The sequence below is a fragment of the Amblyraja radiata genome, chromosome 14, assembly GCF_010909765.2.
Source record: "Amblyraja radiata isolate CabotCenter1 chromosome 14, sAmbRad1.1.pri, whole genome shotgun sequence".
In the NCBI taxonomy this organism is placed as follows: Eukaryota; Metazoa; Chordata; class Chondrichthyes; order Rajiformes; family Rajidae; genus Amblyraja; species Amblyraja radiata.
In genome coordinates this window covers 47,335,050-47,407,138 of record NC_045969.1, presented here as the reverse complement: position 1 = coordinate 47,407,138, position 72,089 = coordinate 47,335,050, and the positions used below count along the sequence as shown (strand labels likewise).

Genomic DNA, 72,089 nt, shown 5'->3' with positions numbered 1-72,089 from the left:
ATAAATGCAGCCAGAAGGCAAGGAGCAGCCCCTTTAGGCAAGAGCCTAACTGAGGAACTCACTATCAAAACATGGAGGGGACGGGGGACACAATGTTTTGGTGGCCACGCTCGCAAGCTCTCACTCACACACACACATGCATGAGGCTTCGGAGGCCCAATCCAGCGCTAAATGCAGCTCAACTTTGCCTGTCTCGCCGGGTTAACTACAGCCCTGGACTGGACTGACGGGACACCAGCGCTGCTTCTCCGCGCTGGCCATATTTCCCGTAAGTCCAGGAGGGCTGTAAGCTTACCAGGCGGGACAGGCAGAGTCGAGCTGGGTTTAGCGCTGCTTCTCCGCGCTGGCCATATTTCCCGTTAGTCCAGGAGGGCTGTAGGCTTACCAGGCGGGACAGGCAGAGTCGAGCTGGGTTTAGTGCTGCTTCTCTGCGCTGGCCATATTTCCCGTTAGTTCAGGAGGGCTGTAGGCTTACCAGGCGGGACAGGCAGAGTCGAGCTGGGTTTAATGCTGCTTCTCTGCGCTGGCTGTGGGCCTGAGGGCACCGCCTGACTCCCGACCAAAGAGGAGTCCTATAGCGGAGGATCTTTGCTGCCAACCTCTCTGGACGGGATCGATCCCGGCTGCGGATCAGGCGCAGGTCTGTGCCACGTCTCCCTACTCCTAGCACCACACTCTATCCTCAGTCCCACCCACCCCCCATTCCTCCCTCCTCCAATCATCACACTGAATCATCATGTCCCGCCCGCATTGCCTACTGACCGACGTCTCTCTCATCTCGCCCTCGATCATCACCGGGTATTAAAATCCGGATTACAAAACCTTGTGGGGGATGTCCCCCACCTCTCAAAACCTCTCCCCCCCCCTGGGTTATCTGCCCCTGCCTTTAGATAATCAAACAGTGGCTGCAGCCTCACACACTCCATGTACACGTGGTACACAGACTCTTCCAGTGCGCAACAGTGGCAGGCGGCTGACGAGTCTGTGAACCGCGAGAGAAACAGGTTGCAGGGAACACCTCGGTGCAATACACTCCACCCCAGGTCCCCAATGTAGAGGGGGAGAATCCCAGCATAGAGGGACCCCCCTCGTGATCGGAAGGCAACACGGACCGCCACTTGGTGTCCGGACGGTGGACCAGGGTGAGGAAGTGCAGGGTGTGGAGGAGGAGCCTGTACAGGACACGCCTCCCTGCGTCTCGGAGGGAGACGAAGGGTGTCGAAGAAAGGCGGCTCAAGTTGTGTGGGACCGGCCCCCGGGATGGATTACGGCGCCTGGGTCCGATGAATACATCCGGCTGAGCGGGGGCTTGCTCAACCACAAGTACTCCACACGTTTGAGCCCCCCCGACACCCGGTGGGGTGGGACAAGGACCGGCTGCTCTCACGCCCGGACCGTCACCCTCCGCCGGTGGCGAGGGGGCCCAGTCAACGGCAACCTGGTTCCAGACCCTCAACAAATCCCTGTAGAAGCCGGGCATCTCCATCAGGACCGCACGGCTGACATCCACCATCGGGATCCGCGTACCTCCTTGAAGGCAGCAGCTCCGTTGGAAAAAGTGTGGTGCCAGCACGTGCCTCCTGGGAGGATGCCCTGAGTACAGGTATCTCTGCAAGGTCCTGAGGCGGAGAGCCGCCAACTTGCTGCGAATGCACACCAGCGGCTGACCGCCAAGCACGGACTCGGTGGGCCGAAGGGCCTGTTTCCGCGCTGTACCTCTAAACTAAACTAGTGTGTGAACGGGCGATCGCTGGTCAGCGCGAGGCTTGACAATGAGTCACGATGACGCCAATATCATATAACCATATAACCATATAACCATATAACAATTACAGCACGGAAACAGGCCATCTCGGCCCTTCTAGTCCGTGCCGAACACTTATTTCCCCCTAGTCCCATCTGCCTGCACTCAGACCATAACCCTCCGTTCCTTTCCCGTCTTTTCTACAATTAGGCGACCAAAATTGTACCCCATACTCCAGAATTGGCCTCACCAATGCCTTGTACAATTTTAACATTACATCCCAGCCAGACCTTTGTGTCAGCAGACTTGGAGGTCAGATTTCACGTGCATTGTGTCAGCCAAGGCATGAGGCCATGGCTGTGTGAGACCAAGGAATGTAAGCTGTAAATAATGTGTGTATATCATTATTACTTCACATCTGCGGCCAGGATGTGACATTGGCAACAAGGATATTTTGGATATTTCAGATATCCTGGATATTTTGAATCCCTGGCTTCCAGCTGGAAAAAATTAAATATTTTCCTTTCAAAATGGCGGCCGCTGGAGCTGATTTTGTCGCACTTGGCAGAGTTCCACACTTGGATCCGACGCATGTTGCGAGTACCGTCAGCATGAGGTGGAATGCTTGGCCGGAGGAATTTGAAGCTTACGCTGACAGTCGAGGGCTCTCTCTTGAGGATAGTACGCCGGGCGAGCGTTGCTTCTTTACCCCACGGGGGGCCAGCATAGAAACATGGAAAATAGGTGTAGGAGGAGGCCATTTGGCCCTTCGAGCCAGCACTGCCATTCATTGTCATCATGGCTGATCGTCCCCTATCAATAACCTGTGCCTGCCTTCTCCCCATATCCCTTGACTCCACTAGCCCCTAGAGCTCTATCTAACTCTCTCTTAAATCCATCCAGTGACTTGGCCTCCACTGCCCTCTGTGGCAGGGAATTCCATAAATTCACAACTCTCTGGGTGAAAAAGTTTTTTCTCACCTCAGCCTTAAATGACCTCCCCTTTATTCTAAGACTGTGGCCCCTGGTTCTGGACGCCCAACATTGGGAACATTCTAAACTCCAGTGAATACAAGCCTAGTCTTTTCAATCTCTCCTCATATGACAGTCCCGCCATCCCTGGGATCAATCTCGTGAACCTACGCTGCACTGCCTCAATCACAAGAATGTCCTTCCAACACTTTGTACCTGTCCACGTTCTCCAGAGATGCTGCCTGACCCGCTGAGTTACTCCAGCACTTTGTGTTCTTACAGATAAAGGTTTGCTGATGTGTCTCTTCAACAAATAGCGGCAAATTTCGTAACCAGACTCCGCGATAATGTTGACAATATGAAGGGCAGTTCAGATCAATATTGAAACCAAATTCAAACAAAGTTCAAAAGGCACTTGTGTGTGTGTTGGCCTTCATAGCGATCGGATTTCAGTATAAGAGCAAAGAGGTCCTTCTGCAGTTGTACAGGGCCCTGGTGAGACCACTCCTGGAGTATTGTGTGCAGTTTTGGTCAACAAATTTGAGGAAGGACATTTTTGCTATTGAGGGAGTGCAGCGTAGGTTCACCAGGTTATTTCCCGGGATGGCGGGACTGTCATATGCTGCGAGAATGTTTTGATAGTCCCAGCCTCAACTACCTCCTCCGGCAGCTCGTTCCATACACCCACTGTGTGGAAAAGTTACCCCTCAGATTCCTATTAAATCTTTTCCCCCTTCACCTAAAACCTATGTCCTCTGGTCCTCGATTCCCCCACTCTGAACGATCCCAACAATGAGTGGATTAACATACGATGAGCATTTGTCGGCACTGGGCCTGTACTAGCTGGAGTTTGGAAGAACGAGGGGGGACCTCATTGAAACTTCACCGGATAGTGAAAGGTAGCAAGATTAAGAGGACTCATGTCAGCTCAAGACTTAGAAAAACTTGTACATGCCTTTATTACTAGTAGGCTAGATTATTGTAACGGTCTCCTTGCAGGTCTTCCGAAAAAAACTGTCAGGCAGCTACAGCTTGTTCAGAACGCTGTTGCTAGAGTTCTAACAAAGACCAAAACATTTGAGCATATTACACCAATTCTTAAATCCTTACATTGGCTCCCTGTATGTCAGAGAATTGATTTTAAAATCCTGCTGCTCACCTATAAATCACTACATGGTTTAGGACCAAAGTATATCACTGACATGCTTCCACTATATAAGCCTTCTAGACCGCTAAGATCTTCTGAAACCAATCTGTTAGTCATTCCCAGAGTAAATACAAAACATGGGAAAGCAGGATTTAGTTACTATGCAACAAATAGCTGGAATAAACTACCTGAAGATTTAAGACGCCTCAACTTTGACCACTTTTAAAACAAGACTGAAAACTTTTATGTTTACTTTATCTTTCAGCTAAATCTTAACTTTTGCACTTTTGACTTTTGCACTTTTTATAATGCATTTTTAATTTTGCTTTTATTTTCTTTCAATTCTTCCAGCTCAACCTCAAGCGACGCCATTTAAAAACGGCCTTTCGGGAACGGCTCTACTTCGAGGACCACGTCTCCCGTGGGGGCTACGGATAGGCAACGGCTGCGTTGGGGCATTACACTTTTAAGGCTCTGTGTGTGGGGATGCTTCGTGTGTGTGATGCCGCCCCCCCCCCCCGCGTTGCCGAGACGGACCCGACTTCGACGACTTCAAGATACGCTATTTTAAGACGGCCGGGACCCGACTTCGACAACCACGTCTCCGCTGGGGGCTACAGGTAGGGAACGGTGTTTATACACTTTTCCAACTCTGTGTGTGGGGGTGGTTAGTGTGTGTGATGTCGCACCCCCCCCCCCAGTGAGGGCTACGGGTAGGGAACGGCTGCGTTGGCTAAAGGGATCAGGGGGTATGGAGAAAAGGCAGGTACATCACTCCCCCTACCCCTCCCTCCCTCCCCACTCCCACTTCTCTCCCCCTTCCCCTCCACTCTCCCTCCCCACTCTTTCCCCTCTCTCCCCCACCCCTCTCCCTCCCTCCTCCCCATCTTCCCCATCCCCCCTCCCCCACATCTCTCTCCCCATCTCTCACCCCCTACCCCGCTCTCCTTTCCCTCCCAAATCTATCCCGTTTCCTCCTTCTCCTCTCCCCTCCCTCCCCTCTTCTCACACCCCCCCCCCCGGAAACGCCGTTGGGGAAACAGACCTAACGGGTCTGCACTTGGTCTAGTTAATATATAAAACTCTCGTCCCATCCGTCCGGCTGGAGTCCGGCTGCCTTTCTGCCTTTCGATTTGTTCCCGCCGTGCGATGTCACAATGCCCGATGCTCGCAGATGTCCAATCGCAATGCCCGATGCTCGCAGACGTCCAATCGGAATGGATCCATTTACATGTACGGCTTCCAGCCGCATTTCTTCCTTTGATTCACTGCAACTCCGAAACCAGACGCAGAATCGCCGACATCTTTTCCATTTCGGTAGAGATTTCACTTTTCTTTCTAAGTATCCGCACCTCATTACATTTCGTCATGTTTAAGTACACGTTTTTAATCAAATCCTTCCCCCCACCCCCCAATATTTAAAAACTAAACTGGCTTCGCACCCATAGAATCAGCACCAGCCCCAGCCCCTGCTGAACGTTCCATCATGTGATGTCACAATGCCCAATGTTCACAGATGTCCAATCGGAATGGATTCATTTACATATGCCTATGCAGGAGCCCGAGCCAATGGTGAACGTTCCATCGTGTGATGTCACAATGCCCAATGCTCAAAGACATCGTTGCCATAGAGAGGGAGTACAGAGAAGGTTCACCAGACTGATTCCTGGGATGTCAGGATTTTCATATGAAGAAAGACTGGATAGACTCGCCTTGTACTCGCTAGATTTTAGAAGATTAAGGGGGTATCTTATAGAAACGTATACAATTCTTAAGGGGTTGGACGGGCTAGACGCAGGAAGATTGTTCCAGATGTTGGGGAAGTCCAGAACAAGGGGTCACAGTTTAAGGATAAGGGGTAAAACTTTTAGGACCGAGATGAGAAAAACATTTTTCACACAGAGAGTGGTGAATCTCTGGAATTCACTGGCACAGAAGGTAGTAGAGGCCTGTTCATTGGATGTATTTAAGAGGGAGTTAGATGTGGCCCTTGTGGCTAAAGGGATCAGGGGGTATGGAGAGAAGGCAGGTACAGGATACTGAGTTGGATAATCAGCCACGATCATATTGAATGGTGGTGCAGGCTCGAAGGGCCGAATGGCCTACTCCTGCACTTAATTTCAATGGTTCTATGTTTCCCTCTCCTCACCCCTCTCCCTCTCCCACCCATCCCTCTCTAACCCACCCCCTTCCCTCTCTACCCCCGCCCCCTTCCTCCTACCCCTCTGTCCCTCTTCCATCACTCCCCTACCCCTCTCCTCCTCCCTCCCCACTCTTCCACCTCTCCCCCTTCCCCCTCCACTCTCACTCCCCACTCTTTCCCCTCTCTCCCCCACCCCTCTCCCCCTCCCTCCCTCCTCCCCTACCTCCCCATCCTCCCCGTCCCCCACATCTCTCTCCCCAGCCCCCTCTCTCACCCCCTACCCCGCTCTCCTTTCCCTCCCAAATCTGTCCCGTTTCCTCCTCCTCCTCTCCCCTCCCTCCCCTCTTCTCACCCCCCCCTCCCCCCACCTGTGTGTTTGGGGGGTGGTTAATGTGAGTTTGATGCCGCAGCCCCTCTTCCCCCCTCGCCCCATCCGTCCGACATCTGTCCGGCTGCCTTTCTGCCTTTCGATTCGTTCCCGCCGTGCGATGTCACAATGCCCGATGCTCGCAGATGTCCAATCGCAATGCCCGACGCTCGCAGACGTCCAATCGGAACGGATCCATTTACACGTACGGCTTCCGGCCGCATTTCTTCCTTTGATTTCCTGCAACTCCGAAACCAGACGCAGAATCGCCGACATCTTTTCCATTTCGGTAGAGATTTCACCTTTCTTTCTAAGTATCTGCTCCTCATTACATTCCGTCGTGTTAAAGTACACGTTTTTAATCAAATCCTTCCCCCCCCCCCCCAATATTTCAAAAATAAACTGGCTTCTCACCCATAGAAGCAGCACCAGCCCCAGCCCCTGCTGAACGTTCCATCGTGTGATGTCACAATGCCCAATGTTCACAGATGTCCAATCGGAATGGATTCATTTACATATGCCTTTGCAGGAGCCCAAGCCCATGGTGAACGTTCCATCGTGTGATGTCACAATGCCCAATGCTCAAATACATTATTGCCATAGAGGGAGTACAGAGAAGGTTCACCAGACTGATTCCTGGGGTGTCAGGATTTTCATATGAAGAAAGACTGGATAGACTCGGTTTGTACTCGCTAGAATTTAGAAGATTGAGGGGGTATCTTATAGAAACGTACAAAATTCTTAAGGGGTTGGACAGGCCAGATGCAGGAAGATTGTTCCAGATGGGACTAGGGGAGATTATGTGTTCGGCACGGACTAGAGGGGTCGAGATGGCCTGTTTCCGTGCTGTAATTGTTATATGGTTATATGGTTATATGATGTTGGGGATGTCCAGAACAAGGGGTCACAGTTTAAGGATAAGGGGTAAATCTTTTAGGACCGAGATGAGAAAAACATTTTTCACACAGAGAGTGGTGAATCTCTGGAATTCACTGGCACAGAAGGTAGTTGAGGCCTGTTCATTGGCTGTATTTAAGAGGGAGTTAGATGTGGCCCTTGTGGCTAAAGGGATCAGGGGGTATGGAGAGAAGGCAGGTACAGGATACTAAGTTGGATGATCAGCCACGATCATATTGAATGGTGGTGCAGGCTCGAAGGGCCGATTGGCCTACTCCTGCACTTAATTTCAATGGTTCTATGTTTCCCTCTCTACACCCCTCTCCCTCTCCCACCCATCCCTCTCTCCCCCATCCCCTTCCCTCTCCACCACCACCCCCTTGCCCCTACCCCTCTGTCCCTCTTTCACCACTCCCCCTACCCCTCCCTCCCCACTCTTCCACTTCTATCCCCTTACCCCACGCCTCTCCCACCCCCACCCCTCTCTCTTCCCCTCCCTTCCACTCTATCCCCCACCTCTTCCCCTACCCCTCTGTCCCTCTTCCACCACTCCCCGTCTCTCTTCCTCCACTCCCTCTACCCCTCCCTCCCTCCCCACTCTACCACTTCTCTCCCCCTTCTCTCCTCCCCCTCTCCCTCTCCTCACCACTCTCCCTCTCCAATCCCTCTCTCCACCACCCCCCTCTACCCCACCCCTTCCCTCTCCCCCCTTCCCCTATCCCTCTGTCCCTCTTCCATCACTCCCCCTACCCCTCTCCTCCTCCCACCCCACTCTGCCACTTCTCTCCCCCTTCCCCTCCACTCTCCCTCCCCTCTTTCCCCTCTCTCCCCCACCCCTCTCCCCCTCCCTACCTCCTCCCCATCCCCCCTCCCCCACATCTCTCTCCCCATCTCTCACCCCCTACCCCGCTCTCCTTTCCCTCCCAAATCTATCCCGTTTCCTCCTTCGCCTCTCCCCTCCCTCCCCTCTTCTCACCCCCCCCAACCCCCTCCCCCGCAAACGCCGTTGGGGAAACAGACCCAACGGGTCTGCACTTGGTCTAGTTATTATATAAAACTCTCGTCCCATCCATCCGACATCCGTCCGGCTGCCTTTCTGCCTTTCGATTCGTTCCCGTCGTGTGATGTCACAATGCCCTATGCTCGCAGATGTCCAATCGCAATGCCCTATGCTCGCAGACGTCCAATCGGAATGGACCCATTTACATGTACGGCTTCCGGCCGCATTTCTTCCTTTGATTCCCTGCAACTCCGAAACCAGACGCAGAATCGCCGACATCTTTTCCATTTCGGTAGAGATTTCACTTTTCTTTCTAAGTATCCGCTCCTCATTACATTTCGTCGTGTTTAAGTACACGTTTTTAATCAAATCCTTCACCCCCCCCCCCCCCAATATTTCAAAAATAAACTGGCTTCGCACCCATAGAATCAGCACCAGCCCCAGCCCATGGTGAACGTTCCATCGTGTGATGTCACAATGCCCAATGTTCAAATCCATTGTTGCCATAGAGGGAGTACAGAGAAGGTTCACCAGACTGATTCCTGGGATGTCAGGACTTTCACATGACGAAAGACTGGATAGACATCGGCTTGTACATGCTAGAATTTAGAAGATTGAGGGGGTATCTTATAGAAACGCACAAAATTCTTAAGGGGTTGGACAGGCTAGATGCAGGAAGATTGTTCCAGATGTTGGGGAAGTCCAGAACAAGGGGTCACAGTTTAAGGATAAGGGGTAAATCTTTTAGGACCGAGATGAGAAAAACATTTTTCACACAGAGAGTGGTGAATCTCTGGAATTCACTGGCACAGAAGGTAGTTGAGGCCTGTTCATTGGCTGTATTTAAGAGGGTGTTAGATGTGGCCCTTGTGGCTAAAGGGATCAGGGGGTATGGAGAGAAGGCAGGTACAGGATACTGAGTTGGATGATCAGCCACGATCATATTGAATGGTGGTGCAGGCTCGAAGGGCCGAATGGCCTACTCCTGCACTTAATTTCAATGGTTTTATGTTTCCCTTTCCTCACCCCTCTCCCTCTGCCACCCATCCCTCTCTCCCCCACCCCCCTTCCCTCTCTACGCCACCCCCTTCCCTCTCTCCACCAGCCCCCTTCCTCCTCTGTCCCTCTTCCATCACTCCCCCTACCCCTCTCCTCCTCCCTCCCCACTCTTCCACTTCTCTCCCTCTTCCCCTCCACTCTCCCTCCCCACTCTTTCCCCTCTCTCCCCCACCCCTCTCCCCCTCCCTCCCTCCTCCCCATCTTCCCCATCCCCCCTCCCCCACATCTCTCTCCCCATCTCTCACCCCCTACCCCGCTCTCCTTTCCCTCCCAAATCTATCCCGTTTCCTCCTCCTCCTCTCCCCTCCCTCCCCTCTTCTTAACCCCCCCCCCCCAAACGCCGTTGGGGAAACAGACCCAACGGCGCTTGGTCTAGTAATACAATAAAAACAACAATAAACACATATTAACATCCACCACAGTGAATCCACCCAGCATCTTCTCACTGTGGTGGAGGCAAAAGTCTTAGGTCTGCAGTCTCTTCCCTCCTCTTCTCCCTCTGCGCTGAGGCGATACCCCCCGGGCGATGTTATAAATCAGTCCCGCGGCTCAAACACCGCGGTCCGGGGTGGTTGAAGCTGCCGCCCACCAGTCCTGCAGACGCAGCCGCTGGCCCGTGGCCGAACCCCGGACTCAGGCCACCACCGGCAGAACACCGTCCCAGCCACCCTCACGTGAGTATCGTGCCGTCTTCAGCCTCGGGCTGGGCCGCCCCCGACATGGGCGTCGCTTCTCCCCCCGGCAGGGCCGCAACGACAGGGGCGTCGCTCTCCGACCCCGCGCTACGGGCCGCCCCGCCTAATGGGCGTACGCTTCTCCCCCGGCCGGGCCGCCCTCCCCGACATGGGCGTCGCTTCTCCCCTGGGCCCGGGCAGCCCCGACATGGGCGTCGCTTCTCCCCCGGGCCGGGCCGCCCCGACATGGGCGTTGCTTCTTCACCCGCCGGCCAGGGCCGCCCCGACTTGGGCGTCGCTTCTCCCTCGGGCCGGGCCGCCCCGACATGGGCGTCGCTTCTCCCCCCGGCCGGGCCGCAACGACTTGGGCGTCGCTTCTCCCCCCGGCCGGGCCGCCCCAACATGGGCGTCGCTTCTCTCCCTCTGGCCGGGCCGCCCCGACATGGGCGCCGAACCACCCTCGGGCTGCGAACGCCGCACCTCCCTGAGCTCGGCCGCTCCGACGGGAGCCTCGTTCCACCCTCGGGCTGGCCGCCCTCACGGGAGCATCACAACCTCTCACGGGAGCACTGTTCCAGCCCTGAGTCGGACCACCCTCACGGGAGCGAGCTCAGGGCGAGTCCTGACGGGCTCTGCCTCCGGAGCCTCGAGGTCATCAGCTCCATTAGGCCTCAGCGCAGACGGAGACAGAGAAGGGGAATACGACAATAAAGTCGCATTCCCCCGCAGGGAGAGACTGCAAACCCCGTTTCAACCCCCCCCCCCCCCAAAACACAAACTAAAAACCAAAAACTAGACTAACCAAAACAAAATAAACAACACAAAAAACACAAACAAACGGGACTGCCGGTGAGCCGCTGCAGCCAGGGCCGTGCCGCCACTCCGAATTATCATCCTGTCAAACCAAACATCATAGTGCTGAAATTAATCATCATAGGTGCCTTCACATGACATTTGTCACCATTCATCTGGTTTTATCTCATTACAGCCTTTTTCCAAGCAGTCAAAAAATATGACTTCTAGAAACTGGGTGAGAGTGTCTGTCATTGACATGAATGAGACGGGAAAAATTAAATCTGTAGGAACCGAGATGAAAATCTTCACCAATTGGAATCATTATTAGTGTAAAGAAATATAGTTGTTACTGGAGGTCAAACAAGAGATCAATGATCCACCAGGTGATCATTGCAACAGATCCCGAAGGAAGTGACCTGCACCCACACGTTTAGTTTGGTTTAGGGATACAGCTTGGCAACAGGCCCTTCAGCCCACTGGGTCCACGGCAACCGACGGTCACCTGTACACCAGCTCTATCCTACGCACTGGGGACAATTTACCGAAGCCAATTAACCTGCCAAATTGCATGTCTGAAATGTGGGAGGAAACCAGAGCACCTGGAAAAAAGCACACACGGTCACAGGCCAAACTCCATACAGACAGCACCCATAGTCAGATTTAAACCCAGGCCTCTGGAGCTGAAAGACAACAACTCGTCTGCTGCGCCACTGTACGGTGCTTTATCAGAAATGGACAGGTTTACTGTTGATTTCTCAGTTTCATAGATAATGGATCACTCAATAGCCACAAGGGCCTGTCCCACTTAGGCAATTTTTCAGCGGACTGCCGGTGACTGTCAAGTTCGCGGCACTCGCCTGAAAAACTGGGAACTGGAAAGGCGACTATCAGAGTGGAACAAACACACACACACACACACACAAACACATCACAAAGGCAGGGGCCAGGGAAAGCGGGGGAGCGCTGTCTGAAATTCACACGGTGCAAAGCCAAGGTGATACAGACGCACACCGCGATGAACAGGAAGGTTAAGACTGTTAGCACAGTGTACGGTAAGTCCTTTAAAAGAGGGGGGGAGAAGGAATGGAGACACTTTTAAGAAGCCAGACAACTTTTAATAAGCCAGAGATACGCAGCTGTGAAGTTTGGCGGGCATTTAACATTACCGGTCGGTTATCCTTGGTTCTGAAAATTCGTGCTTACGTTTTTTTCGTCCAATGAGCCAATGAAAATGACCGGTCAGCAAAGGCAATTAACTAAAACTACCTACGACTACCTCGACTACGTATAACTACATGGCGACCCCACTACAACTGCACCGACGACTACAGGATTATCGATTTTCTCCACGGCGACCAATTTTTGGTAGCAGAAAATTTTTCCAACATGTTGAAATATTTGTGGCAACCATACTGAGGCCATGACTAGTTCCCAGAATGCGGGAACTCCTCCCGACCATGAAGGAGACTCACCAGAGACCACCAGCGAACATGTGGTGATCATGAGGCGAGCGCAGAGTCTCCTGCACTCGCCTAAAAAGTCGCCTAAGTGGGACAGGCCCTACTTGCAACTGGACCGTAACAATATTCAGGCTTGGGCTGTTCGGTGGCAAATAATATTCATATCACACAGGTGTTGAGGAACTGTCGTTTCCAATAAAGCCACGACTCCTTGATATTCAAGTGCTTTATTATTGCCGAATCTCTCAGCTTCAACATCCTTGGGGGGCACCATTATCTGAACCAGACACAAATTATTGCAGTAACAGTTTTGGCTGCTCAAGGGTACGAGTAAATGTCTGGTGGGCTGTGGAACAAGGAGCTACAGGTTGGCCAGTGAAATTTTAATGCCTATCCTTCCACAATGTTGCTAAGCCAACCAGACTGTCTGTAATGAGTGGATTTGACAGGATTCATTGTCGTTTGATGGAATGTGTTGCAGGGTATTTCTGGCAGAATCAGAAAACCTAGTAGTATAGATAATGAGAATGGAGGTTTCTCCAGCATTTTTGTCTACCTTCGATTTTTCCAGCATCTGCAGTTCTTTCTTAAACTGGAGATGCAGTCTTTGTAAGGAGAAACGATATACAGTCCTAAAGATAAAGCAAGAGTAAACACATCATCAGAAGGGTCCCGAACCCACATGTCATCTGTCCATTCCCTCCATAGGTGCTGCCTGACTTGTCGAGTTCCTCCAGCATTTTTTTTTTTAGCCCCATCAAGACTGCTAGTTTAAGGAGAATTTCCAATCCTTTAACTCTAGGAATGAAGATACAAGGAACTGCAGAGCAAAATACAAAGTGTCTAACCCTGGAATGTAGACGTAGCTAAAACAATGTAAAATGAAACCGATGCCAAATGATTTAAAAATACCATGCCCTGTACCAGGGCGATGCCACATGTGGAAGTCCAGATGGAATGGCAAAAATCTGTTTATGGGGTTTTTTTTTCCTTCCCTGATTTTGTCACAGTCTGCCTCTAAACCGTTCAGACTACAGATTGAAAGTAACTTCGAGGATTTGTAGTATTTGTTCACACCCATATATGTTCTGTGATGCCTGGCTGGTCAGCTGATTCTGCATGGCTTTCTCTTCTCTTCTCTTAGATCATAATGGATTCCAACATCACGAAGCAGGCTCTAAATGAAATTGAAACGCGACATCATGAGCTCATCAAACTGGAGAACTGTATTCGCGAGCTGCACGATATGTTCATGGACATGGCAATGCTGGTGGAAAGCCAGGTAAGATGTGGATCAAACAGAGAAAGATCTCATTTTGAATCTGTGTGGCAGGAACTACCAGTTATCTAAACCGAGAAAAGGTCCATCTTACTCTGTCATCGTGGATTGAGTGTAAAACAAAACTTTATGATTCCTTGTTATTGCTGATTTTAACTGCCTTAACAACTTTGATTCGACAAGAATTGTGCATTGAAGAATTATCACTTCAGTTTTTGAAGTCTCTGCTCATTGACTAGTGTTCAAGCATTCTGCGTGTTGCACGGAACAAATAATCTCTGTTTAAGAGCATAACCTATAAAACAAGAGCATAAGACCAAGAGCAATCCCTTAAAGCAAGAGTAGGTCATAGAGTACTGTGAGTCTGTGCCAATTGTCAATAGGATGTGACGGTTCACTCTCCTATCCAAGCCTATATTCCTTGACACACTTAACATTCAAAAATACACAGAAAGCCAACCTAAAATGTAATTTACTGGCGTGTAACCCATTGACCATATGTTTAGTTTTTAGACTACGCTGTACCTACCTTCTAGGTTTCTCTGATAACCATTAATGCCCTCCAAAGTTGCCAATGGCAAGTCTAAGTAGTCTCCTTTTACCAGTACCCCAAGATGACAAGGCTTGAGGGAACCTGGACTGCATGACTTTATATGCACTGGAAAGGGAGTTTGCCTCGTTGGTCATGTGAGGCATTGTACACTTGATTTTCAGTGATCCAACCCAGCTAACCACTGATCCACCACACTAGACTGGGAAGTGAATTAGTTCTTCCATCATGGTCTCACCATCAATCCTGCAAACAAGAGATATCACCTGCTTCTCAAAGTGGTGCAGTAATCTCCCTGTCTCCTAAAATAAGGACAATGGAAGGATGCACCTTATTCTGCTATTTAAAATGATCAGTACCATGTAGCTGTGCCTCTTCCCATTCCCAGCCCTCCTCTTCTTTCACATCCCTCGTCTCTGATTTGAGGCACTGTCCTTTTTGCGAAAGTTGCCAATCAACTTCCTGTTTATTGTTTAAGACGATCCTTGGCGGAGGATAGGTGAAGCTCTATAATGCCTCACTCAGAACCAAACGTGCTACCACAGAGCCAAGGGCAGGTCAGCTGATTCCCAGGCAGAATCTTTGCTTCGTAAAGTGCCCCCAAGACATTCCTGGAGCTGCCTCTATCCTTGCACTGCCAGACCCCCACCATCCCACTTCTTTTTGTTGATCACACCATCTAACCACTTGCAAAGACTTCTCACTCCAAGTGTCTGCCCCCTTCCTTCCCTTTCTGCCCCCATCTCAGCAACCTTCTGTCCAAAGGTTAGAAACGAGGTAACTGATGTGTGGACTGAAGGGACTGTGACGTATGGAAAATGATATCAAAGTCAAGAAGAGCAAAGATCTAATAAGAGTTGCAAAGAGCTCTGTTGCATTAATTCACAATTCACCGTGAGGCTCTGAATGCGAGTCTATTCTTCCTATTGCTGGTAACAGCCTCTGTTTTCTCCTGCTGCTAATACCCTGGACTGGACGGTGGAGTCCTGCAGGTAATGCATTCTGTAGCATGCAGTAACAGTGCAGCTTTGCATGATTGCATGTACTTCCAACCACACGCATGATATTGGACTCTTGAAACGTGGTAAAGCGCCTAAAGAAAATCAAAGTTGCAGCAATGTAAGATGTGCTTGGCTTCTTGGCCAATCTGAACACGAACCCCCCCCCCCCCCCACTGCTCTCTCATCTGTTGAGACTTACACCAGAGCTGCTGGGTAAAGATAATCACTCACCATTGGAATATGATGAGTCCAGGGACAAGGCTGAGGATGCAATCTCACTGCTGCGCTCATTCTCAAGCTACCAGGAGTCAGAATCTTAGTTGGTGCATGAATAAGAAATAGCCAACATCGGCAAGGGTAATTTAGCCTGCCATTCCACCCTGTCCTCAGTTCACATCAACCCACCATGATCTCCAATGCCAAACATTGGACAGGATCCACGCACACAGCGTGCTGAGATCTAATGGAAGCCTGGTGTCGACTAAAGGGGTAGATTATTCAAGCAGATAGCCTCATGTTAGGAACCTTTAGAATTAGGCCATTTGGCCCATCAAGTCTACTCTGCCATTCGATCTTGACTGATCTATCTCTCTCCTGCCTTCGCCCCGTAACCTCTGACACCCATAGTAACAGATAACAGCAGCTAAAAGCTTCATTGGTGTTGGTGGTCAGGGCGAAATTGGTATTTTAAATATGTCGGCTGCATTCAAGAAGGGTTTTGGGACACTGGGAGACAGATGGAAAGGTGGAATGTCAGGAAGCAACTCTATTATTCCCAAAGTATTCAGGATGGCACCTCACGGAGGCTGAACAAAACAGCTCTTTGCTTCTTATCCATGAACTTTGCACCTGAGGAAATTTGGGGGGGGGGGGGGGGGGAGAGGGACAAGAAATATTTACAGAGACCCCTGCTTCTCCAGTGAAATTCCCTGAGGAAATTCATTCCAGTTTAAAATCCCTGAACAGCAAAGATGACAATCTGAAAATGCTCCATTTGGTAAACAAAAAGATTATCTGGAGACTCAAAACCAACCCATACCTTGGTTGATTTCATCAGGTTTCTATGTGGGAGTTATTGGATGTTCTGATGAGTAAGTCCTTGGGAGAATAAGTGCCTCATTATGTTATATTGCTTTTATGCTGTGTTGCTATTCAAATAAACCATTAGTGGTGCCCACATGAATAGAGGAATGGCTCTTTGCAACAGAAAAGCATGCAGGGTGGCAGAGTGGGGCCTCTTTGAGGCTTCACTTCACATTGCCCCCCACCCTTCAAGGACAATGCTGTCAGATATGTTCAGTTCAGTTTGATGCTTGTGATATAATTCCGTGGAATACCAGGGGTTTTCGGGAAGAGTGAATCTTTCTCCTTCTGTTTCAGGGTGATGTGGTCAACAGCATTGAGAGGAACGTTGTTAATGCAACGGATTACATAGGCGGCGCGAAGGACAACACAAAAAAAGCAGTTAATTTTAAGAGTACCAGCCGGCGGGTAAGTGACTGGGGAGAATGGCCGCTGAAGCACCTCTGTTACTTTCATGCGTGTCTGCTCTTTCCTCGATGCCCAGGGAGAGATGATAGACAGGATCGAATACAACGTCGAGCACTCAGTTGACTACGTAGAGAGGGCAGTGTCTGACACAAAAAAGGCGGTTAAGTACCAGAGTAAAGCACGACGGGTGAGTAGTGCACGTCAACAACCCTGCATGTGTGATGACCTCGCTGTGCGTCCCCAATTCCATCACAAGAGACCGTACAAAAAAAAAAGTTTTGCGACCCTGTATTCATCTCATTGTGCAAGTGTGTGTCTATAATTGTTACTCCATCAGTTGGTCGACTTCCCTCCCACCGAGGGGGCCCCATGCTGTAATAAGATTTATGAGGGTTATATATTCTGCACACACGACTGGCTTTATGACTGTCAGTGATAACAATTATAAGGGCCGTACTCTTCACATATTATAATTGGCTCTGGGACTGTGAGTCTTTCACAGAAATGTAACTGCTTTCTTCACCTCAGGAAATTTCGGCAGTTCAGAAGTGCACACATTGCATTATGTTGCTGCACAGTTTTTCACGTATTTAAAAGGTGTAACTCAAACATTTATAAATCAGAAACAAGATATTCTAGAGGCACGTTAAAATAACGTCCAGGAGCATGCGATCCTGTGTTGCATATAACTCTCTATAACTTAGATGTAAACTTAGATCATAATGTACACTATAAATCTTGCAATCACTTTCCCCATCTCATTGCTGTTGTTTGCCAGGGTGAAACTATGTTTCAGAAATGATTATTTGTCCCACATTGTAAAAAGCAGAACATCTTTTTGATGAAAGTAGAAGTAAAAACTAAGTGAAGAAAGTGATCTGACATCTCAAATAGATACATGAAAATTGGGCGATGATGTAAGCTTACCTTTGTGAATATGTTAATCTATTCACAACATTGCACAGTAACACACTCCGAGGCATAGTTCGTGATGAGTGGTGTGTGATGCAGAGAACACATGCATCAGCCGATTCTGTGATGTATGTTAAAGAGTGTCGGTTAAGAATAATATGAGAAGTCAAGCAACATTTTTGGTGTGGGACCCTGGGAGAGATGCGTACACTTCTTAGTATTGACATTTACTACATTCAGTGGGTCTTTCATGCCGAGACACAAAATGCTGGAGTTGCTCAGCGGGACAGGGAACGTCTCTGGAGAGAAGGAATGGGTGACGTTTCGGGTCAAGACGCTTCTTCAGACTGATCTCAACCCGAAACGTCACCCATTCCTTCTCTCCAGAGATGCTGCCTGTCCCGCTGACGTACTCCAGCATTTTGTGTCTACCTTCGATTTAAACCAACATCTGCAGTTCTTTCCGACTGTCTTTCATGCCCATTGTCTGGAAAGGCCATTTTCATTCATACCTCTGATCCCAAAAGCAGCCAATACACCATCTGTCATTTATACAAGCTAATGTGATGTGACATTTTGCCAGCTCCATTTACAGAGGGATTGGAAGAATTTTGAGGCAGGACTTGCATACAGTGACTTAACAATCATACAATGATATGGTGGAGAACAGAGGAGAAACCAATCAACCATTATTTTCCTCTTGCCATCTATCTTGAGACTTTGCTAATATTAACAGCATGTAATTCAGTGCAATTTATTCCCTGTACATATTCCTTATGTATCTCTCCCTCCTAACCCCATTCTCCTGCCTTTTCCTCATAACCCCTGACACCCATCATGCCTAAATGATGCATTGCCTGTTTAAATCTACCTCCAATATAAATCAATGAGTAGGATCTAATCTCAGATGGTGCAATTTGTCCAGTGGTATTTATTTATTGCATCCCTCCCATCGGGGAATTTAATATGTCTTTGTCAAATCAATACCACTGCAGTGTCTTATAAATAAACCTATCCTGATATAATTCACTCTGTTATAATCTATCTAAATGTAATCATTTTTAATAAAATCAATCCAATGTTATTTGCCTAACTGTATATAACAGGTCAGCACAACACAACTGTCAACTTCTGTTTTATTTTCCATTTTCTTGGCCACTATATGTATCACCCATTTTCACCAGTTGTCAAGGCCTCGTGTAAGGCAAGGTCTCCATCCAACAACAAAAAACCCCACATATCTCACTTGTGCCTCGATTAAGCTTCCTTGTTGTACCAGCATTATTATTTTTTTACTTCCTGCATTAGCCCTGGGCAAGAGCTGACTGGTTTATTTTAAAATCTGCTCAATTATGTTTGGTTTTGGACTAGGTCACTTAGTCTGGGCCATTTTTGAAGTTTTACAATCAACGGATAAGAAATATTCATTCTGCAGATGTGGGCAGAAGCAGTCAGTATAATTGAATCATTTCTATTAAAATCTGTCCACTATAATCTACCTCAAATCAATCTCAACTCATTTATTCTGCTACTTGATATTAATTCCAGCCCAACCTATCTGGAGCCAATCAAGCTAAAGATTACACTTAGCAAAATCTACCTCAGTTTTGTCCTCACTTAATTGGCTTTCATACAATCCAATTAATGCCACTAATTTATCATATTTTCATCTATTCCAACAATCCGTATATCCATAGAGTGTATTTATTATAATTTAATCATTCTGATTCGCATACATCTATTACAGTAGCATTATTGCCGTTTATTCTAATGCAAGCAATCAAGGATACATGTACTTCAAATCGAAATAAGCTCTGTTGATAGGTGTGAGTTCACCAAATGTCACTGAATGGTAAGAATGCTGTTGAGTCTGATCATTAATTAATTAATTGATTAAAAGATTGTTGTATGGGGAATGGGTTTGAAACATAAAGAAATGTTAGAGGAGGACAAAGGAGACGGCAGATGCTGGAATCTGGATCGATAAACAGAACACAAAGAGCCCGGCAGGTCTGGATTTGATGTAGAATCCCAACCCGAGATATTTACTTACCCTCTTGCATCCATGGACGTTGCATGACCCACTGAGTTCTTCCAGTGTTCTGCCTTCTGTTACTAAAAACATGCTAGCTTGTTAATTAACAATTCAAAATAAGCAAATACAATTCATAAGCTGCAGCCTGTTTTAGATTAAAAACCAAATCCTATTGTTTGTTACATATGTTAGAACATAAATTACTGATCAGTTTGGGTTAGGCAATCAGGCAACCATGCCCAAGGTTTAATTTTGGTGGTTCATTGTGCAAGCCTGTTTAAATTAAAATCTTCAATGAAGGGCAGTTGGGCAGTAGAACAGAACGTTTATCTCTTTTTCATCAACTACACCAAGAAATAACTTTAGGGCATTTTTATTAATACCATTTAAAATGGATTTTTCATCAGAATAGAAATGTTTAATATGGGCCCAGACTTCCATCTCTGGTAATTTGATACAGTCAATAAACATATCTTTTATAACCTTGACTGAATCATTTCATCAGTGTGCGGCCGATAGCTTCGTAGTTAGTTTAATTAAAAATGTGATCTATTAAAAATGAAAAAAAAATTAGATTTCTATGAGCATAAATTGAAGTGCCATCCTTAACTAACATAATCACTGCTAATCAGCTCTGCTTGCATGTATGTGTGTAGGGATAAGATGTGGTTTTGTGGGTGGAAATTGGTGATAGGAGTTCTCTCAAATTAAATCTACTATTTTTTAGTTGGTTTGGAGAAATTCACCTAATTGGGCTGATGAAAATAAGCAGAGAAACTTCTGGTTAATTTTTACAACTATGTCAGAATTAGTCTCTAGGATATACTGTAGTAGGGCACACCGAGAAATTATTATTTCCCATCATTGCAGCCTTGATGGTATAGGGTGTGAATATAAAGACTCTTAGAGTTGCACAGCATAAAAGTAGGCCCTTCTGCCAAAACATCCATGCCAACCTTTTTGCGATTTACACTAATCTGACTTTAGGACTGTATCACTTTGTGCTTGCTTATTTAAATTATGTCTAAATGCCTCTTAAATGTACTCATTTAATCTGATCCTACCACCTCCTATGGCAACATGTTTGAGATATCAATCTCAAAGTTCCATCTTCTCGCCTTAAAATTCACACCCTACCATGAGAAAAGGTTGTTGACTATCTACCCTCATAATCTCTCTGTATCCCTCAGAATCTTATATGCTTCTATCAGGTCACCCTTTGGTTTTCTTTGCTCAGGGAAAACAAGCCTGGTCTATTCACTCTCTCCCCATAACTAATGTCCTCCAATCCTGATGAATCTCCTCTGCACTCTCCAGTGCAATCACATGCTTCCTCAAGTGTGGCAATAGGAACTGCGCAAAAATACTGTACTTCACGCAGCTTAATCAGTGTCTTGTAAAATTCCCACAAAACATCCAAACTTTTACATTCCATGCCCCGCCACTGAAGCCTCATGTTCTATGCATTATTCACCACCCTATTGATCTGCGTGCCATTTTTGGGGAACTATGGACTTGGACCCCTAGACCTCTGTTTATCAGTATTCCTTAAGACTCCAAACATTTAACCTGCCCCTGCTTGACTTCCCAAAATTAATTACCTCAAACTTGTTGGGGTTAAATTCCATCCGTTAATCCTCTTCCCAACTTTTCATCTGATTTAAATCCTGTTGTAGTCTTAGACAAGCTTCCTTGCTATTCGTAACACCACCGATTTTTGTGTCTCTGCAATCCTACTAATCATACCTCCCACACAAACACACTAGTCATTAATATATATCACAAACAGCAAAGGTCCCAGCATCGATCCATGTGGTACACCACTGGTCACTGAGTTCCAATCAGAAAAACATCTTTCCACCAATATGGGATCCAATTAGCCAGCTCACCATGAATCCCATGTGCATTAACCTTCTGCAATAGCCTACCACATGGGACCTTATCAAATGCCTTACAAAAGTCAATTTAAACGGCATGTAAAATCCCTGTCTTCATCCATCTCCTTTGTTACCGCCTCTAGAAACTCAAAAAACTCTTATGAAATTCTTAAAGACGATTTATTAATATTTTTAGCATAATTGGTTGAAAGATTTATTAGAACAGCAAACAGTGAATTTTCCTAATTATGCGGTCATACTATGCAGGTCAGAAAGGCATGTTTAACATGACTTGCAATTATTTAAAATATATAAAGGGGATAGTGATGATGGAAAAATAGTCCAGGAGATGTTTGAGCATCTTCAATTCCTATTTATTCCAGGAAAAGTAAGGGTAATTATAAAGTTTTATAATAGTTGCTGAAAAGAAATGCAACAAAATTCAGAAAAAGGAGAAAAATATGCTCATTAAAACTAAACAGAAAAATATTAGTGCATCTAAAATGATGGTTGAAACCTGGATTTAGCAGTTATGTAATCACGACATCCTTTTTCCCTCTGGGAGAGAATAGTTGCAGGCATATAGCACCAGTTGCCAATATTGTCACACCACATAACGTGAACAGAAGCAACTGACTGATAGATCATGTCTGAGGAAGCTTTGCCTTTTAAATGAGTACCTAGACGATGCCATTGTGTTAGCAAGTCAACAGCCCACTTCCTCCAAATCCTACATCCTACCAGTGACTTCTGCACTGACCGCCAGCATTGGACTTGTATGCTGGCATCATTTCAACCTGACAATCTTAACAGCTAAGCAGTTGTGCACAGATACACAAAGCAAGTTACAGGTGCATTGTCCTCTACTACTGGTTTATTTTTGTCCATTTTGACACAATCTCCGTACTATTGTTGAATTGCAGATATTCTAAGGCTTGATGATTGCTGCTCGAATTCCATGCTTCTTCCAAATGCTGTCTTGAGAGCTTGGCTGCTGTGTGTTAAGATGTGTTTTTGATTTGATGCTGTGCCTATTTATGACAAACCGAGCCTTAAGATGGACCATGTGCTGAACGGAAAAACTGATTGTCACCTCAATGCCCTGGCAGAGAGAAGCATGGGGGCAGCATGCATGTTCTGCTGTGTTGGCTCTGCCACCCACTGTATAGTCTGGGCAAACCATTGGTGCTGGCTGTTGATCTGTGAGAAGCAGATCTCATGCTTGTAATAAAAGCCCTGAAGTCTTGTGCGATGCCTGTCTGCAACTGGTCACTGAGTCATAGAACCTCTGACTGAAGATGCTGCTCTTGATCACCTTCAGGGCATGGAGTGGGTGAGTGGGGTTTGTCATTATAGAACCTAGTTTATTTAGAGTTCTGGCCTCTGCCACCTGCTGGACCGTTCGTTGCTCAGCCCCGACCACTGAGCCGGCCTTCCTGATTAGTTTGTCCAGTCTGTTTTTATCCGCTATATGGGCGCCATCTCCCCAACAGGCCACAGCAAAAAACAGAGCACTGGCCACCACTGAATGGTAGACACTGCACAGTAGGGGTTGGCAGATATTAAATGACCTCAGCCTCCTTAAAAAATACAGTCGGCTTTGTCCCTTCCTGTACACCGCCTCCATATGACACTTCCAGTTCAGCTCACTGTCAAGCTGCACCCCAAGGTACCTGTGATTAGCGACCACCTCCACCTCAGTGCCCTTAATGGTGATCGGCGTTGCTTGAGTCCTCCTCCTCCCCCTGATAGAGTGATACAGTGTGGAAACAGGCTCTTCGGCTCAACTTGCCCACACCGGCCAACATGTCCCAGCTACACTAGTCCCACCTGCCAGCATTTGGTCCATATCCCTCCAAACCTGTCATATCCATGTACCTGTCTAACTGTTTCTTAATGTTGGGATAGTCCCAGCCTCAACTACCTCCTCTGTCAGCTTGTTCCATAAATCCACCACCCTTTGTGTGAAAAGGTTACCCCTCAGATTCGTATTAAATCGTTTCCCCTTCACCTTAAACCTATGCCCCCTGGTCCTCAATTCACCTTCTCTGGGCAAGAGACTTTGTGCATCTACCCGATCTATTCATCTCATGATCTTACACATCTCTATAAAGTAGCAAGATGGGACTCCATCCTAACTAAAAGCTACTTTCCCTAACTTGACACCCAAGCACTCTAGTAGCAGTCTGAATCTTCATGCTGAAAGTAAACGTCGTAAGACCTCATTCTAAAGGTTCTTTATTGGAAAAAATTCCGAGATGCTCTGTGGGGACTACAGTGCTCTGAACACACTGCCACAGTCCCATCACATGTGCTCATTATTCAATTGGCCATCCAACATTATCCAACCTTGAGCCATAGATATGTGGGGACATGTTTGGTGTCCTGTCATGACTTTGAATGTATTATTCCAGTGTGTAACATATGCCCAGTTGTCAGCCAGAAATTTGCATCGCATTTTGAATGTTTTACTTGCTACTGCGGTTTCTTTGTGTGATGTGCGTATTTGCATGCCGAGCCTCACCAAACTGTTTTCTTCCCTTCCCACAGAAAATGATCTTTATAGGAATATGCATTGCAGTAGTACTGTTGATTATCATCATTGCTTTGGCTGTGTCTCTCAGTTAATGCTCGAAAGTGCATGACCCACCGAATCATCCTGACTGAGACTAAAGCTGGGCTGTTGTTCCGACAACTCATCATTCCTGGACACCTCCATTTCATTTTGCCAACATCTAGGATTTTCCTGGAGGGGCTGCTTACAGGCACCAAGAGCATGATTCTTGCAGGTCTGACTTCTCCTCTTGTGTGCGGACCTCGCTTGCTTTGGCATCTCCATAAGCTGAAGAGCAACATCAGGATTCAAGCAACACTCTTTTATTTATCATTTTAGTTTACTTTCAATGTTTATAATCTTAAGAAGCATTATTGGTTTGCATCTTGCCTTAACAGAGTATGATCCATGATTTTACAAACTTATTAGTTCACGATGAATTCAGGTGAATTTCTGCAGCGATTTTTCTATTTTTATAAATAATTTTAAAATCAATTACTCTTCATTCCCTTCCTCTCTCTTTCCCATCTTGCTACTTTACCTTTTTTTCTATCCTGTCTTTCAGTCTTTCTTTCCACTCTTCTCCCTCTCAACTCCCTCTTTTCCCTTTGTCAATGTCTCTCTCAAACTATTCGTCATTCTCTCTGCAAATGGCCAAGCAAATTTTACTAAATGAATGTTGGAATAGAACTCACCCATTTAACTTCCAGATCTTGTTGTGCCCGTTCAGTGACTTAATATATCCTCCTCCTATGGAGGAAAAAAAATGCAACATAAGATTTCTGAGCCCATCCCGACAGCTCAAAGTAGATAAGGAGCATTCGGAAGGACACTGAGAATTTCGGCCGGCACAGTGGTGCACCTGGTAAGCCCTGCTGCCTCTCAGCGCCAGAGAAATGGGTTCGATCCCAACCTTGGGTTCTGTCAGTGTGGAGTTTACACGTTCTCCCTATAACTGTATGGGCTTGGATGAGAAAGAAGGAAACATTAAACTAGTGTGAACGGGTGATCAATGGTCAGCATGGACTCAGCAGGCCAAAGGGCATGTTTCCATCCTGTGTCCCTAAACTAAACAAATCATGCAGAAGGTTAACGTAATGAGCAGAAGGAGATCATTGCTTCACATCCCACATACCTGACCACCCCACAAGCCGCACTTGCCCAATGAAGGTCTTATATTGGCCTTATCAGCCACCTCAGAACCAGAATGAAAGCAACTCATCCGAAATCCTAAGGGACTGTCTAAAACAAAGTTTGCTTATTCCCATTGTTATCTCTATATAACTAAAAGTCTTTGTCTTGTTTATGCCCACAATGTGTCTCTGTATGTGTCGATTTGGTTAATTCCTATCATCTTCCAAACGCTAGGCCATAGCCTTCCCATTTTCACAAATCCCACTCACATTTTTCCCATGGTGGCGATAAATATCTTCCTGTCGCATTTCCATCTATATTTCTGGTTATTAATTGTTGTAGTTTTTAAAACAGCCCTATTTCTTCAAACTCACCCATTTTGGGGGCAAAAATCCGAGTGACGTCACAATGCACTCGCAAGGCAGGTCGGGCCACTCTGGGAGGGAGGGGCACTCTAATGCTCCAAACCCCCCATCCCCCTTGCCAATGGGTCTGCACTTGGTCTAGTTATTATATAAAACTCTCGTCCCATCCGTCCGACATCTGTCCGGCTGCCTTTCTGCCTTTCGATTTGTTCCCGTCGTGTGATGTCACAATGCCCAATGCTCGCAGATGTCCAATCGCAATGCCCGACGCTCGCAGACGTCCAATTTGTGAGAAAAGGGTTAACAGACATGGTTGATTTAGACTAGGGATAGAAATATAACTTAGAAAGAAATAAGGTGTCAGCAGAAACCAGACTGCTGGTAGAATAGAAAGTAACAATATAAAGAACAGAGAGAAATTCTAGATAATAGCAGCAAGTACAGATGGTGACATTTCAAGGATGAGAGTCAGAAGATAACCACAGTCACACAAGAACATAACGGGGACTGGGGGAAGGGGCATGATACACTCTACTGCACTTGCTTGATAAGATGCCATGAAAATGTACTCACACCCACTATGACAAGATGCCTAATTTAAATGCACATGCGATGCATGATAGGGGAGGTGCCTTTGACGTTGGGTGGGCGTTCCACGACGTTCTCGTGGGAATCTGGGCTTTATGTTATGATTGGAAGAAGCTCAATGGGGAGAGATGAGAATGTGATAATAATGAAAAGAAATGTATAAAGATAAAAGATATCCCGATCCTCGGTGTGCCTCTAGGGGACATCGGTGGAGAGGCACCTATTCTGCAGAATATGAAATTAATAATAACACTTCTTTGTCTGAATTTGTCTCAAGAGCATTTGTGATTTTAGAATCTCACAACTTGGGGGCTCGTTTCCGAGATCCAATACTCTAGACAGCTGACGGGAGTAGACGGACGAAGGGAAGGTGCACCCTGCTGAATTCAGCGGTCTCAGACTCCTTGCTTGCCATCAGCTGTTTAAGCAGTAGTATCCGGACCAAACAGAGACTCGGCAAAGAAGTGAGAGTGATAGGAGATCGCGAAAATCGAGTGATTCTGTGCATAGACCCCGGTAAGAAACTTTTACTATTATAGTATTACCTGGGCAATTTGATAAGAGATCGGAGAGGTATTCCGATCGAGAGAATGGGAAATGTAAATGAAAAACCTAAAAGGGAGGGGAAAGGCCGTAAGCCAAATCCCCGCATTCTGCCCAATAGTCCATTGGGGCGAATGCTGAACCGCTGGGGGGCAGGAAATACCCAGGGGTTGGAGAAGACAACAATGATAAGGTATTGTTATTTTGAATGGCCAAAACACCCGATAAAAGGAGCTTCGGTCTGGTGGCCAGAGGATGGGTCAGATGAGGATTGGGTACAGCAGGCATTGAATGTATATGTGAAAAATAAACCCAATCCAATGATAGAAGAAACCATGTATGGGAAACAGGATGTAATTTGTTGAAATTAAAAGAAGAGGTTGAACAGTTAAATCCCTCTGCACCCTCATGGAATTTACTGGAGAACCTAGCTCCTCCCTATGTACATCAATTACCCGAAGTAGCGCCGTCAATTCAACCCCCGCCCCCACTCGTGGCGACGGGAGTGGATAAGGTGACACCCGGGTCCGCTCTGGTGGTAAAGAGAAAGGTCAGGGTAAAACAAGAATTTAATGATGATGTTACTGACAGTGATGATACCGAAAGTGACCTACCGGACCCCAGGAGTGAAAAAGAAAAAGGAATAAAGAGACAGGAGGCGGTCGGGGTAGATGAATTAAATCCCCCGTCACCAGGAGAGGGAGTCAGAAGGTCAGACAGAGTAAAACGAGGTTTGGTAAAAATTAGACCTCTAAGAGAGGTACCCATGGGAGGACCCCAAGGGGGAATGGGGTTTGTTAATGTCCCCTTAACTAGTACTGAAGTGAGGAATTTCAAGAGAGAAATGAAAAGCCTCCTAGAGGATCCTTTAGGTCTGGCAGAGCAGTTAGATCAATTCCTTGGGCCAAACACTTATACATGGGAGGAGTTGATGGCCATTATGGGGAATCTCTTCACATCGGAGGAGAGGCAAATGATTAGGGCAGCAGCAATGAAAAAGTGGGAACAGGAGAACCCTCCAGGGCAGCAGAATGCAGCGGCAGCAGATAAATTCCCAGTACAAGAGCCAGATTGGGACAAGGGAACAGCAGCAGGACGAAGGAATATGAAGGACCTGCGGGATATAATTATAAAAGGGATAAGAGAGGCAGTACCCAAAGGACAGAATTTCGAACGAGCATTTGAGAACGGACAGCAGAAAGATGAGGCCCCGACAGTGTTCCTTCAGAGACTTAGGAAGAACATGCAACAGTATTCCGGAATAGACCCGGACTCAGGGGCAGGACAACAATTGCTTAGGGCCAATTTCGTGACCAAATCCTGGCCTGATGAAAGGAAGAAATTAGAAAAGATGGATGACTGGAATGAGAAACCACTACCTCAGTTGCTTACAGAGGCCCAGAAAGTGTACGTGCGGAGAGATGAGATAAAACAAAAGGGAGAGGCAATGATTATGATGCAGGCTGTAAAGCGAGTGGTAGATGTTAAGGAACAAGTAGGTACAGGTAGGAGAGGGAATTACTCCCGAGGTAGAGAGAGAGAAGGATACGGCAAAAGAGAGGGAGAAGGATACAACAGGGGTCGGGAAGAGACAAATACGGAACCACATTGGAGGGTGGGACCTATAAGATGTTATTATTGTAACAGAGAAGGACACCTCAAACGGGAATGCCCTGAGCTTATAGCGGAGTTTCGTACGTGCAGAATGATGGAAAATGAATAGGGGGGTCAGGGGTTCCCGTCCCTGGGGTTAGGGGGCTACAGAAGGGAACCTCTGGTAAATTTAAAGCTAGGACCCCAGGGAGAGAATATGGTGTTTATGGTAGATTCAGGAGCGGAGCGATCAAGTGTAATCAAAGTACCTGCAGGTATGGAGGCAGGACAAGGGAGAATAAAAATTACCGGGGTTGGGGGAACTGTGATGGTAGCTCCCGAGATAGGAGGAGTAAATGTAAGGTATGAACACCGGGAGGCAGTAGAGGACCTGATCTTAGTCCCTCAGGCTGGTGTAAATTTAATGGGCAGGGATTTACAAATACAATTGGGAATATGTACAGCACCGATAGAAGGAAGAATAGTGGTTCAGCTGTATGCTCTAACAGAGGAGGATGAGCAAAGAATTAATGATCAAGTATGGGCCAAGGAAGGAAACAGGAGGTTTGCAAATACCCCCTCTTCAAATAGCATTAAAAGATGGTGCAGACATAGTACGAGTATGACAGTACCCCATTTCGACCGAGGGACGAAGAGGCTTACAACCAATCATTGAGAATTTATTAGAGGACGGGTTATTGGAACCATGTATGTCCCCCTACAATACTCCGATCCTACCAGTCACAAAGACCGACGGGACGTTTAGACTCGTACAGGACTTGAGGGAACTGAACAAGGTGGTCCAAGCCCGACACCCGGTAGTGCCTAACCCTTACACCATCATGGGACGGATACCCCCAAGCCACAAATGGTTTAGTGTGGTAGATTTAAAGGATGCCTTCTGGAGCTGTCCGCTGGCAACAGAGAGTAGAGACTTATTCGCCTTTGAGTGGGAGAACCTAAAAACCGGGCGAAAGCAACAATTCCGGCGGGCGGTGCTCCCTCAAGGTTTTACAGGATCACCAAATTTATTCGGCCAAATTTTAGAGCAGGTATTGGAGGATTTCCCAGGTCACGGGGAAACGCAACTATTACAGTATGTGGATGACCTCCTTTTGTCAGGAGAGAGAGAAGATGAAGTAAGGGACGCCACAATAAGCCTGTTAAACTTCTTGGGAAGGAAGGGGTTAAGAGTGTCCCGTAACAAGCTTCAATTTGTGAAACAAGAGGTAAAATATCTGGGACATCTGATAAGTGGAGGAAAGAGACGAATAAACCCCGAAAGGATAGCTGGGATCACGGGAGTACCACTACCAAAGAATAAGAAAGATTTCCGAAAATTCCTGGGATTGATAGGATACTGTCGACTGTGGATAGATGATTACTCCAGACAAGTGAAATTCCTATATGATAAATTGGGAGAAGAAAAAGACAAAGTTCAGTGGACCCCAGAACAGGAGTTGGAATTTAGGAAATTAAAGAACAGTTTAGATTAGATTAGATTAGATTATTCCTTTAATAATCCTTTTCAGGAAATTACAGTGCCACGACAGCTTCAAGACAAACATAACACCACGCTTTCATACATAACAAGTTAAAATACGTTAAAATACAAGTTAAAATACAATTAATTTAAAAAAAGTGCAGTTATTTATGCTCATTATAAAGTCTTATAGCAGCTGGTAAACAGGACTTCCTGTATCTCTCCGTTTTGCACATTGGTGCAATCAGCCTCTGGCTGAAGATGCTGCTCTTGATCACCTTCAGGGCATGGAGTGGGTGAGTGGGGTTTGTCATTATGGAACCTAGTTTATTTAGAGTTCTGGCCTCTGCCACCTGCTGGACCGTTCGTTGCTCAGCCCCGACCACTGAGCCGGCCTTCCTGATTAGTTTGTCCAATCTGTTTTTATCCGCTATACGGGCGCCATCTCCCCAACAGGCCACAGCAAAGAACAGAGCACTGGCCACCACTGAATGGTAGACACTGCACAGTAGGGGTTGGCAGATATTAAAAGACCTCAGCCTCCTTAAAAAATACAGTCGGCTTTGTCCCCTCCTGTACACCGCCTCCATATGACACTTCCAGTTCAGCTCACTGTCAAGCTGCACCCCAAGGTACCTGTGATTAGCAACCACCTCCACCTCAGTGCCCTTAATGGTGATCGGCGTTGCTTGAGTCCTCCTCCTCCCCCTCCTAAAGTCCACCACTATCTCCTTTGTTTTTTTGGTGTTGAGATGGAGATTATTGTGTGCGCTCCACTCCACAAAGTTACTTATAATGTCTCTGTATTCCTCCTCATTGCCCCCTTTAATGAGGCCGACAACAGCTGTTTGATTACTGCTCCCGTGTTGGCTCTGCCCTCAGTAGAACGACCTTTCCACCTGTTTGTAAATTCAGACAAGGGGGTGGCACTAGGGGTACTCACCCAGGAAAGAGGGGGAAATCGACAGCCAGTGGCCTTCCTCTCGAAAATATTAGATCCAGTCTCCAGGGGATGGCCGGGATGCATACAAGCGGTAGCAGCTACCGCAATATTGGTGGAAGAGAGTAGGAAATTAACCTTTGGAGGCACTCTGGTTGTTTCTACACCACACACAGTAAGAACCATACTCATTCAGAAATCCAACAGATGGTTAACAGACTCTAGACTTTTAAAGTATGAGGCCATCCTGATGGAAAAAGACGATTTGATGATAATTACGGATAAGAACCTTAACCCATCCCAATTCCTGTATCCAGCGGAGAAACAGAGTGACAAGGAAGAGGGCCCAGTACACTGCTGTAGTGAAATAATAGATTTACAGACAAAAAGTAGAGAAGACTTAGAAGAGCAACCTCTGGCTGAGGGCAGCCGGTGGTTTATAGATGGATCCTCCAGGTGCATAGATGGAAAAAGACATAGTGGGTACGGTATAGTGAACGGGGAAACTATGGAGGAAATTGAAAGCGGCAGGCTGCCTGGTAGTTGGTCAGCTCAATCTTGTGAATTATATGCATTAATGAGAGCTTTAGAATTATTGGAGGGGAAGGAAGGAACAGTATATACCGATTCAAAATACGCTTTTGGAGTAGTACACACCTTTGGGAAGATCTGGAAAGAGCGAGGAATGATAACAACTCGAGGTAAAGAATTAGCGCATGAGCAATTGGTAGGACAGACACTGGAAGCCTTGCAAAAACCAGAACGAATAGCCATAGCATATGTGGCAGGGCATCAGAAGGGTAACACCCTGGAGGCCAGAGGAAATAGGGCAGGGGATGGGGTTGCAAAAAGAGCAGCCACAGAACAGATGGTAGAAATGAAGTCACTAATACCTTTAAGGGAACCAGAGGAAAAGATACCTATCTTTAGTGAGAAAGAACAGGAAAACATGAAAGAAATGGGGGCTCAGCGTACTTCAAATGGGAAAGGGTGGACACCAAATGGAAAGCAGCTATTGAACAAAGAAATAATGAGGGAGTTATTAGGGAGATTACATGGACAAAGCCATTGGGGAACACAAGCCCTCTGTGACACCCTCCTCAGAACCTACGCTTGCTGTGGGATATTCACCATGGCCAAACAAGTCATAAGGGGCTGTGTAATATGTCAGCGAATTAATAAGAAAATCATGAGAGCAGTCCCAGGAGGAGGACAACCATTAGCAGTTAGGCCCTTCCAAAGAATACAGGTAGATTTTACCGAGCTGCCCCGGGTACGAACATGGAAGTACCTGTTAGTGGTAGTGGACCATTTCACCAGATGGGTAGAGGCATTCCCCACGGCAACTGCCACCTCACAGGCGGTAGCCAAGATATTATTAGAACAAATTATACCCAGATATGGGATTGTGGAAACAATAGACTCAGATAGAGGGACCCATTTTGCCTCCAAAACACATGAAATTATATGTGAAGCACTGGGAATAGAATGGAAATTGCATACACCATGGCATCCCCAGAGCTCAGGAAAGGTGGAAAGAATGAATGGCACCTTAAAGACCCAAATCACCAAGTTGATAGAGGAAACGGGACTCCCCTGGACTAAGTGCCTCCCGATAGCCCTGTTGAGAATCCGAACAGCACCTCGAAAAGACATAGGGATATCACCATATGAAATGTTATTCGGGCTCCCATACTTAGGGAAGATAGAAGGAGTCCCAACAATACAAGGGAACGATGTGTTCCTGAGGAACTATTTACTGGCAGTGTCCCAATCTCTTGCAGAACTAAAAATTAAAGGATTGCTGGCCCAGAGCCCACCACTGGACTTCCCGATTCACTCAGTCAAGGCTGGAGACTGGGTATTAATAAAAACGTGGAAAGAAGAAAAGCTGCAACCTAAGTGGACTGGACCCTACCTGGTGTTACTAATCACGGAGACAGCAGTACGAACAAAAGAGAAAGGGTGGACACACGCAAGTCGAGTTAAGGGTCCTGTGGAGGCCCCACCAGACGATATCAGCCCGTGGACTGTGCGCAAAGGAAAAGAACCATTGACTTTAATATTTACCAAGAACCCGCAGGAAAAATGAAGATTTCGTGTTGGTGGGTCGTGTGTTGGGTGGTTACCCAACTTGTAAGTAATGTAACATGCATAAAAATCACAATACCACAGAATAGAAGGTCCACCACCATCCCATTTAATGTATGTAAAGGAAAATGGTGGTGCGGCTATAGAATGTATGTATGCACCGATCCCTGTAAAGATTGGCACGCGGTGTTTACTTCATCAAAATATGGGTGGCATCGGACCACCTATCAAACTGATAGGTGGAGAGTATATCAAAACCCGAACGAGAAATTGCCAGGACGCGTATATGTGAGCATACAGAGTGTCCAAATACAGGAAAGTGGTAGGTATTGGATATGTGCAGATAAAACAGGGAAAGACGCATGTCTGAAGTTTGAGATAGAAGTAAAGCAAGATGGGAAGATGGTAATATACGAGGATAGGGGAGAGGTGTTCAAGATAGATGACAGTCAGAATAGGGATCCCGGGGCAACACCAGCACCACCAGTAGTCAGCAATGTCACCAGGGAAGATGAGTCTAAGGATCTGAAGATAATGATAGTAGCAGGAGAAACAGGATTAAGGCAGTTATATAAGAAAGGAATACCAACAGGGGGAAAAGGAGCCAACACCTGGCTTGCCTGGATGATGTACACAGCCAGAAGTATACAACGAACCAATTGTTACGCCTGCGCAGGAGCTAGGCCTCAGCTGGTCCCAGTACCATTTCCCCTGAATTGGGATAGAACACCTAGGGCTATGACATGTATACTACAGCTATTCACGAATCCCCTCTTACCAAAGAATGTGATATGCCAGAGTTATCATTACCTATTTCCGGCCAGCAACAACAATACGAAGGGCCGAAGGGAAGACCCTCGACCTCCTCCATTTACCATTCCTTTTGGGGAGGAGGGGTTTGAGTGCTATACAAGAAATAACCCAGAGGGACAGGACATGGGGGAGGTGCTCAACTGCAATAAGACGTATAATATAACGGCTGAGGAACAGGGGCCACTGTTCAATAGCTCCTGGCTGAAAAAGCAGATAGTCAGTAGAGCCGATGTCTGGTGGTGGTGCGGGGAGAATACCCTGTGGCCCCGGTTACCAGGGTCATGGACGGGAACCTGTACCCTCATACAACTGATGATGCCCTTCACCATAGCAGTAGAACATGCTGTAGAACTCGATGAAGGAAGCCGACGACAAAAGAGAAAGGTGAGAGGATCATTCGACACACACATCTATATAGATGCGATAGGGGTGCCAAGAGGGGTACCCGATGAATTTAAAGCCAGAAATCAGATAGCTGCGGGCTTTGAGTCCATGCTCTTCTGGTGGTCCACAATTAATAAAAATGTGGACTGGATCAACTACTTATACTACAATCAACAACGCTTTATAAATTACACTCGAGAAGCAGTTGAAGGATTAGCGGAACAACTGACAGCTACCAGCCAAATGGCCTGGCAAAATCGCATGGCCTTGGACATGCTACTGGCTGAGAAGGGAGGGGTGTGTGTAATGTTTGGCGAACAATGTTGCACATTCATTCCCAACAACACTTCTCCGGATGGGTCAGTGTCAAGAGCCCTAGCAGGTCTCACCTCTCTGTCTATCGAATTGGCTGAGAACTCTGGAGTAGACACCTCCTGGACCGGGTTTCTAGACTCCTGGTTTGGGAAATGGAAGCACATCTTTACATCAGCCCTGACATCAGTAATAGTCATGGCAGGGTTATTGTGTTTGTTCGGATGTTGTATCATTCCTTGCGTACGGGGATTGGCTCAGCGATTGATAGAAACAGCCCTGACGAAGAACAGTGCTGCCACCATAATGGCCTTCAGAACACAGTATGACCAACGAGAGGAGGATAGGGAGGTGAAGAATCTTCTGCTAGCATTAGAAAAGGAGGAGATAGTATAAATCAAGGGTGCGTAGCAAAAAGAAAGAGGATGGATTGTGAGAAAAGGGTTAACAGACATGGTTGATTTAGACTAGGGATAGAAATATAACTTAGAAAGAAATAAGGTGTCAGCAGAAACCAGACTGCTGGTAGAATAGAAAGTGACAATATAAAGAACAGAGAGAAATTCTAGATAATAGCAGCAAGTACAGATGGTGACATTTCAAGGATGAGAGTCAGAAGATAACCACAGTCACACAAGAACATAACGGGGACTGGGGGAAGGGGCATGAGCTACTCTGTACAGCACTTGCTTGATAAGATGCCATGAAAATGTACTCACACCCACTATGACAAGATGCCTAATTTAAATGCACATGCGATGCATGATAGGGGAGGTGCCTTTGACGTTAGGTGGGCGTTCCACGACGTTCTCGTGGGAATCTGGGCTTTATGTTATGATTGGAAGAAGCTCAATGGGGAGAGATGAGAATGTGATAATAATGAAAAGAAATGTATAAAGATAAAAGATATCCCGATCCTCGGTGTGCCTCTAGGGGACATCGGTGGAGAGGCACCTATTCTGCAGAATATGAAATTAATAAAAACACTTCTTTGTCTGAATTTGTCTCAAGAGCATTTGTGATTTTAGAATCTCACAACTTGGAATGGATCCATTTACATGTACTGCTTCCGGCTGCATTTCTTCCTTTGATTCCCTGCAACTCCGAAACCAGACGCAGAATCGCCGACATCTTTTCCATTTCGGAAGAGATTTCACTTTTCTTTTTAAGTATCTGCACTTCATTACATTTCGTCGTGTTTAAGTACACGTTTTTAATCAAATCCTTCACCCCCCCCCCCCCCCCCCCCCCGCAATATTTCAAAAATAAACTGGCTTCGCACCCATAGAAGCATCACCAGCCCCAGCCCCTGGTGAACGTTCCATTGTGTGATGTCACAATGACCAATGCTCAAAGACATTGTTGCCATAGAGGGAGTACAGAGAAGGTTCACCAGACTGATTCCTGGGATGTCAGGACTTTCATATGACGAAAGACTGGATAGACTCGGCTTGTACATGCTAGAATTTAGAAGATTGAGGGCGGATCTTATAGAAACGTACAAAATTCTTAAGCGGTTGGACAGGCTAGATGTAGGAAGATTGTTCCAGATGTTGGGGAAGTCCAGAACAAGGGGTCACAGTTTAAAGATAAGGGGGAAATCCTTTAGGACAGAGATGAGATGAATCTCTGGAATTCTCTGCCACAGACGGTGGTTGAGGCCAATTCATTGGCTATATTTAAGAGGGAGTTAGATGTGGACCTTGTGGCTAAAGGGATCAGGGGGTATGGAGAGAAGGCAGGTACAGGATACTGAGTTGGATGATCAGCCATGATAATATTGAATGGTGGTGCAGGCTCGAGGGGCCAAATGGCCTACTCCTGCACTTAATTTCTATGTTTCTATGTTTCCCTCTCATCACCCCTCTCCCTCTCCCACCCATCCCTCTCTCCCCCACCCCCCTTCCCTCTCTACCCACCCCCTTCCCTCTCTCCCCCCGCCCCCTTCCTCCTACCCCTCTGTCCCTCTTCCACCACTCCCGTTACCCCTCCCTCCACACTCTTCCACTTCTCTCCCTCACCCCACCGTTTTCCATCCCCCACCCTTCTCTCTCCCCCTCCCTTCCCCCTCCCTCCCCTCTCTCCCCCACCCCTTACCCCCACCCCTTCCTCCTACCCCTCTGACCCTCCCCACTCTCCCACCTCTCTTCCCCTTTCACTACCCCTTCCCACACTTTCCCCCCTCGCCCCATCCCTCCACACTCTTCAACCTCCCTCCACATTCTTCCCTCTCCCTCCCCCATCCCCTCCCTCCTCCTCTCCGTCCCCATCCGTCCCCCCCACATCTCTCTCCCCTACCCATCCCTCTCTCCTCCCCCTCTCCCGCTCTTCACCCCTCTCCCTCTCCCCCTCCCATCCCGCTCTCTCCCACTCACCTTCCCTCTCCCCCACCCCTCTACCCCATCTCCCTCCTCCCCTCCCCCACACCGCTCTCCCCCTCACCCATCCCTCTCTCCTACCCCTCCCCCACCCCTCTCTGCTCTTCCTCTCCTCACCCCTCTCCTCCTGCCACCCCCATTCCTTTCTTCCCCCACCCCCATTCCCTCTCTCTCCCACCCCTTCCCTCTCTCCCCACCCCCTTCCCCTCCACATTCTTTCCCCTCCCTCCACACTCTTCTCCTCTCTCCCCTACTCCCACACATCTCTCCTCTGCCCGTCTCTCCTCCCCCCCTCACCCTTCTCCCCCCACGCTATCCCTCTCTCCCCCACCCCCTTCCCTCTCTATCCCCCCACCTTACCTCTCTTCCCCCTACCCCTCTGTACCTTTTCCACCACTCCCCCTTACCCCACCACTCTCCATCTCACTGCCCCACCCCTCACTCTCCCCCTCCCTCCCCTCTCGCCCACCACTCCTTCCCCCTACCCCTCTGTCCTTCTTCCATCACTCCCCCTACCCCTCTCCCCCACCCTCCCTCCTCCCCTCCCTCCCCATCCACCCCTCCCCCACATCTCTCTCCCCATCCCCCTTTCACCCCCTACCCCGCTCTCCTTTCCCTCCCAAATCTGTCCCGTTTCCTCCTCCTCCTCTCCCCTCCCTCCTCTCTTCTCAACCCTCCTCCCCCCACCTGTGTGTTTGGGGGGTCGTTAATGTGAGTGTGGTGCCGCAGCCCCCCCCCCCCGCAAACGCCGTTGGGAAAACAGACCCAACGGGTCTGCACTTGATCGATCGATCGATCGATCGATCGATCGATCTATCTATCTATCTATCTATCTATCTATCTATCTATCTATCTATCTATCTATCTATCTATCTATCTATCTATCTATCTATCTATCTATCTATCTATCTATCTAACTGTGTGCCTGCCGGCGTCCGTCCGTCCGGCTACCGGCTGCCGGCCGCCTTTCTTCCTTTGATTCCTTGCTACGCCGAAACCAGACGCAGAATCGCCGAGATCTTTTCCATTTCGGTAGAGATTTCACTTTTCTTTCTAAGTATCCACTCCTGATTACATTTCGTCGTGTTTATGTACACATTTTTAATCAAATCCTTCTCCCCCCCCCCCCCAAATTTCAAAAGAAAACTGGCTTCTCACCCATAGAAGCAGCCCCAGCCCCAGCCCCACCCCCGCAGCCTGTGTCATCCCGTGTGTGGGAATAGAGAAAGAGGATTGGGGGTGAAAGGGAATGGGGAACAGATGGACTGTCCCTACCCCTCCCCCTTCCACTATCCCCCCCCCACTATTTCCCCTCTCTCCCCCCCACCCCTCTCCCCCTCCCTCCACACTCTTCCCCCTCCCTCCCCTGCCCCATCTCCCTCCGCCCCCCTCCCCACACCTCTCTCCCCCTCCCCCATCCCTCTCTCCTCCCCTTCTCAATCTTCCACTCCTCACCCCTCTCCCTCTCCGTCCCTCACCCCTCTCTCTCCCCCTCCCTCCCCTCTCCCGCCCACCCCGTCCCCAACCCCTCTGTCCCTCTTCCACCACCCCTCCTACACCTCTCCCCCTCCCTCCCCACTCTTCCACTTCTCTCCTCCCCTCCTTCCCCACTCTCCCCCCCCACTCTTTCCCCTCTCTCCCCCCACCGCCCTCGCTCCACAATCTTCCCCCTCCCTCCCGTACCCCATCTCTCCTCCCTCCCCCATCCCTCTCTCCTCCTCCCCCATCGCTCTCTCCTCCCCCTCTCCAACTCACTCTCCTCAGCCCTCTCCCTCTCGTCCCCTCCTCCACCTACCTCATCCCTCTCTCCCCCACCCCATTTCTCCCTCCCCACTCTTCCCCCTCCCTCCCCCCTCCCCCACACCTCTCTCCCCCTCCCATCTCTCTTCCCCTCCCCCAGCGCTCTCTCCTACCCCCTCTCCATCTCCCTTGTCAAAGACATTCTTGCCATGGAGTACAGAGAAGGTTAACCAGACTGATTCCTGGCATGTCACGACTTTCATATGTAGAAAGACTGGATAGACTCGGCTTGTACTCGCTAGAATTTAGAAGATTGAAGGGGGTTCTTATAGAAAGTTACAAAATTCTTAAGGGGTTGGACAGGCTAGATTCAGGAAGATTGTTCCCGATGTTGGGGAAGTACAGAACAAGAGGTCACAGTTTAAGGATAAGGTGGAAATCTTCTAGGACCGAGATGAGAAAAACATTTTTCACACAGAGTGGTGAATCTCTGGAATTCTCTGCCACAGAAGGTAGTTGAGGCCAGTCCATTGGCTATATTTAAGTTAGTTAGATGTGGACCTTGTGGCTAAAGGGATCAGGGGGTATGGAGAGAAGGCAGGTACAGGATACTGAGTTGGATGATCAGCCATGATCATATTGAATGGCGGTGCGGGTTCGAAGGGCCGAATGGCCTACTCCTGCACCTAATTTCTGTTTCCCTCTCCTCACCCCTCTCCCTCTCCCACCCATCCCTCTCTCCCCCACCCCCCTTCACTCTCTACCCCACCCCCTTCCCTCTCTTCACCCGCCCCTTCCCCTACCCCTCTGTCCCTCCTCCACCACACCCCCTACCCCTCCCTCCCCACTCTTCCACTTTTCTCCCCCCACCCCCCTCCACTCTCCCCCCCCTCTTTCCCCTCTCTCCCCCCCCCCCCCACCCCCTCCCTCCTCCCCTCCACCACATCTCTCTCCCCATCCCCCTCTCTCACCCCCTACCCCGCTCACCTTTCCCTCCCAAATCTGTCGTTTCCTCCTCCTCCTCTCCCCTCCCTCCCCTCTTCTCAACCCCCCTCCCCCCACCTGTGTGTTTGGGGGGTGGTTAATGTGAGTATGATGCCGCAGGCCCCCCCCCCCCCCGTAAACGCCGTTGGGGAAACAGACCCAACGGGGCTGCACTTGGTCTAGTCTATGTTTAAAACTGTGTGGCTGCCGCCGTCCGGCCTGCTGCCGGCTGCCTTTCTTCCTTTTGATTTGTTCCATCGTGTGATGTCACAATGCCCAATGTTCACATATGTCCAATCGGAATGGATCCATTTACATATGCCTTTGCAGGAGCCCCAGCCCCTGGTGAACGTTCCATTGTGTGATGTCACAATGCCCAATTGAAGGGGGATCTTATAGACATTGTTGCCATAGAGGGAGTACAGAGAAGGTTCACCAGACTGATTCCTGGGATGTCAGGACTTCAATTCAATTCAATTCAATTCAACTTTATTGTCATTGCACAGATACAAGTATGGGTACAACGAAATGCAGTTTAGCGTCAGTCCGTAGTAATAGTGCAATATAGAAATAAAAATACAGAATAAGCAAACAATGTGGACGGAGAGACTGGAGAAATCTATCGACGGGACTCCGAGTTCAGCAATGTGATAGTGTTGTTGTAGAAGCTGTTCCTCATCCTACTAGTACGGGACCTGAGGCTCCTGTACCGCCTCCCTGATGGGAGGAGGGCAAACAGTCCATGGTTAGGGTGAGAGGGGTCCTTGATGATCTTCCTGGCCCGTCTCAGACACCGTTTTCGGTGGAGGACATTCATGGCAGGGAGCGGGGCACCGATGATGTACTGAGCGGTTTTCACCACCCGTTGTGGTGCCTTCCTGTCCGCTACGGTGCAACTGCTGTACCATACCGTGAAGCAGGTGGTCAGGATGCTTTCGATGGTACAGCGGTAAAAGTTGGTCAGGATCTGGGGGGACAGGTGAGCTTTCTTGAGCCTCCTCAGGAAGTAAAGGCACTGCTGCACCTTTTTGATCAGTTTGGAGGTGTTGAGGGACCAGGACAGATCCTCCGAGATGTGTACCCCGAGGAATTTGTAGTTGGAGACGCACTCCACCTCAGTCCCGTTTATATGGATGGGGGTATGTCTGCCCCCTCTGGTCTTCCTGAAGTCAACAATAATTTCCTTCGTCTTCTTGGAGTTGAGGACGAGGTTATTGTTGGCACACCAGGTTGTCAGGTGCTGGACCTCATCCCTGTAGGCTGACTCGTCATTGTCCCTGATCAGCCCTACCACCGTGGTGTCATCGGCAAATTTAATGATGGCGTTGGAGCCATACTTAGGGATGCAGTCGTGGGTGAAGAGGGAGTAGAGGAGAGGGCTGAGCACACAGCCCTGTGGCATGCCGGTGTTCAGTGTTATAGTGAAGGAGGTGAGTTTGTTGACCCTAACAGACTGTGGTCTGTTGGTGAGGAAATCCAGTGTCCAATTGCAGAGGGAGGTGGAAGATGCCAAGTCCGCTGAGTTTGGTGATCAAGCTAGCGGGGATGACAGTGTTAAAGGCAGAGCTGAAATCAATGAACAGCAACCTGATGTAGGTGTTATTGCTGTCCAGGTGGGTCAGGGCAGAGTGTAGGGCCACCGATATGGCATCCTCTGTAGACCTGGTGGTCCGGTAGGCAAACTGATGGGGGTCCAGTGCAGGGGGGGAGGCTGGCTTTGAGGTGAGCCAAGATCAGCCGCTCAAAGCACTTTGCGATGACAGGGGTGAGTGCCACTGGGCGGAAGTCGTTGAGACTCCCTGAAGCTGATTGTTTGGGCACTGGCACGATGGTTGATGTCTTGAGGCAAGTGGGGACAACACCCTGGGCCAGTGACAGATTGGAAATGTCAGTGAAGACCAGGGATAGTTGTCCAGCACATGCCCTGAGCACCCGCCCGGGGATGCCATCAGGGCCGGCAGCTTTGTGCTTATTCACCTTGCTCAGTGCATCTTGTACAGCAGAGGTGGAGAGACTGAAGGGTTGTTCAATCGGGGGTGGAGCAACTTTGATGGCTGGACTTTTGTTGTCCCGGTCAAAGCGAGCATAGAAATGGTTTAGCTCGTCAGGAAGGGAGGCGTTGTCTGGGGGGGGGGGGGGGGGGGGGGGGTTAACTTTATCGTAATCGGCAATGGATTTGATTCCTTGACACATGCGCCTGGGGTCGGAGTTGTTTTGGAAATGCTCCTCGATCTGCCGTTTGTGATTGAGTTTAGCATTCCTAATTCCCTTTTTCAGATTGGCCCTTTCATTTTCATATGAAGAAAGACTGGATAGACTTGGCTTGTACTCGCTAGATTTTAGAAGATTGAGGGGGGATCTTATAGAAACTTACAACATTTTTAAGGGGTTGGACAGGCTTGATGCAGGAAGATTGTTCCCGATGTTGGGGAAGTCCGGAACAAGGGTTCACAGTTTAAGGATAAGGGGGAAATCTTTTAGGACCAAGATGAGAAAAACATTTTTCACACCTCGGCACACATGTGGGGGGTGAATCTCTGGAATTCTCTGCCACAGAAGGTATTACCACTACCCCACTCTACTTTCCCTCCCAAATCTGTCCAGTTTCCTCCTCCTCCTCTCCTCACCCTCCCCTCTCCCCACCCCATCTCCCTCTCCCCCCACCTGTGTGTTTGGGGGGTGGTTAGTGTGAGTGTAATGCCACAGCCCCCCTCCCACAAACGCGCGTTGGGGAAACAGACCCAACGGGTCTGCACTTGGTCTAGTATATCTATCTATATTACAAAATCTCTGTTCTTGACCGCTTTTGGCCTTCTGTGCTGCGATTTCCGAGAGAACGCTGCCACCTACGGCCGTCATTTTTGGCCACCTTGCTCAGAGCCCCCCTCCGCCGCATGTGTGCCGAGGATTTTCCCGTCGATGAAAAATGACGGAGATATTAATGTTTTTACAAAATTCCCCATTCACTCTGCTGCCCCTGCGGGAGGGGGAGGGACTATAAAACCAGGAAGTGGTGTGCCTCAATCAGTCTCTCATCAAGATGGAGCTCTGTCAATTAGTCTCTGTCACTCTGAGCTCTGCATGACATTGAACAAATTTCTTCACACCTGTGAGTAAGTACCCTTAATGTGGTTTGAAAATGAAAATATGGTTAGTTTGAAATAAAAAAGCACTGCCTGCAAATGGTTGTTTGGGGGGTTTGGGTTGAAGTAAAAAGGCACTCTCTTTCTCTCTCCCCTCCTCTCTCTCCCTATCCCTCTCTTTCTCTCTCTCTCCCCCCCTGTCTCTCCCTTTCTCTCTCTCTCTCTCTCTCTCTCTCCCCACCTCTCTCCCCAACCCCTCCCCCCCTCCTCTCCCCCCTCTCTTCTCCCCCCCTCTCATCCCCCTCCTCTCCTCTCCCCCCCCTCTCCTCCCCCCTCCTCTCCCCCCCTCTCCTCTCCCCCCCTCTCCTCCCCCTCCCCTCCTCTCCCCCCCTCTCCTCTCCCCCCCTCTCCTCCCCCTCCTCTCCTCTTCCCTCCCCCTCCTCTGCCCCCCTCGCCTCCCCTCTCCTCTCCCCCCCCTCTCCCCTCCCCCCTCTCCTCTCCTCTCCCCCCTCCTCTCCCCCCCCTCTCCTCTCCTCTCCCCCCTCCTCTCCCCCCCCCTCTCCTCTCCCCCCTCTCCTCTCCTCCCCCCTCTCCTCTCCTCCCCCTCTTCTCAACCTCCTCCCCCCCTCTCCTCCCCTCTCCTCTCCCCCTCTCCTCTCCCCCCCTCTCCTCTCCCTCCTCTCCTCTCCCCCCCTTTTCTCCCCTCCCCCTCTCTTCCCCCTCCCCCCTCTGTCCTCCCCTCCTCGCCCCTCTCTCTCTCTCTCCCCTCCTCCCCTCCCCCTCTCCTCTCCCCCCTCCTGTCCTCTCCCCCCCCCCTCTGCTCTCCTCCCTCTCATCCCCCCTGTCCTCTCCCCCCTCTCCTCTCCCCCCTCTCCTCTCCTCTCCCCCTCTCCTCTCCCTTCTGCCCCTCTCCTCACTTCCCCCTCCTCTCTCCCCTCCCCCTCTCTCCTCCCCTTCTGTCCTCCCCTCCTCGCCCCCCTCCCTGCTCCCCCCTCTCTCCCCCCTCCCCCTCTCTCCAACCCCTCTCCTTCCCTTCCCCCCTCTCTCCCCCTCTCTCTCTGCCCTCCTCCCCTCCATCCTCTCCCCCACTCCCTCCCTCCCCTAAATCCCCTCCCCTCCACACCCCCTACCCTCCACCCTCCCCCCCTGCTCCCCAACTCTCCCCCTCACCCCCCTCCCTCTCTCTCTCCTCCACTCCTCCCCCACCTTTCCCCCGTCACCCACCCTTCCTCTTCTCCTCCTCCCACCCCCTCTCCCTCTTGCCCCTCTCTCTGTGTCTCTGTCTCTCTCTCTGTCTCTGCCCTCACTCTCTACCCTTGCCCCCCCCCCCCACCCCCCTCTCTAGATGTGACTGCGTTGGAGGCTATGCGTCAGTAAATAGGGTGGTTTTGGGGTAAAATGAGCAAATGAATAATATTAATATAATATCAAGGGGGGTAATTAGCGTGAGTGCGTGGGGGGGATAGTTAGTGTGTGTGATGCTGCATGCCGCCTCTATATATATATATACTCTCTCTCTCTCTCTCTCTCTCTCTCTCTCTCTCTCTCTCTCTCTCTCTCTCTCTCTCTCTCTCTCGCTCCTTCCTCTCTCTCTATCTTTCCTCTCTCTCACTCTCATTCCTCTCTCTCTCTCCCCCCACTCTCTCTCTCTCTCTCTCTCTCTCTCTCTTCTCTTTCTCCCTTTCTTTCTCTTTCTCTTTCTCTTTCTCTTTCTCTTTCTCTTTCTCTTTCTCTTTCTCTTTCTCTTTCTCTTTCTCTTTCTCTTTCTCTTTCTCTTTCTCTTTCTCTCTCTCTCTCTCTCTTTCTGCCAGGTGAAAAGTAAAAGTGGCAGGCAGACAAATCCAGGGCAAAAATCAAAAAGGGCCACTTTTCAACATAATTGTATAAGGGGTAAGAGTGTTGTAAAAACAAGCCTGGAGGCTTTGTGTCTCAATGCAAGCAGCATTCGTAATAAGGTGGATGAGTTGAATGTGCAGATAGCTATTAATGATTATGATATAGTTAGGATCACGGAGACATGGCTCCAGGGTGACCAAGGCTGGGAGCTGAACATTCAGTGATATTCAATATTCAGGAGGGATAGACAGAAAGGAAAAGGAGGTGGGGCAGCGTTGCTGGTTAGAGAGCAGATTAACGCAATGGAAAGGGAGGACATTAGCTTGGAGGATGTGGAATCGATATGGGTAGAGCTGCGAAACACTAAGGGGCAGAAAACGCTAGTGGGAGTTGTGTACAGGCCACCTAACAGTAGTAGTGGAGTTGGGGATGGCATCAAACAGGAAAATAAAAATGCATGCAACAAAGGTAAAACAGTTATAATGGGTGACTTCAATCTACATATAGATTGGGTGAATCAAATTGGCAGGGGTGCTGAGGAAGAGGATTTCTTGGAATATATGCGGGATAGTTTTGTAAACCAACATGTAGAGGAACCAATGAGAGAGCAGGCTATTCTAGACTGGGTATTGAGTAATGAGGAAGGGTTAGTTCGCAGTCTTGTTGTGCGTGGCCCCTTGGGCAAGAGTGACCGTAATATGGTTGAGTTCTTCATTAGGATGGAGAGTGACATTGTTAATTCAGAAGCAAGGGTTCTGAACTTAAAGAAAGGTAACATTGAGGGTATGGACGTGAATTGGCCAAGATAGACTGGAAATTGATTCTTAAAGGGTTGACAGTGGATATGCAATGGAAGGCATTTAAAGACCGCATGGATGAACTACAACAATTGTTCATCCCAGTTTGGCAAAATAATGAATCAGGGAAGGTCGTGCATCCGTGGATAACAAGGGAAATCAGGGATAGTATCAAAACAAAAGATGAAGCATACAAATGAGCCAGAAAACGCAGCCTACCAGAGGACTGGGAGAAATTGAGAGTCCAGCAGAGGAGGACATAGGGCTTAATTAGGAAAGGGAAAATAGATTATGAAAGAAAACTGGCAGGGAACATAAAAACTGACTGCAAAAGCTTCTATAGATATGTGAAGAGAAAAAGATTAGTTAAAACAAATGTAGGTCCCTTGAAGTCAGAAACAGGTGAATTGATTATGGTGAACAAGGACATGGCAGACCAATTGAATAACTACTTTGGTTCTGTCTTCACTAAGGAAGACATAAATAATCTGCCGGAAATAGCAGGTGACCGGGTGTCAAATGAGATGGAGGGACTGAGTGAAATCCAGGTCTGTCGGGAAGTGGTGTTAGGTAAATTGAGTGGATTAAAGGCCGATAAATCCACAGGGCCAGATAGGCTGCATCCTACAGTGCTTAAGGAAGCAAAAATAGTGGATGCATTAGTGATAATTTGTCAAAACTCTTTAGATTCTGTAGTTCCTGAGGATAGGAGGGTAGCTAATGTAACCCCACTTTTTCAAAAGGGAGGAAGAGAGAAAACGGGGAATTACAGACCACTTAGTCTAACATCGGTAGTGGGTAAAATGTTAGAGTCAGTTATTAAAGATGGGATAGCAGCACATTTGGAAAGTGGTGAAATCATTGGACAAAGTCAGCATGGATTTATGAAAGGTAAATCATGACTGACGAATCTTATAGAATTTTTTGAGGATGTAACTAGTAGAGTGGATAAGGCATATCCAAGTGGATAGTATGCAAACTTAAAGCACACGGTATTGGGGGTTCAGTATTGATGTGGATAGAGAACTGGCTGGCAGACAGGAAGCAAAGAGTAGGAGTAAACGGGTCCATTTCAGAATGGCAGGCAGTGACTACTGGGGTACCGCAAGGCTCAGTTCTGGGACCCCAGCTATTTACGATACATATTAATGATTTGGACGAGGGAATTGAATGCAACATCTCCAAGTTGCGGATGACACGAAGCTGGGGGGCAGTGTTAGCTGTGAGGAGGATGCTAGGAGGCTGCAAGGTGACTTGGATAGGTTGGGTGAGTGGGCAAATGCATGGCAGATGCAGTATAATGTGGATAAATGTGAGGTTATCCACTTTGGTGGCAAGAAGAGGAAAGTAGACTATTATCTGAATGGTGGCCGATTAGGAAAAGGGGAGATGCAACGAGACCTGGGTGTCATGGTACACCAGTAGGCATGCAGGTGCAGCAGGCAGTGAAGAAAGCGAATGGTATGTTAGCATTCATAGCAAAAGGATTTGAGTATAAGAGCAGGGAGGTTCTACTGCAGTTGTACAGGGCCTTGGTAAGACCACACCTAGAGTATTGCGTACAGTTTTGGTCTCCTAATCTGAGGAAGGACATTCTTGCCATAGAGGGAGTACAGAGAAGGTTCACCAGACTGATTCCTGGGATGGCAGGACTTTCATATGAAGAAAGACTGGATAGACTCGGCTTGTTCTCGCTTATATTTAGAAGATTGAGGGAGGATCTTATAGAAACTTACAAAATTCTTAAGGGGTTGGACAGGCTAGATGCAGGAAGATTGTTCCCGATGTTGGGGAAGTCCAGAACAAGGGGTCACAGTTTAAGGATAAGGGGAAAATCTTTTAGGACCGAGATGAGAAAAACATTTTTCACACAGAGAGTGGTGAATCTCTGGAATTCTCTGCCACAGAAGGTAGTTGAGGCCAGCTCATTGGCAATAGGGGGGTTGCACGTAAGGTCACTGGGTCATAGGGCTTGACGCACGGAGCCGCTTAATCCATCTGGAGGACATCCGTCACTTCCGGTATATGTTATTAATGCAAGAAACGCGTACTTTCCTACCAGTTAAAAACCACCAAAATTTTGAACTTTTACGCTGAAAAAAATTGTGGAAGTCGGGGTAAGTGTGAGAGACATGTACCCAACTTCAGAATTCCAAACGTGAAGCGAAATGAAGGTAAAGAGAAGTGAGAGCTGAAGGGATAACAGTAGCTAAAGTGCTTGGCGAACATTGGCTGTGCAGATATCGGAATTGAATATAGATAGATAGATAGATAGATAAATACTTTATTAATCCCCTTATTCAGGGGAAATTCTGATGTCCTTGCAGCACACTAATAAAAATACAACACAGTATTCATAAAGAAATTCAACACCAAAACATCCCCCCACAGTGATTCCCACTGTGGGGGAAGGCACAAAGTCCAGTCCCCATCCTCTTGTCCACCCATAGTCGGGCCTATTGAGGCCTCCACAGTCGCCGCCACGGCGCCCGATGTTCTCGCCGGGTGATGGTACTCCGGCGTCGGGAGAACCCCCAGCGGCTTGGGGTGCCAGGAACGGCCGCCTTCCCACCGGAGCCTGCGGCTTCCCAGCCAACAGACCACGCCAGACGGAGCTCCGCACACTGGTGATCTCGGCGAGATGTAAGTTCAACGTCGCAGCTGGCCGCTCCGCAGAACCGCGGCTCCACGATGTTTTCCTCGGCGGTACCAAGCATACTGGAGTCCCAGCGCGGTGACCCAGGAAAGGCATCGCCCGCTCCGCAATAGCGCTCCAGCGTTGCACTGCCGCCAAAGCCGATGTTCTGCGCCGCCGCCGCCAAAGCCGATGTTCTGCGCCGCCGCCAATGCCGACGTTCTGGCCAGGTCCCCTCAGGGAAACGTCGCTCCAGGACCCGCTGGTAGGCCGCGAGGACAGGTCGAAGACGCTGCTCGGAGGAAGGCAACCCCTCCGACCAGGTAGGGACTTAGAAAAGCAGTTTCCCCCTTCCCCCCACCACCCCCCACACATAAAAGATTTAGACCCCCTGACTGTACACTTAACGAACTAAAAATAATAAAAAAGAAGGGGAAAAAACGGACAGCTGCAGGACAGGCAGCCGTTCAGGACAGCGCCTCCTCAGGAAGTGGAATATATCGGGAATTATCACGTTTGCTCACTGCATTTCATCAAGTAAGGCATTATTTGTGTTTTTTCTTGATTCTTTTGGTATCTATAAAGTCTCAGAAGTGATAAATCTGGTTGAAAATTTTTCTTCAGATGCGTTTTCATTTTGTATATAAAAACCCACTTGAGAAACATGGGCGATTTTAAAATTTTAGCCAGATTTATCACTTCTGAAACTTTTTAGATGCCAAAGGAATCGAGAAAAAACACAAATAATGCCTTAGTTGATGAAATGCAGTGAGCAAACGGCCAATGTTCGCCAAGCACTCTGGCTGTTGTTGTCCCTTCAGCTCTCGCTTCTATCTTCCGTCATTTCTCCTCACTTTTGGAATTGTGAAGTTGGCTAAATGTCTCACACGCTTATCCCAATTTCCATAATTATTTGCAGCATAAAAATTGACAATTTCAGTGGGTTTTAACGGCCCGCTACGCTGGAAACAATGGTACCTGCGGTTCATCGCGTGTAATCCATTTGGTGTAGCGTAGCAACAGTGCGGGTCATGGGTCGTGACCCGACTGCCGTGAAACCTCCCTAATATTTAAGAGGGAGTTAGATGTGGCCGTTGTGGCTAAAGGGATCAGGGGGTATGGAGAGAAGGCAGGTACAGGATACTGAGTTGGATGATCAGCCATGATCATATTGAATGGTGGTGCAGGCTCGAAGGGCCAAATGGCCTACTCCTGCACTTAATTTCTATGTTTCTATGGACGTGCCCTGATCAAAGATGGCCACCTCCCCGATCTCACCTCCCATTGACTTCAATGTGCCCTGACCAAAGATGGCCGTCACCTGGAGAGGAGAGGGAAAGGAGATAGAGAAGGACAGAGAGAGAAGGGAAGGAAAAGAGCAAGCCAGAGAAGGGGAGAGAGAAAGAGAAAGAAAGAGGGAGCGAGACAGAGAAAAAAAAAGAAGGCTGCCAGTAGCTAGGATGGCCACCCGGGGCTTCACTACCAATGGACTGCAATGGCAGACTGCCAGTAAACAAGATGGCCACCTGCAGCTCCACAGGGAAATGCCAGCATCCAAAATGGCCGCCCCCGGCTTCACTCTCATTGATTTCAATGGCTGGCCGCCAGTAGCTAAAATGGCGGGGTTGGGGGGGGGGGGGGGGGGGGGGGGAGAGAGAGAGAGAGAGGGGGAAGGAGTGAACGTGACTATTTGGGGAAATGAGAGGAGAATAGACAGTGAAAGTGGGAGAGAGAGAGGAGGGAGAGAACGGGTAGAGAGAGGGAGGTGAGGTGTATGCATGCGTGTCTGGGGATTATTGCCTCCTCACGAAACCCTCTCCCTCCTCCTCCCCTCGTTCCCTCCCACCCTCTCGCTCTCTCTCCCTCTCTCTCCCCATCTCCCTCTCTCTCTCTATCTCTCTCTCGCTCCTCTTTCCCCAGCAGTCATTTTGTTGTCAACCTCCATAGTTGACCAATCTTCCATCATTCCTTAATCTCACCCCTGGAGCACTGCTGACCCCGGGTTCTTCCCCGGAGAGCGCCCTGTTGGGAGGGAGGGAGGGATTGAGAGGAAAGGAGGGCACAGAGGCGTAAATGATGAATGAATTAATAAGTTTATTGGCATGTATTCACATACAAGGAATTTGCATTGTTGCTCCGCCCGCAAGTGACAACATGACTTACAGTGAAAGTTAGGAATGACATATAAAACATTAAACATTAATAATAACACATTAGCGATTAAACATGTGAAGTAAATGAATTATCAGAGCAAAAGGAGGCAACAGATTTTTGATTACTACTCATGGAAAAATAGCCGTTTTATATGTCTGGCTGTGGGATTCAAAGTAGCTTTAACAAATTTAGCAACTCACCGCTCTCTGTGAGAAAAAGTGTTTCCTCGTCTCCGTTCTAAATGGCTTACCCCTTATTCTTAAACTGTGGCCCCTGGTTCTGGACTCCCCCAACATCGGGAACATGTTTCCTTCCTCTAGCGTGTCCAAACCCTTAACAATCTTATATGTTTCAATGAGATACCCTCTCATCCTTCTAAACTCCAGAGTACAAGTCCAGCCGCTCCATTCTCTCAGCATATGTCAGTCCCGCCATCCCGGGAATTAAACGTTCTCTGCACTCCCTCAATAGCAAGAATGTCCTTCCTCAAATTAGGGGACCAAAACTGCACACAATCCTCCAGGTGTGGTCTCACTAGGGCCCTGTACAACTGCAGAAGGACCTCTTTGCTCCTATACTCAACTCTTTTCTCTGTTGTCTTTAGTGGCCTTTCCAAATAAAATGAAAACATCTTTTACACTTTGTGGACAACTCGATGTTTGAATTATGTTCTTCAACCAGTTTGGTCCAGTTTAGTTTGGAGATACAGCGCGGAAACAGGCCCTTCGGCCCACCGAGTCCGTGCCGACCAGCGATCCCCGCACACTAACACTATCCTGCACACACACACACACTAGGGGACAATTTACAATCTTTAACAGAAGCCAATTAACCTACAAACCCGCACACACGTACGTCTTTGGAGTGTGGGAGGAAACCGGAGCGCCCGGGGAAAACCCACGTAGGTCACGGGGAGAGAACGTGCAAACTCCGCACAGACAGCGCCCGTGGTCGGGATCGAACCCAGGTGTCTGGCGCCGTGAAATGGCAACTCTACCGCTGGGCCACCGTGACGACCAGAGAGGGAGGGAGAGGTGAATACTTCTCTCTCCTGCTCCCTCTCCCTCAATCTCTCCAAAACTTACTAAAAACTTTTCAGTCTCCTAAACGTTCTCTCGCACTCATTCCCTCCCTCCCTCCCTCTCTCTCCCTCCCTCACTCACTCCCTCTCTCTCTCCCTCCCTCCCTCTCACTCTCTCCCTCTCTCCCTCCCTCCCTCCCTCCCTCCCTCCCTCCCTCTCTCCCTCTCTCCCTCCCTCCCTCTCTCCCTCCCTCCCTCCCACCCTCTCTCCTTCCCTCCCTCCCTCTCCCTCTCTCCCTCCCTCTCTCCCTCTCCTTCCTCCCACCCTCTCATCCTCCCTCTCTCCTCCCTCCCTCTCCCTCCTCTCTCCCTCTCTCCCTCCCTCCCTCCCTCTCTCCCTCCCTCCCTCCCACCCTCTCTCCCTCACTCTCTCTCTCCCTCTCCCTCTCTCCCTCCCTCCCTCCCTCCCTCTCTACCTCTCTCCCTCCCTCCTCTCTCCTCCCTCCCTCCCTCCCTCTCCTCTCTCATCCCTCCTCCTCCTCCCTCCTCTCTCCCTCTCTCCCTCCCTCCCGCCCTCTCCTCTCTCCCTCCCTCCCTCCCCTCCTCCTCTCCTCTCTCCTCCCTCCCTCCCTCTCTCCCTCTCCCTCCCTCTCTCCCTCCCCCTCAAAAAACAACAAACAACCACCCCGGAACCAACATTCGGCATTTCGCCCTCCACCCGGACGCATGAGACCCGCCGTCCCGCTTTGCCAGCGACGGTGCGCCGCCCTAAAGTGTCCCCCTCTCTCACCGGAAGCGCCTTTGTGGACAAGACATAGCTCCTCTATGATCTTTGGACAAGACGTTCGCCACTCAACCAGAAGTGGTGCGGGAATCCAGCTGCAAAAAAAAGCAGGTAAGGGGGAAGCGCTGCGTGGGAGGGAGCAATGCAGCCAGTGATGCATGCATCCCCTTTAATGGGGAGCATGCATCCCCTTTAATGCAGCAGGGGGAGCATGCATCCCCTTTAATGCAGCAGGGGGAGCATGCACAGGCGCTTGCAGGCGGTTTCTCTCCCCCTGCCCCTCTCTCTCCCCCTCTCTGGCTCCCCCCCCCCTCTCCCTCCATCCCTAGTGAGACCACACCTGGAGTATTGTGTGCAGTTTTGGTCCCCTAATTTGAGGAAGGACATTCCTGCTATTGAGGGAGGGAGAGAAACAGAGAGAGAGACGGAGAGATAGACAGAGACAGAGAGATCATATAACGATATAAGCACGGAAACAGGCCATCTCTGCCCTACAAGTCCGCGCCGAACAATTTTTTCCCTTAGTCCCACCTGCCTGCACTCATACCATAACCCTCCATTCCCTTCTCATCCATATGCCTATCCAATTTATTTTTAAATGATACCAACGAACCTGCCGCCACCACTTCCACTGGAAGCTCATTCCACACCGCTACCACTCTCTGAGTAAAGAAGTTCCCCCTCATGTTGCCCCTAAACTTCTGTCCCTTAATTCTGAAGTCATGTCCTCTTGTTTGAATCTTCCCTATTCTCAAAGGGAAAAGCTTGTCCACATCAACTCTGTCTATCCCTCTCATCATTTTAAAGACCTCTATCAAGTCCCCCCTTAACCTTCTGCGCACCAGAGAATAAAGACCTAACTTATTCAACCTATCTCTGTAACTTAGTTGTTGAAACCCAGGCAACATTCTAGTAAATCTCCTCTGTACTCTCTCTATTTTGTTGACATCCTTCCTATAATTGGGCGACCAAAATTGTACACCATACTCCAGATTTGGTCTCACCAATGCCTTGTACAATTTTAACATTACATCCCAGCTTCTATACTCAATGCTCTGATTTATAAAGGCTAGCATACCAAAAGCTTTCTTTACCACCCTGTCTATATGAGATTCCACCTTCAAGGAACTATGCACGGTTATTCCCAGATCCCTCTGTTCAACTGCATTCTTCAATTCCCTACCATTTATCATGTACGTCCTATTTTGATTTGTCCTGCCAAGGTGTAACACCTCACATTTATCAGCATTAAACTCCATCTGCCATCTTTCAGCCCATTTTTCCAAATGGCCTAAATCACTCTGTAGACTTTGGAAATCCTCTTCATTATCCACAACACCCCCTATCTTGGTATCATCTGCATACTTACTAATCCAATTTACCACCCCTTCATCCAGATCATTGATGTACATGACAAACAACAAAGGACCCAACACAGATCCCTGATCGACAGAGAGAGATAGAGAGACAGAAAGAGTGAGAGAAAGAGAGATAAACAGAGAGAGAGAGAAAGAGGCAGAGAGGGGAGAGACAGAGAGAGGGAGATGGAGAGGGTGAGAGAGAGACAGAGAGAGTGAGAGACAGAGAGAGAGGAAGAGAGAGGGAGATGGAGAGGGGGAGAGCGAGGCAGAGAGAGAGTGAGAGACAGAGAGAGAGGAAGAGACAGAGAGAGAGGGGAGAGACAGAGAGGGAAAGGGAGAGAGAAACAAAGAGAGAGACAGATAACGAGACAGAAAGAGATACAGAGAGAGAGAGAGAGACTGGGAGAGGAAGAGAGAGAGAGAGAGAGAGAAACATAAGATTGTTAAGGGCTTGGACACGCTAGAGGCAGGAAACATGTTCCCGATGTTGGGGGAGTCCAGAACCAGGGGCCACAGTTTAAGAATAAGGAGTAAGCCATTTAGAACGGAGACAAGGAAACACTTTTTCTCACAGAGAGTGGTGAGTCTGTGGAATTTTCTGCCTCAGTGGGTGGTGGAGGCAGGTTCTCTGGATGCTTTCAATAGAGAGCTAGATAGGGCTCTTAAAGATAGCGGAGTCAGGGGATATGGGGTGAAGGCAGGAATGGGGTACCAATTTTGGATGATCAGCCATGATCACATTGTATGGCAGTGCTGGCTCAAAGGGCCGAATGGCCAACTCCTGCACCTATTGTCTATTGAGAAAGAGTGAGAGACGGAGACCGAGAGAGACAGAGAGAAAGGGGAGAGAGAGACACGCAGAGGGAGAGAGAGAGAGATACAGAGAGACAGGGAGAGACAGAGAGAGAGACACAGACAAAGATAGTTACTGAGAGAGAGAGACAGGGAGAGAGAGGGAGACAGGGAGAGAGGGACAGAGTGAGAGACGGAGAGAGACAGCGAGTTAGTGAGGGAAATAGAAAGAGAGAGAAGCAGACATACAGAGACAGAGAGAGAGAGACAGTGAGACAGAGAGAGAGAGAGAGAACTGTACCTAACATTCCCCAATTATAGAAAAAAATAGTGTTTTCGCACCTGTCCCACAAAATAGGTTTTATTTAAACTAAAAAAGAAGAGACTTTAAATACAAAATAAATGAGTTCATTCCATATAGGCTGCTGGAATATCCAGGGTCTCTACTCTTCAACCTTCGGGATGAAGACTGGGAACCCTGAGTTCCTAAAGTCTATAGAAGACACTGATATAATGATATTAACAGAAACATGATACCGAAAGGATACGTTCATTCACTGTCCCTCAGGGTACCATGAAGTCATGGTGCCCTCAGTAAAAACTACTGATATACATAAGGGCAGAACATCTGGGGGGTCTTGGTGTGGTACAAAGAAGAACTAGACAGTCACATTACATCAATAAAACGGGAAATCACATACAGTGGCTTGCAAAAGTATTCATACCCCTTGAACATTTCCACATTTTGTCACGTTACAACCACAAACGTAAATGTATTTTATTGGGATTTTATGTGATAGACCAACACAAAGTGGTGCATAATTGTGAAGTGGAAGGAAAATGATACATGGTTTTCAAATTTTTTTACAAATAAAAAACTGAAAAGTGTGGCGTGCAAAAGTATTCAGCCCCCCTGAGTCAATACTTTGTAGAACAGCCTTTCGCTGCAATTACAGCTGCAAGTCTTTTGGGGTATGTCTCTACCAGCTTTGTACATCTAGAGACTGAAATATTTGCCCATTCTTCTTTGCAAAATAGCTCAAGCTCAGTCAGATTGGATGGAGAGCGTCTGTGAACAGCAATTTTCAAGTCTTGCCAGAGATTCTCAATTGAATTTAGGTCTGGACTTTGACTGGGCCATTCTAACACATGAATATGCTTTGATCTAAACCATTCCATTGTAGCTCTGGCTGTATGTTTAGGGTCGTTGTCCTGCTGGAAGGTGAACCTCCACCCCAGTCTCAAGTCTTTTGCAGACTCTAACAGGTTTTCTTCCAAGATTGCCCTGTATTTGGCTCCATCCATCTTCCCATCAACTCTGACCAGCTTCCCTGTCCCTGCTGAAGAAAAGCATCCCCACAGCATGATGCTGCCACCACCATGTTTCACAGTGGGGATGGTGTGTTCAGGATGATGTGCAGTGTTAGTTTTCCACCACACATAGCGTTTTGCATTTAGGCCAAAAACTTCAATTTTGGTCTCATCTGACCAGAGCACCTTCCTCCACATGTTTGCTGTGTCCCCCACATGGCTTGTGGCAAACTGCAAACGTGACTTCTTATGGCTTTTTTTCAACAATGGCTTTCTTCTTGCCACTCTTCCATAAAGGCCCGATTTGTGGAGTGCACGACTAATAGTTGTCCTGTGGACAGATTCTCCCACCTGAGCTGTGGATCTCTGCAGCTCCTCCAGAGTTACAATGGGCCTCTTGGCTGCTTCTCTGATCAATGCTCTCCTTGCCCAGCCTGTTTAGGTGGACGGCCATGTCTTGGTAGGTTTGCAGTTGTGCCATACTCTTTCCATTTTCGGATGATGGATTGAACAGTGCTCCGTGAGATGTTCAAAGCTTGGGATATTTTTTTATAACCTAACCCTGCTTTAAACTTCTCCACAACTTTATCCCTGACCTGTCTGGAGTGTTCCTTGGGCTTCATGATGCTGTTTGTTCACTAATGTTCTCTTAACAAACCTCTGAGGCCTTCACAGAACAGCTGTATTTATACTGAGATTAGATTACACACAAGTGGACTCTATTTACTAATTAGGTGACTTCTGAAGGCAATTGGTCGCACTGGATTTTATTTAGGGGTATCAGAGTAAAGGGGGCTGAATACCTTTGCACGCCACACTTTTCAGTTTTTTATTTGTAAAAAAATTTGAAAACCATGTATCATTTTCCTTCCACTTCACAATTACGCGCCACTTTGTGTTGGTCTATCACATAAAATCCCAATAAAATACATTTACGTTTGTGGTTGTAACGTGACAAAATGTGGAAAAGTTCAAGGGGTATGAATACTTTTGCAAGCCACTGTATATGGTTGAAAGTAGATTAAAAAATTGGAATAATTGGAAAAGATATATATCTATGTGCCGCCTACATACCCCCAACAGAATCGCTATATTTTGAAGAGGATATATTTGAAACTCTCCACAGGGAAATCAATCATTTCCAGGCCCAGGGAAATGTGCTACTATGTGGAGACCTGAATGCAAGGACCGGATGTGAACCTGATTCCATAGACCACAGGGCAACAGCCATGTGTTCGGTCAAACCCCCTTGTATGTCACACCAACTATCATTAACCGAAACAACCTTGACTGTGAAATAAATAAAAGTGGAAGAGAGGTAGTGCATCTCTGTCGATCCTTGGGCCTGTACATAGTTTATTGTAGGCTCAGAGGGGACTCGCTGGGAAGGTTTACATATTCCTCAGCTCTTGGGTCTAGCGTGGTAGACTACGCAATTACTGACATAGACCCCTGCACTATCAGTGCATTCACTGTTAGGCAGCAGTCCCCTCTTTCAGACCATAGTCAAATCAACGTGTACCTAAAATTTCCTGTTCAAACTAAAGACGTAAAAAAGGAACCCAGTAAGCTGTATAAACTAAATCAGACTTACAGATGGGTTTCAGATAGTGGAGATAAATTCATCATGGCCCTGAACTCACCCGATCTCACAAATAAAATACTGAAATTCAAGACAAACCCATATGAGACTACTAGAGATGGTGTAAACATGGCTATGCATGACATTAATATGATCCATCAAAGCTGACCTTGTGAAACAGAAGAGAAAAATTATCAAAAAACACAACCATGAAAAATGGTTTGACCATGAGTGTAAAAGTGTCAGAAAAGACCTGAGGAAAATATCGAACCAAAAACACCGTCAACCAAACAACCCAGACTTACGTATTAGATATAATGAAACTCTTAAAATGTATAAACACACGATTAGGAACTAAAGACAAAACTTCACTCACAATACAATACAATACAATACAATTCAATTTATTGTCATTTGGACCCCTTGAGGTCCAAACGAAATGCCGTTTCTGCAGCCATACATTACAAACAAATAGACCCAAGACACAACATAATTTACATAAACATCCATCACATCGCTGTGATGGAAGGCCAAAAAAACTTATCTCTCCACTGCACTCTCCCCCCCGATGTCAGAGTCAAAGTCAAAGCCCCCGGCGGGCGATGGCGAATTGTCCCGTGGCCATTAAAGCCACGCCGGGTGATGCAAGGTCGCACACCGGGTCTTGGTGTTAGAGCCCCCGGCGCGCGCTCGCAAACTCCCGCGGCCATTCCAAGCCGCGCGGGGCGGTGATGTAGGCCCCGCTCCAGGAGCTCTTCAACCCCGCAACTCGGGCGGGAGAAGTCGCCGTTGCGGGAGCCCTGAAAAGCGGACTCCCTCCAGGGACCCGCGGGCTCCCGGTGTCGCCGTCCGCCAAACCCGCAGTTGCAGCCACCGAATCTCCAGAGGTCGGGCCGCAGCAGCGTCCACCACAGCTCCACCCGCTCTGGACTCGGCCAGCTCCGCGACGGTGAGGTGAGTAGTCGGCACCAGAGCCCCCGGTCTTCCTGTTGGAGGCCGCTCCTCGTTGCAGCCCCAACGACAACGGAGACCCGACAAAGAAAAGATCGGGTCTCCCGTGCAGGGAGAGATTTAAAAGTTACCCCCAACCTCCCCACACCACCCCCCCCCCCCCCCCCCCCCACACACATACCCCAACAAAAAATAACAAAAACTACATAAAAACATAGACATAAAATAATAAAAAACGCAGACGGACTGCAGAGGCCGCTGCTGACGAGAGTCGCGCCGTCCACATACAAGAGACTTGAAGAAATTGAAAATTCCATAAATCAAAACCAATTTTGGGATATGTGGAATAACCTGAGCACAACAAAACTACAAACACTACCAATTCAGGAGGGTGATATCTGGAGACCACACTTCAAAAATCTATATAAGGACAACCCAATAAATACAATTAACTCAAATTATTCCCATATCAAAGAAAAACTCCAAACACTAGAAACAGTAATTAAAGATTATCAAAACCCTCTTGATTCTCCAATTACCTTGGAAGAACTGACCATAAAAATAAAATCTCTCCACTCAAAGAAAGCCTGTGGTCCAGACAGCATCAAAAATGAAATGCTCAAGTACAGCACTCCGGAGATGCAGGACATAGTGTTCAACATCATACTACGTTCAGTTTATTTCCCTAATATTTGGTGTCAAGGGCTTATTTCACCCATTTATAAGAGTGAAAACAAATTAGACCCAAATAATTATCGTGGCATCTGTGTCAGTAGCTGCCTAGGGAAGTTATTCTGCAGTATCATAAATAACAGAATGCAGGATTTCCTTAACAAACACAACATTCTCAGTAAAAACCAAATCGGCTTCCAGATAGGGAGAGAGAAAGGGAAAGAGAGACAGGTACAGAGGGAGATAGAGACAGAGAGAGACAGTGAGATAGACGGAGAGAGACAGATAAAGAGAGACAGAGATGGAGAGAGAAAAAGAAAGAGAGACAGACACAGGGGGAGAGAGAGAGACAGCGAGGGAGAGACAGCGAGAGAGATACAGATACAGAGAGAGAGAGACAGAGAGAGAGAGAGAGTGAGACACAGAGAGAAAGAGAAAGAGAGACAGAGAGAGTCAGAGAAAGAGAGGGAGACAGAGAGAGAGGCAGGGAGAGGGAGAGAGTGAGACAGAGAGAGAGAAAGAGACAGAGCGAGAGAGAGAGACAGAGAGAGAGAGAGTCAGAGACTGAGTGTCAGAGACAGAGAGAGACAGACATACACAGAGAGAGAAACGGAGAGGGAGAGACAGTGAGAGAGAGAGACAAAGGGAGAGAGAGAGAGAGAGAAAGAAGGAGAGAGAGAGACAGTGGGAAAGAGAGACAGAGAGAGACAGAGAAAGTCAGAGTCAGAGTGAGAGGGAGAGAGAGAAAGAGAGCGTGGGAGAGAGACAGGCAGAGAGAGAGTGACAGAGAGAGACACACAGTGAGAGAGAGATAGATTGAGAGAGAGGGATAGAGAGACAGAGAGAAACAGACAGAGAGAGAGGGAATGAGATAGAGAGAGAGAGAGAGAGGGAAAGAGAGAGAGAGAGAGAGAGAGAGAGACAGTGGGAAAGAGAGAGAGAAAGTCAGAGGGAGAGGGAGAGAGAGAGAGAGTGACAGAGAGAAATACAGAGAGTGAGAGAGAGAGAGAGAGAGTGTGAGAGACAGAGATAGATAGAGAGAGAGAGACAAAGAGGGACAGAGAGGGAGACCGAGAGAGATTGGGAGAGACAGAGAGAGAAAGAGATAGTGAGAGGGAGAGAGTTATAGAGAGACTGAGAGGGGGAAGAGAGAGAGAGAGAGAGGGACAGAGAGAGAGACAGAGAGAGTCAGGAGAGAGAGAGACAGACAGAGGGAGTGAGAGAGGGAGAGAGAGACCGAGAGACGGAGAGAGAGGCAGAGGGAGGGAGAGAGAGAGACAGATAGAGACAGAGAGTGAGAGACAGACAGAGATACAGAGAGATGTCGAGAGAGAGAGACGGAGATAGAGAGAGACAGAGAGAGAGAGAGAGAGAGAGATGGAGGGAGAGAGAGAGAGAGAGAGACAGAGAGAGAGTGGGAGAGAGAGAGACAGAGAGAGAGACAGTGAGACAGAGACACAGAGAGAGTGATCGAGAGAGAGTGATCGAGAGAGAGAGAGAGAGAGAGAGAGAGAGAGAGAGAGAGAGAGAGAGAACGGAGAGACCGAGAGAGAGAGAGAGACAGAGAGAGTGAGAGACAGAGAGAAAGGGACAGATAGCGAGAGGGAGAAAGACAGAGGGAGAGACAGAGGGAGACACATAGAGAGGCAGAGAGAGAGACAGAGAGAGTCACAATAATCATAATATGATTAGTTTTAATCTGCAATTTGAGAAGGAGAAAGTTAAATCGGAAGTGGCAGTGATGCAGCTGAACAAGGGGGAGTATGAAGGCATGAGAGGGGAGCTGGCCAAGGTAGACTGGAAAGGGATACTAGCAAGAATGATGGTGGAACAGCAATGGCAGGCACTTCTGGGCATAATCCGTAAGACACAGGATCATTTCATTCCAAAAAGGAAGAAAGATTCTAAGGGGAGTAGGAGGCAACCGTGGCTGACAAGAGACATTAGGGATAGAATAAAACTAAAAGAAAAGATGTATAGCACTGCAAAGAGTAGCTGGAAACCAGAGGATTGGGAAACTTTCATAGGACAACAGAAGGAAACAAAACGGGCAATATGGGCTGAAAAAATGAAGTACGAGGGGAAGCTGGCCAGGAATATAAAGAAGGACAGTAAAAGCTTCTTTAGATATGTTAAGGGAAAAAGAGTAGCAAAGTCAAATGTAGGTCCCTTGAAGGCAGACATGGGTGAAATTATTATGGGGAACAAGGAAATGGCAGAAGAGTTGAACAGGTACTTCGGATCTGTCTTCACTAAGGAAGACACAAACAATCTCCCAGATGTACTGGAGGACAGAGGATCTAAGGGGGTCGAGGAACTGAAATAAATTTTAATTAGGCGAGAAATAGTATTGGGTAGGCTAATGGGACTGAAGGATGATAAATCCCCTGGGCCTGTTGGTCTGCATCCCAGGGTCCTCAGGGTGGTGGCTCTAGAAATAGTGGATGCATTGGTGATCATTTTCCAATGTTCAGTTGATTCAGGATCAATTCCTGTGGATTGGAGGATAGCTAATGTTATCCCACTTTTCAAGAAAGGAGCGAGAGAGAAAATGGGGATTTACAGACCAGTTAGTCTGTCCTCGGTGGTGGGAAAGATGCTGGAGTCAATTATTAAAGAGGTAATAATGGGGCATTTGGATAGCAGTAAAAGGATTAGTCCAAGTCAGCATGGATTTATGAAAGGGAAATCATGCTTGACTAATCTTCTGGAACCTTTTGAGGATGTGACAAGTAAAATGGATGCAGTGGATGTAGTGTATCTAGACTTTCAGAAAGCCTTTGATAAGGTCCCGCGCGGGAGACTGGTGACTAAAATTAGAGCACATGGTATTGGGGGTAAGGTGTTGACATGGATAGAAAGTTGGTTGGCAGACAGGAAGCAAAGAGTAGGAGTGAACGGGTCCTTTTCAGAATGGCAGGCAGTGGCGACTGGGGTGCCGCAAGGCTCGGTGTTGGGGCCGCAACTGTTTACCATCTATATTAATGATTTGGAAGAGGGAATTGGGAGCAACACTAGCAAGTTGGCGGATGACACAATGCTGGGTGGCAGTGTGAGCTGTGAAGAGGATGTTAGGAGGTTGCAGAGTAACCTGGACAGGTTGAGTGAGTGGGCAGATGCGTGGCAGATGCAGTATAATATAGATAAATGTGAGGTTATCCACTTTGGCGGCAAAAACCAGGGGGCAGATTATTATCTCAATGGGGTTAGGTTAGGGGGAGGTACAGCGAGACCTGGGTGTCCTTGTACACCGGTCACTGAAAGTTGGCGTGCAGGTACAGCAGGCAGTGAAGAAAGCTAATGGAATGTTGGCCTTCATAACAAGAGGATTTCAGTATAGGAGTAAAGGTTCTCCTGCAGTTGTATAGGGCTCTGGTGAGACCACTTCTGGAGTATTGTGTACAGTTTTGGTCTACTAATTTGAGGAAGGACATCCTTGTGACTGAGGCAGTGCAGCGTAGGTTCACGAGATTGATCCCTGGGATGGCGGGACTGTCATACGAGGAAAGATTGAAAAGCTTGTGTTCACTGGAGTTTAGAAGGATGAGGGGGATTCTTATAGAAACATATAACATTATAAAACGACTGGACAAGCTAGATGCAGGAAAAATGTTCCCAATGTTGGGCGACTCCAGAACCAGGAGTCACAGTCTTGGAATAAAGGGGAGGCCATTTAAGACTGAGGTGAGAAAAAACTTTCACCAAGAAAGTTGTGATTTTTTGGAATTCCCTGCCACAGTGGAGACCAAATCACTGGATGGATTTAAGAGAGAGCTAGATAGAGCTCTAGGGGCTTGTGGAGTCAAGGGATATGGGGAGAAGGTAGGCACGGGTTATTTATTGGGGACTATCACCCATGATCACAATGAATGGCGCTGCTGACTCGAAGGGTCAAATGGCCTCCTCCTGCACCTATTTTCTATGTTTCTAGAGTGAGAGACAGACGGTGTGAGACAGAGAGAGAGAGACAGAATAGAGGCAGAGAGACACAGAGAGAGAGAGAGTGGGGGAGAGAGACACAGAGAGAGAGAGAGAGACAGAGAGAGGTAGAGAGCGAGAGAGAGAGAGAGAGAGACAGAGAGAGAGAGAGAGAGAGAGAGAGAGAGAGAGAGAGAGAGAGAGAGAGAGAGAGAGAGAGAGAGAGAGAGAGGGAGATTGAGATTATACTGGAGTAACTCAGCAGGTCAGGCAGCATCTTTGGAGAAGATAGGCACAAAGTGCTGGAGTAACTCAGCGGATCAGACAGCAACTGTGGAGAGAATGAATGGGTGATGGTCAAGGGGAGAACGTACAGACTCCACATTGACAGCACCCGTAGTCAGGATTGTACCCGGGTCTCTGGCGGTGAGGCAGCAACTGTACCGCTGCGTTACTTTGCCGCGCAGAATTATATAACGGTTTCCTCCACCATAAACGCACCCAATATGTGCCAGTAATTTCCTGTTTGCCAGCTTGTTGACCCTCTGTGTTCCCTCCTGCTGGGTTTAGGAGCCGTTGCTGTGGACGGAGAGACGGGGACGTGAGCGGCCATTGAGGGCGGCCAGGGTGACGTGACCCCCCCTCCCCATCTGCTCAGTGTGCGGGCTGAGCTTCGATGGAGGACCACATGACGCGGCACAACAAGGAGAAGCGTTATGAGTGTGACGTGTGTGGCAAGGCCTCGCAGAAGCCGAGTCAGCTGGAGATCCACCGGTGGGTGCACACGGGAGAACCCCTTTGACTGCTTGGAGTCCGCACTCCAAGAGCTTCGCTCGCTCCAGCCACCTGCTGCGGCACAACCGCGTGCACTCCGTCGAGAGTCCTTTCACCTGCTCAGACTGCGGCAAGTGCTTCAAGACGATGAATGACCTGGAGATGCACCTGCAGGTGCACACGGGCAAGAAGCCGTATGGCTGCTCCACCTGCGGCAAGAGCTTTGCCTGGTTGTCAAACCTGCGGGATCACCGGTCGATGCACAACAGTGAACGACCCTTCACCTGCACCGACTGCGGCAAAGCCTTTAAGTTGTCCACGCACCTGAAGGAGCACAGGGTCGTGCACACCGGGGAGAAGCCCCACACCTGCGTCCAGTGCGGCAAGGCCTTCACCCGCTCCAACAACCTGCTGAGGCACCAGCGCACCCACACCGGCGAGCGCCCCTACACCTGCAAAGACTGCGGCAAGGGCTTCACCCAGTCCAATGAACTGCTGGTGCACCAGCGCACCCACACCGGCGAGCGCCCCTATACCTGTGTCCAGTGCGGCAAGGGCTTCACTCAGTCCAGCAACCTGCTGAGGCACCAGCGCACCCACACCGGTGAGCGCCCCTACACCTGCGCACAGTGCGGCAAGGGCTTCATCCGGTCCAGTCACCGGCTGGAGCACCAGTGCACCCACACCGGCGAGCGCCCCTACACCTGCGCCCAGTGCGGCAAGGGCTTCACCCGCTCCAGAAACCTGCTGAGCCACCAGCGCATCCACACCGGCGAGCGTCCCTACACCTGTGCCCAGTGCGGCAAGGGCTTCAACCGCTCCTCCAAGCTGCTGTCCCACCAGCGCATCCACACCGGCGAATGTCCCTACACCTGTGCCCAGTGCGGCAAGGGCTTCAACCGCTCCTCCAAGCTGCTGTCCCACCAGCGCATCCACACCGGCGAGCGTCCCTACACCTGCGCCCAGTGTGGCAAGGGCTTCACCCGCTCCTCCAAGCTGCTGTCCCACCAGGAGGTGCACGCCAGCGACCATCCCGTCCCCAGCCCGGTGTGTGGAGAACGCTTTGCCATGGCTTCCCACGCCCTGATACACCAGCGCGTGCACACCAGTGGCCAGCCCTACGACTGCCCGTACTGTGGTGAGGAGTTTGACAGCTCGCGGGGGTTGCGGCAACATCGGCGGACCCATGCCGGCGAGCAGCTGCTGCCACTGTGACAAGAGAGCATGGGGGCAGAAGGAGCACCAGCGGATACACACCGCAGAGAGACCCTTTGTGTGCGCTGAGTGTTCAAGGGTTTCACCCGCATGTCCTGCCTGTGGCAGCACCGGCGTACCCACAGCGGTGAACGTCCCTTCCCCTGTCCGTCCTGTGGTAAGGGCTTCACCTGCCTTGACCAACTGCTGGAGCACCGTCGAGTCCACACCAGCCAGCGCCCCTTCACCTGCCCGCTCTGTGGCAAGGCCTTTGCCCGCTCCTCCAGCCTGCTGGCACACCGTCACGTGGATAGATAGGCGCTGTTTAGGTAAACACAAAATGCTGGAAGGAATGGGTAAAGTTTCAGGTCGTTTCAGTCACCCATTCCTTCTCCAGAGATGCTGCCTGTCCCGCGGAGTTACTACAGCACATTGTGTCCTTTTTCTAAACCAGCATCTGCAGTTCCTTGTTTTTAAACCATTCTGGTTAACCATCTCTGCACCTTCCCCAAAGCCTCCATCTCAGTCCTGTAATGGAGTGACCAGAACTGTATGCAATACTCCAAATGCTACCTGACCAATGTCCCTTAAAGCTGCACATATACATTCCTCTCTCCCCTCTCCCTCCACTCTCTCCACCCACTCCCTCTCTCGCTCCCTGTCTCTCTCACACACTCCCTCTCTCGCTCCCTGTCTCTCTCACACACTCCCTTTCTCGCTCCTAGTCTCTCACACACTCCCTCTCTCGCTCCTAGTCTCTCACTCACATTCCCTCTCTCTTTGTTCTCTCTCACATAGATAAATGTGAGCTTATCCACTTTGATGGCAAAAACAAGTGCCAGATTATTATCTCAATGGGGTCAGGTTAGGTAAGGGAAACCTGGGTGTCCTTGTACGCCGGTTGGCGTGCAGGTACAGCAGGTAGTGAAGAAAGCTAATGGAATGTTGGCCTTCATAACAAGAGGATTTCAGTATAGTAGAGAGGTTCTTCTGCAGTTGTATAGGGCTCTGGTTAGACCATATGGAGTATTGCGTACAGTTTTGGTCTCCTAATTTGAGGAAGGACATCCTTGTGATTGAGGCAGTGCAGCGCAGGTTCACCAGATTGATCCCTGGGAAGTCTTACAAGCTTGTTTTAGTTCACAGACGGATGCCCATTCTGGAACCAAGGTGGAAGTCATTTGAAAACAAAATTGAGTTAGTTGTCCTTCCGAAATGGGCAGCTGTACTGAAGCTGTGCCAAGATTTGAGAATAAGGCTGACATTGCAAATATATGGGTCCAGCCTCCCTTGTTTCCCTTAGGCTACGGATCTTTCACTCAGATTTAGGTGTGTTTTATTGATAAGAAAATGTATAATTACTCTAACTTTCCCTTGTTCTTTGAGTGGAGCCCGAGAAGCACTGAGCAACGTGTGTGCTCTTTGTAGATCTCGCCACTCCCGTCTGGCAAATTGATTAAAAGATTGCTTTGGTTTACCTTTAACAGTTTTGTTGCTGTCTGCTTTCTTTAAGAGACGAACTTTGACAACTGTGCTCTTTGGAATTCTTCAGAATTCATGTTGTACTATCAATAATGAAAGAAAACCATCTCCAGAAATGATAAGAAATTATTCTCACCTCCATGCATATCTGTAGCTGTGGGGAAGGCAGGCACCTCCCCACTACTTCAAAGATAGTTCCTGCACTAGGCAATAACGTTTGGTGTTTGGTGGCTGAAACGCAGCGGTGGGGCTACAATAGACAATAGGTGCAGGAGGAGGCCATTTGGCCCTTCGAGCCAGCACCGCCATTCAATGTGATCATGGCTGATCATCCCCAATCAGTACCCCATTCCTGCCTTGTCCCTATATCCCCTGACTCCGCTATCTTTAAGAGCCCTATCTAGCTCTCTCGTGAAAGCATCCAGAGAATCGGCCTCCACTGAGGCGGAGAATTCCACAGACTCACAACTCTCTGGGTGGAAAAGTGTTTCCTCGTCTCCGTTCTAAATGGCTTACTCCTTATTCTTAAACTGTGGCCCCTGGTTCTGGACTCCCCCAACATCAGGAACATATTTCCTGCCTCTAGCGTGTGCAAGCCCTTAATAATCTTATATGTTTCAATGAGATCCCCTCTTATCCTTTTAAACTCCAGAGTGTACAAGCCCAGTTGCTCCATTCTCTCAGCATATGACAGTCGCGCCATCCCGGGAATTAACCTTGTAAACCTATGCTGCTCCCTCAATAGCAAGAATGTCTTTCCTCAAATTAGGGGACCAAAACTGCACACAATACTCCAGGTGTCTCACAAGGGCTCTGTACAACTGCAGAGGGACCGCTTTGCTCCTATATTCAAGTCCTCTTGTTATAAAGGCCAACATGGCCCGTCACCCGGGTGAATCACCCCGGTGTGTGGGTCGGGGGGGGGGGGGGGTGGGGGAATCACACTGGTAGGGTGTCGTGGTGCTGGTGTGGGTGTAGGGACCAGACTGTCCCCAACTCTGCTGCAGCTGACGGGGATATTGCTGTGTCCGCTGCCCGGAGTCGCGGCCTCCCTTCACCCTGGCCCCGTGTGTGTGTGCGCTGCCAACCCACAGCCCGTGACAGTGCGGTGGGAGCCAGCTTGGGGGAGTAAGGGGAATGGGAGGGAGCCAGCTTGGGGGAGTAAGGAGAATGGGAGATAGAGAACTTGGGGGAGTAAGGAGAATGGGAGGGAGCCAGCTTGGGGGAGTAAGGAGAATGGGAGGTAGGCAGCTTGGGGGAGTAAGGAGAATGGGAGGGAGCCAGCTTGGGGGAGTAAGGAGAATGGGAGGTAGCCAGCTTGGGGGAGTAAGGGACAGGTGGGACCAACACCATTGCTGCCATGAGGAGCAGCACCAACACTCACCGCCTTCCTGACCGATCTCGGGCCTGGACCACCGAGGATGCCGCTGTCATCGACCTCCCTGCGCGACCTCACCTGTGGCCGTTGCCGCCGACCTTCACCGACTCACCGACACCGCCGACCCTCGCTGCCTCACCGGAGCCGCCGACCTTCGCTGCCTTCCCGTTCATCCGCTGACCAGTACTTCCGACACTTCGCCCGCGTGCCATTCTGCTCCCTGCGGGCCTCGACCAGCGACTCTACCAGCCCTGGCCACTCCACCACCCACCAGTGGGCCGCAGCCGTCGCCTTACCAGAGTCCTAGGCTCAGCACCGGGCCTGGAGTATCCACGCTGCAGACTCTCACACCACGTGGTCTGACTACGCTGGGACCTAATGTTCCTCCTCCTCCCACAGGGAACCTCAATAGACAATAGGTGCAGGAGTAGGCCATTCGGCCCTTCGAGCCAGCACCGTCATTCAATGTGATCATGGCTGATCATCCACATTCAGTACCCGTTCCTGCCTTCTCCCCATATCCCTTGACTCCGATATCTTTAACAGCCCTATCAAGCTCTCTCGTGAAAGTATAAAATCCAGAGAACCGACCTCCACCACCCTCTGAGGCAGAGAATTCCACACACTCACAACTCTGTGTGAAAAAGTGTTTCCTCATCTCCGTTCTAAATTATTTTTGAGGGCCTGTCCCACTGTACAAGGTAATTCAAGAGTTCTCCCAAGTTTCCCCTGATTCGAACTCGGAGAATTACGGTAATAGCTGCTCATAGGTACGCAGGGCTCTCGTGGACATATTTCAACATGCTGAAAAATCTTCACGAGCTTACCGTGTTTCCCGAGTACCTGCCGTTAGCGTTCTCGTGGTCTACTCCTTTGGATTGGAAAGGTACTTCGGAGCCCCAGGATTTGGAACATGAGGAAAGGATTTGGAGAAAAGTGATTTCACTAACAGCCGTCTGCTTTCCTTTCTGTGACTACTTTAAGAGACACTGTGGTATTTTGCTGTGTAGCTAACAGCGGCTAAATAAGGGAAAAGGCTAATCTTTAATCATGGAGGTCGATGAAGATTCTGCTACATTGGAAAAACGGCAAGTGAAATTTATAGCTGCAGCTATGGAAGACAAACTACAAAGGAAAATCGGTTCAAGGAAAGCTAAGTTGGGCCAAATTACTATGAAAAAGAATGAGATACAGCATTTGATGGATGATGATGGCAATTTGGAGATGGTTAAGACCAAGTTGACTGTGGAGTTTAGTCACCTCTTTGGAGAGTTTTGTGAGCTGAATCTCTCTGTTAAAAGGCTATTTCAGCAGATTGTGTCTGAAGAGGACATGAACAATGATCAGCAGCATTAGTTTGAACCAAAGGCAAATTCATTTAGAGATTTCATCGAAGAAGTTAACACTTGGATTATAGATGTCCATAGCCGTATGGAGGAAGCAAAGAAAGTCACCGAGAATGTCTCTCCTTCAGACAACATATCATCTAGGAAGTCTAAAAGGTCTAAGGCAAGTTTTTCTTCAACCTCTTCAGCATCCTCTGCTTCCAGTGCACGCTTTAAAGCGGAGTTGGAAAAGGCTGCTCTGTTGGCACGGGCAGTAGCATTGAAACAACGACAGGCTTTGGAGGAACAAGGAGCTAAGCTTAAAGCAGCAGCATTGAAACAACGACAGGCTTTGGAGGAACAAGGAGCTAAGCTTAAAGCAGCAGCATTGAAACAACGACAGGCTTTAGAGGAACAAGAAGCTAAGCTTAAAGCAGCAGAAGCTAAGCTTAATGTGGAAAGGGAAGAGCTTGATATTCGGACTGCTTTAGCTGCTGCAGACGCTAAGCTCAAGGTTTTACAGATGTTTGAATGACCAAATGCTTCACAAAATGATGATGAACACACTGAGTCACATGAGAATCTTCCAGCTGTGAGAAATGAAACGAACAATCCTGGAGTGGCAATCCAAAACGTGGATACTGAGATTCAGGACAACACAAGTACTGAACATAATCCTTTGCCACTCTCCAATAGCACGCTCAGCCAAATCACTCAGCTACACCTGATGTAGGAAATCCTGGTTTGCCAGAGGCTTTGTTCACTGTGATACAACATCAAAATGATATTACAGAGTTACTGGTAAGGCAAAGAAGTCTTTCTTCTCTACCACCACAAAACATTCCCATCTTCAAAGGGGATTCTTTGGAATACAGACTCTTTGTAAGGGCATTCGAACATGGTATGGAGAGTAAAACAGAGAGCAGCAAAGATTGACTCTACTTCATGGAACAATATACCAGTGGTCAGCCAAGGGACTTAATACGGAGTTGTCTACATATGGATCCAGATCAGGGTTACAAGGAGGCAAAGGAACTCTTAAAGGAACATTTCGGAAATGAATATCAGATTTCCGTGGCCTACATAAATAAGGCTTTAAACTGGTCTACATAAGGCAGAAGATGGTGAAGCTCTCAATGCACTCGGCCTCTTCCTCACCGGCTGCTGCAATGCAATGACAGATATGGAGTATGTGGAGGAGTTAGACAATGTTGCCAACATGCGAGCTGTCGTCAACAAGCTTCCATATAAGTTGAAGGAGAGGTGGAGAAACATAGCCTTTGATATTCAGGAGAACTAGGCACGAAGACCAAAGTCTAAAGACTTAGTTAAGTTTATTAACACTCAGGCTAAGGTGGCATTACATCCTTTGTTTGGAGATATAAAGGACAACAGCAAGGGTCAAGCCAAGTATCCAGTAAACCTTGTGTCAGAAAGGAAGAGTGTTAAGCCAATCTTCACCACCAATGTTACACCAGTGAACAATCAAGCTGGTGTAAGCGTAGAGATTAGGCCAAACAAGAAGGCTGCTAGCGGCTCTGTCAGTGCTTTCACCAAGCCCTGTCTCTTCTGTCAGGGTGAACACAGCATGGAACAATGTAAGAAAATTAGGAAATCTCTTCACAAAGAGAAACTAGACTTTCTCTGTGGAAAAGGACTAAGCTTCAGTTGCTTGAAACAGGGGCATATGAGCAAGTTTTGTCAAGAAAAACTAAACTGTGAAGTGTGTTCACTTACACATCCCGCTGTGATGCACATGAAGAGCAAGGATAAGGCACATAAGGAAGAATCATCAGAGGATGGTGAGAAGCAATCTGTTATCTGCTCCGGTACTGGGGCCGGTGACCCAGACAGTATCTTAGCCATCGTTCCAGTCCAAGTGAAGGCAAAAAAGGGCAACAAAGTGGTTACATCATATGCCTTCTTGGATCCAGGCAGCACCACCACTTTCTGCACTGATGAGCTTATGGACGAGCTCAATCTGTTAGGAAAGAAAATTAACATTCTTCTTACAAACAATGGAGAACAAAAGACTGTTTGCAGCCATGTTGTAACAGGCCTAGAAGTGAGCTGTCTAGAGGGCTGCAACTTTATAGAGCTGCAAGAAGTGTTTTCTCAAAAGACTATCCCAGCTAATAAAAGTAACATCCCACTACAAAATGACGTGGACACGTGGCTTCATCTGGAGAGAGTGCAAATCCCTCACATCAATGCGGAAATAGGTCTGCTGATTGGGACAAATGTGCCTAAAGCAATGGAACCAGAAGAGGTCATCAGGAGTGTAAATGATGGGCCTTACACTGTACGGACAATCCTTGGATGGACAGTGAACGGACCCCTAAGGGAGGGCAACTGCGAAGTTACAAGAGGTAGTGTGGCAAATGCCATATCAAATAGAATATCTGTGGCCAAACTGGACGAACTATGGAAACAACTGTTTAAATATGACTTTCCTGAAGGTGGCCAAGAAGAACAGCTGGAGATGTCAAGAGAAGACCTTCAGTTCATGGACAGTGTGTCACAATTCACCAGGCTGGTAGAGGGACATTACAGTATTGGTTTACCACTGAAGAACAAAGAAAGTCGAATGCCCAACAACCGGGTTATAGCAGAGCAGCGTGCCTTGAACCTGAAAAGGAAGCTTGTCAAGAATCATTAATTCCGTGAATATTACATCACCTTCATGACCGACATGATTGACAAGGGCTATGCAACGAGGATTCCTGATGTAGACCTCAGCCACAATGATGGAAAGGTTTGGTACATTCCCCATCACAGAGTGAATCATCCTAAATAACACAAGATCCGTGTGGTATTTGATTGTGGCACTTCTTATCAGGGAGCCACGCTGAATGGGGAACTTCTTCAGGGACCGGATCTCACCAGCACTCTGATTGGAGTCATCACAAGATTCCGCCAAGAACCTGTGGCTGTTATGGCTGACGTGGAAGCTATGTTCCACCAGGTAAAAGTCCCACCAGACAATGCTGACCGGTTTCTATGGTGGGCAGAGGGAGACATCAACAGAGATCTGGCGGAGTACAGGATGGTTGTGCACCTATTTGGTGCTACTTCATCACCGAGCTGTGCTAGCTATGCCCTAAGACGATGTGCTGAAGACAACAGAGACCTGTTTGATGCTGCAGTGGTCGACACAGTGTTGCACAACTTTTACGTTGATGACTGCCTCAAGTCAGTCAACTCCGAGGAAGAGGCAGTGCAGCTGTGCCACAACCTGAAAGCAATATGCCAGGCTTCAATTTAATGAAGTGGATTAGCAATAGTCGAGTGGCGCTTGCAGCCATACCGCAGGTGGAAAAGGCAAAGGAAGTCAAAGATTTGGACCTGGATCAAGACTCACTACCCATAGAAAGAGCACTGGGAGTGCAATGGTAATATATAAACATATAACAATTACAGCACGGTGCATCCAATCTGACCGTTTTAAGTTCAGAATTGTCATTCAAGACAAACCACCCACCAGAAGAAACATCCTTTCCGTGGTGAGTTCAATCTATGATCCCGTGGTTCTGCTAACAAAATAGATCTTGCAAGAGCTCTGCAGATTAAAGCTCAGCTGGGATGACATAATTCCAATACATCTTGCCCAACAGTGGTTGGACTGGATAAAGCAACTGCAGCTGCTCAGTGAATTTGGAGTTGACAGGTGTTTCAAGCCAGCACATTTTGGAGAGCCTACATTCGCTCAGCTACATCATTTCTGTGATGCTAGC

At 48.4% G+C, this 72,089-nt stretch overlaps 2 protein-coding genes across 2 annotated transcripts; both read left to right on the top strand.

The window, feature by feature from the left end:
* The first annotated feature begins 12,592 nt into the window (after nt 1–12,592).
* On the top strand, nt 12,593–24,087 carry LOC116980241 (syntaxin-1A-like). Its single transcript, XM_033032295.1, has 4 exons — nt 12,593–12,625; nt 13,403–13,540; nt 16,656–16,766; nt 23,954–24,087. The coding sequence occupies exons 1-4, from the start codon at nt 12,593–12,595 to the stop codon at nt 24,029–24,031; spliced, it is 360 nt and encodes a 119-aa protein (XP_032888186.1). The 3' UTR covers nt 24,032–24,087.
* A 25,029-nt stretch (nt 24,088–49,116) lies between these two features.
* LOC116980240 (zinc finger protein 239-like) lies at nt 49,117–63,792 on the top strand (the record flags this gene model as incomplete). The annotated part of the gene is made up of 2 exons (XM_033032294.1): nt 49,117–49,263; nt 63,028–63,792. Coding segments are annotated over exons 1-2 (912 nt in total), but the record flags the coding sequence as incomplete, so codon positions are not given.
* Nucleotides 63,793–72,089: the final 8,297 nt, after the last annotated feature.

Excerpts from the sequence above, each read along its gene's own strand:
- LOC116980241 (XM_033032295.1), top strand. The coding sequence starts at position 12,593 with ATGTCTGGTGGGCTGTGGAACAAGGAGCTACAG. Across the intron at positions 13,541-16,655 it reads CAATGCTGGTGGAAAGCCAG|GGAGAGATGATAGACAGGAT; the intron begins GTAAGATGTGGA and ends CTCGATGCCCAG. Across the intron at positions 16,767-23,953 it reads ACCAGAGTAAAGCACGACGG|AAAATGATCTTTATAGGAAT; the intron begins GTGAGTAGTGCA and ends CCCTTCCCACAG.